Here is a 72,089-nt window from a genome sequence, read left to right as displayed (position 1 = left end):
TCTCGATGGTAGTTATCATAGTTGAACACATGCACTAGTGGCACGTATTGACCATAATGTTGAGGAGTTTGATTGTAGATATTGTAATTCTCAATGTCAGTACAAAATCCGACCAGATGATTTTTCTCCTTGTAAGTTAATTCGAAGCCATCGGTGTAGTGGGTTTTGTCTACCATCTCCCGCACATTCTTTGAAGAATGAAAATAAGTTGTCAATGGAAATAAGCTGTCAACTATTTTGAAATAAACAATATAAATTAGCTAATAACTATGTTTGAGAAACTAAACTCACATAGCGGTAGAATTGGAGGCGTATCAACAAGGACCCAAATGTCCATATTGTCTTGCTCGATTTCAGGATCACCAAGATCCATGGTGACGACCATACCCGCATCAAAACCATACATCTTGCAAAGTGCTTCCCATTTTTTGCAACCAAAATGGGTTACGCTCTTAGAATTGTACAAATTTACTTCAAAATCCACATCATGATGAGTCCTTAGGTGAATTTTCTTTGTTTCAAAACTTTCATGGTCATCAAAACCCATCCTCTCCAAGACATAGCGCCTTGCATGGCATGGGATAAGCTACTCGAATTGTAAAAGATGAGAATTACACGTTGAAATAGTTGTAGTCATGCTTAATTACGAAAAAACACTTGTCATCGTTGCGTACCGTTTCAACATCGAAGGTCTCCTCGAGCTTAATGCTGAAGCGCCGATCATCGTTCAGGTGAGGCATGTCGCACAGACCTCGATCTTCGTGGCACCAGCTGCACTCCCTCGGGAGACTTTCGTCGTCTGATGACGACATTTCCTACGTTCATATATTCAAAGATTAACTTGTACAATTAAATATATGTACTACAAAAACTAAATTAGATCATTATTATTCATAACGGGTTGACTATCGGTTTGTCGAGTCTTTTCTTGAAAACTCTCAGCTCACGTGGTGTATATATTCGACTCTCGGTGATGGTCGCTCCTCACTTTATCCCCGAGTGCATTACACCAAAATGTCTAGCACACAGGAACGAAGGAGAAGCGACCCCCATGACAACAGTCGGGATTCTTCGTCCTCTCATATATATGGTGGAACTCTCCCTCACTGATTCCTCTCTGACATTTGCGACCGTCGGTGATGGTCGTTACTCCTTCTTCCCCTAGTGCATAACAAAGGTCTAGCACCCGGAGAAGAAGGAGAAATGACCCCCACGACAACAGTCGGGCTTCTTTGTCCTCTCATATATGGTGGAGACTCGACAGACTTAAAGTCAACCTGAAATATCGTTTAATTATCTTTCTAAAAAAGGATTTGGCTGGTCTCACCTCGAGGTCGGAGGGGGTCGGTGACGGGGACGATGGCGGGGATGATGGAGGGGGGCTCCTAGATTTCTGCGAAAACAAAAACCCTATAAGCTATCAACTAATCATATTCATACGCCTTGCAAAGTGCTCTCGAATTTTAGCATTCAAAGTATGAGTAGTTTTCCAATTTGAGCATTCAATAAGCAAAATCAAATCACAGAATAAAGTAGTATTAAAATTAGGATGCATTCAATTATAAGCAAAACTACATCATCTCTTGCGTCCGTACATCGTCAAATATTATCACTAATACACCTCGAATACTATCATACATATAACATCGCTAGTACAGCTAGAACCGTAGCGCCCGACGGGTATCGACACGGGCTCTGGACACCCAAAGAGAAGGAACCATCACTGGCTCGCTCCAGTGAGATCCCTAAAGAACCTGCCAGGTATTGTCGAACCTTCCCTCCAACGCAACCATATAGCGACGGACGTGCTTGCCCTCCTCACTGACACGGTGACGTACCACCTCCGCGATGTCCGGAAGCCTCGGCACCGTCACTGGCCCACGCGACCGCCACCAAACAAGGATCGGGTCAACGACGGGCTATCTCCTCACCAACCTACGCCCCCCGGAAGGTAGCACATCCCAAAACCATCCCGGCGGAGCCCAGTCCCGGACATGGCCCCTCTGATCAAGCCGGCCTCATCCGCCGAGTCGACGACGAGGATGCGGGATAGGGATCGTCGACGTCGATGCGGGAATAATTGCTTGAACTAAAAAATAAACTAGTTCTATTAATTTTCTTGCTAAAAATAAACTACTTCTATATATAGTAAAATAAAGTAGTTTTATTAAATAAACTAGTTCAACTACTACTAAGCACTTAATTACTATAAATAAAATAAAGTAGTACTTCCTAAAAATAAACAACTTCTATATATAGTAAAATAAAGTAGTTTTATTAAATCAACTAGTTCAATTACTAAGCACTTACTATAAATAAAATAAAGTAGTACTTACTAAAAACAAACTATTTCTATATATAGTAAAATAAAGTAGTTTTATTAAATCAACTAGTTCAACTACTAAGTAAGCACTTACTATGAATAAAATAAAGTAGTACTTACTAAAAATAAGAAGAGGAAGAAGAAGGAAAAGAAGAAAGAAAGAAAAAAAAGAGGAGAAGAAGAAGGAATAGAGGAGGAGAAAAAAAATAGAATCTTCTATTTTTTTTTCTTCTCCTCTATTCCTTCTTCTTCTCCTCTTTTTTTCCTTCTTTTTCCTCTTCATTTTCTTCTTCTTTTTCCTGTTCTTTTTCTTCTAAATATGAACATATACATAAAAGACTTTGATCATACACAATTTTAATATGAGTTTTAACTTAGTAAATTCTATGAACAAAAAAAATTCCACAAACATCTCATCTCGTCTCCACAAAACACATCTCATCTCATCTCATTTCATCCAAAAATAATTCCTTGCACATTCGTTGCATATGAACATACATACATTTACTTTTTCTTAAATGTAACACATGAACATTTTCTTAAATGAGCATATGAACATACATATCACCAAAAAATAGACCTTTTTCTTTGCATATGTACATAAAAAAAATCTATACACATCAATCCATCCATCCATATATATAAATACATTAATCCATCCATATATATATATGAAAACAATTAAAGAAAAAAATTCTATGAACCTAAAAAATTCTAGGAAGCAGGGGCAGGGGCAGTGGCGGCAAGTCCCTGGGCAGGGGCGGCAGCGGTGGCAGCGCAGGGCAGGGGCGGCAGCGCACGGCGGCGACGCAGGAGGAAGGGAGTGGAGCTCACTTGGGGCGGCGGCGACAGCGCGCAGGGGCAGGGGCAGCGGCGGCGGCGGCGCGCAGGGCAGCGCAGGGGCGGCGGCAGGACAGTGCAGGACGGGGGCGTAGTTCAGGGGCGGGGGCGGGGGCGTAGGGCAGGGGAAGAGGGGGCAGAGCTGACTGGGGGGCGGCGGAGCTCACTAGGGGGAGCGTGCAGGCTCGGGGAAGGGCGGGCAGCCTAGCGGCATCGAGGAGGGTCAGCGTCGTCGGGCGTCGTCGAGCAGCAACTGGAGATGAAATCTGAAAAGATGCTAAGGGCTGACTTATATTGGAAAGGCTTTAGTCCCGGTTCGTGGCAACAACCGGGACCAAAGCCCCCCTTTTAGTCCCGGTTGGTGCCACCAACCAGGACCAAAGGCCTCTTTTCAGCAGCCCAAAGGGCGGGAAGCAGAGGCCTTTGGTCTCGGTTGGTGGCACCAACCGGGACTAAAGGGGGGCTTTGGTCCCGGTTCGTGGCGCCAACCGGGACCAATGCCCCCCTTTAGTTCCGGTTGGTGCTACCAACCGGGACCAAAGGCCTGCGCTTGCCAAAGCCGCGGTGCGGTGGGTTGTTTAGTCTCACCTTGCTAGCCGAGGAGCGGCATGACCTGTTTATAAGCCCTGCCCCGCCATCTCCATTGAACTCCTCTGAATTACAGGCCTCTGGGCCTAATCTCGCACTGCTATGCCTGTGGGCCTGCTGGGCCTTCTGCGGGCCTGAATCCTGGCCCATGGATGGGTTTCTAGTCGTATTCAGGCCGTGGGGGCCTAGTAGGTGGCACTTTTTTATTTTCCCAGTTTATTTCTTTTCTTTTTTTGCTTTATTTATTTTATTTTGTTTCTACTTACAACAAAATACGTATTTATTTTATTTTGTTTCTAATTACTTATTTATTTTATTTTATGATAATTCTTTTTGCTATTAAAGTTTCTAACAAAAAAGTTCTTTATGATAATTCTTTTTTCTTTTAATGATTTTGAACAGAAAAAACTTTGATAGTTTGGTTGCATCAATTTTATATAATTTTAGTTTCAATAATACTAGAGGTTGCTTATAATGTTTTGAACAGAAAATACGTTGATAATTTTAGTTTCATAAATTTTATTTATGTTATTAAAGTTTATTTTATTTTATTTTGTTTCTACTTATATATTTTATTAAATTTTATTTTATTCTGTTTCTAATTACTTATTTATTTTATTTTATGATATTTTTTATTTTACTTATTATTTTGAGCTATAAGACCTTGAAATTGAAAAGCACTACAAATGAACTCTGAAAAGGTTGAAAGTTGGCATGGTATCATCATTTCATCCACATAGCATGTGCAAGAAAGTAGAGAGGGTTACGGCAAAAACTGGATGCACTTCGTGTACAAAACGGACAATCTCTTTTGAAGTAACAGGGTTTCATACGGAAACTCGCCTGTTACAAAGGAATTTCATTTTTTAGAACTCTCCATAGTTTTTTTTGTTCAAAATGCACCATTCAAAGTCACATCATCAATTTTCAACCCTTTCTGACTTCATTTGTTATTTTCCATGCATTTATTGATTATTTTGAGCTATAAGACCCTGAAATTGAAAAGCACTACAAATGAACTCTGAAAAGGTTGAAAGTTGGCATGGTATCATCATTTCACCCACATAGCATGTGCAAAGAAAGTAGAGAGGGTTACGGCAAAAACTGGATGCACTTCGTGTACAAAACGGACAATCTCTTTCGAAGTATCAGGGTTTCATACGGAAACTCGTCTGTTACAAAGGGATTTCATTTTTTAGAACTTATTTGAACTCCATAGTTTTTCTGTGTTCAAAATGCACCATTCAAAGTCACATCATCAATTTTCAACCCTTTCTGACTTCATTTGTTATTTTCCATGCATTTACTGATTATTTTGAGCTATAAGACCCTGAAATTGAAAAGCACTACAAATGAACTCTTAAAAGGTTCAAAGTTGGCATGGTATCATCATTTCACCCCACATAGCATGTGCAAGAAAGTAGAGAGGGTTACAGCAAAAACTGGATGCACTTCATGTACAAAACGGACAATCTCTTTCGAAGTATCAGGATTTCATACGAAAACTCATCTGTTACAACATGCATTTCAAATGAACTACGAAAAGGTTGAAAGTTGGCATGGTATCATCATAATAGTTGTGGAGAGAAAGTCTTCACTTTTTTCGCTTGTGTGCTTTGCTTATTGCGCCGTAACCATGGATAATCTTCATCGTTTATCAGGATGCTTGGGTCAGCCTTGACTTTGAAGGGAGGAATTTCATGAAAATTTTCATAATCTTCAGACATGTCTGTCTTGCCCTCCACTCCCACGATGTCCCTTTTTCCTGAAAGAACTATGTGGCGCTTTGGCTCATCGTATGATGTATTCGCTTCCTTATCTTTTCTTTTTCTCGGTTTGGTAGACATGTCCTTCACATAGATAACCTATGCCACATCATTGGCTAGGACGAACGGTTCGTCAATGTACCCAAGATTGTTCAGATCCACTGTTGTCATTCCGTACTGTGGGTCTACCTGTACCCGCCTCCTGATAGATTGACCCATTTGCACTTAAACAAAGGGACCTTAAAATCATGTTCGTAGTCAAGTTCCCATATGTCCATTATGTAACCATAATATGTGTCATTTCCCCTCTTGGTTGCTGCATCAAAGCAGACACCGCTGTTTTGGTTGGTGCTCTTTTGATCTTGGGCGATCGTGTAAAATGTATTCCCATTTATCTCGTATCCTTTGTAAATCAATACAGTCGAAGATGGTCCCCTGGACAACGAGTACAGCTCATCACAAATAGTGTTGTCACCTCTGAGACGTGTTTCCAACCAACTGCTGAAAGTCATGATGTGTTCACATGTAATCCAGTCATCACACTGCTCCGGGTGTTTGGAGCGCAGACTGTTCTTGTGTTCATCGACATACGGGGTCACCAAGGTAGAGTTCTGTAGAACTGTGTAGTGTGCTTGAGACCAAGAATGCCCGTCCCTGCATATTATTGAGTCCGCTCCTAGCGTGCCTTTTCCAGTCAGTCTCCCATCATACTGCGATTTAGGGAGACCTATCTTCTTAAGGCCAGGAATGAAGTCAACACAAAACCCAATGACATCCTCTGTTTGATGGCCCATGGAGATGCTTCCTTCTGGCCTAGCACGGTTACGGACATATTTCTTTAGGACTCCCATGAACCTCTCAAAGGGGAACATATTGTGTAGAAATACGGGGCCCAGAATGACAATCTCGTCGACTAGATGAACTAGGACGTGCGTCATGATATTGAAGAAGGATGGTGGGAACACCAGCTCGAAACTGACAAGACATTGCGCCACATCACTCCTTAGCCTTGGTATGATTTCTGGATCGATCACCTTTTGAGAGATTGCATTGAGGAATGCACATAGCTTCACAATGGCTAATCCGACGTTTTTCGGTAGAAGCCCCCTCTATGCAACCGGAAGCAGTTGCGTCATAATCACGTGGCAGTCATGAGACTTTAGATTCTGGAACTTTTTCTCTGGAATATTTATTATTCCCTTTATATTCGACGAGAAGCCAGTCGGGACCTTCATACTGAGCAGGCATTCAAAAAAGATTTCCTTCTCTTCTTTGGTAAGAGCGTAGCTGGCAAGACCTTCATACTGATTTGGAGGCATGCCGTATTTTTCGTGCAAACGTTGCAGGTCCTCCCGTGCCTCAGGTGTATCTTTTGTCTTCCCATACACGCCCAAGAAGCCTAACGGGTTCACTCAAAGCCTAACGTCGATTGAAGAGCATACCTCTAGCTCTTTCCAGTAGGGTAGGTCCCAAAATATAGATTTCTTCTTCCACATGGGTGCGCATCCCTCAGCGTCATTCGGAACAGCTAGTCCGCCGGGACCCTTTCCAAATATTACATGTAAATGAGAGACCATAGCAAGTACGTGATCACCGGTACGCATGGCGGGCTTCTTCCAGTGATCTGCCTCGCCTTTGAAATGCTTGCCTTTATTTTGACATTGATGGTTGGTCGGGAGAAATCGACGATGGCCCAGGTACACATTCTTCCTGCATCTGTCCTGGTATATACTTTCGGTGTCAGCTAAACAGTATGTGCATGCGTGGTATCCCTTGTTTGTCTGTCCTAAAAGGTTACTGAGAGCGGGCCACTCATTGATGGTCACGAACAGCAACGCCTTTAGGTCAAATTCTTCCCCCATGTGCTCATCCCACGCACGTACACCTATTCCATTCCATAGCTGTAAGAGTTCTTCAACTAATGGCCGTAGGTACACATCAATGTTGTTGCCGGGTTGCTTAGGGCCTTGGATGAGAATTGGCATCATAATGAACTTCCGCTTCATGCACAACCAAGGAGGAAGGTTATACATACATAGAGTCACGGGCCAGGTGTTGTGATTGCTGCTCTGCTCCCCAAAAGGATTAATGCCATCCGTGCTTAAAGCAAACCATACGTTCCTTGGGTCACGTGCAAACTCAGCCCAGAACTTTCTCTTGATTTTTCTCCGCTGTGACCCGTTAGCGGGTGCTCTCAACTTCCCGTCTTTCTTACGGTCCTCACTGTGCCATCGCATCAACTTGGCATGCTCTTTGTTTCTGAACAGTCGTTTTAACCATGGTATTATAGGAGCATACCACATCACCTTCGCAAGAACCCTCTTCTTGCGGGGCTCGCCCTCAACATCACCAGGGTCATCTCGTCTGATCTTATAACGCAATGCACTGCATACCGGGCATGCATTGAAATCCTTGTACGCACCGCGGTAGAGGATGCAGTCATTAGGGCATGCATGTATCTTCTCCACCTCCAATCCTAGAGGGCATACGACCTTCTTTGCTGCATACGTACTGTCGGGCAATTCGTTATCCTTAGGAAGCTTCTTCTTCAATATTTTCAGTAGCTTCTCAAATCCTTTGTCAGGCACAACATTCTCTGCCTTCCACTGCAGCAATTCTAGTACGGTACCGAGCTTTGTGTTGCCATCTTCGCAATTGGGGTACAACCGTTTTTTGTGATCCTCTAACATGCGATCGAACTTCAGCTTCTCCTTTTCACTTTCGCACTTTTCCCTTGCATCAACAATGACCCGGCGGAGATCATCATCGGGCACATCGTCTGGTTCCTCTGGATCTTCAGCTTCCTCTTGATCTTCAGCTTCCCTCGTTGCAGCATCACCATATTCAGGGGGCACATGGTTGTCATCATCCTCCTCTTCTTCGCTGTCTTCCATCATAACCCCTATTTCTCCGTGCTTGGTCCAAACATTATAGTGTGGCATGAAACCCTTATAAAGCAGGTGGGTGTGAAGGATTTTCTTGTCAGAGTAAGACCTCGTATTCCCACAATTAGGGTATGGACAACACATACAACCATTCTGCTTGTTTGCCTCAGCCACTTAGAGAAAATTAAGCAGGCCCTTAATGTACTCAGAGGTGTGTTTGTCACCGTACATCCATTGCCGGTTCATCTGCGTGCATTATATATAATTATGTGTGTCAAAAGTGAGAAAATTAGACAAGTATGTATCTAAAGTAAGATTTTTTTTCTTTCAGAAAGAAGATAAGAACAAGAGGCTCACCATGATGGTGCTGGCGACGAGATCGACGCGGGGGATCGGCGGTGGTGAAGACGAGGACGGGGAGTGATGGACCGCTAAACCTAGACAATCTCGGAAAAAATGGAGCTCGGAGGTCGAGCTTCGAGAGGAGAAATCTTAACTAATGTGGCTCGGGCATTTCATCAAACACCTCATGTGCATAGGAGGTGAGCTAGAGCACCCAATGCCCTCCTCCTCGCCGGCCAGCAAAAAACAGAGCACTGTGGAGTGCTCTGCTCGCCGGCGATGGGGTATATATAGGCAACTCATTGGTCCCGGTTCGTGGTTGGAACCGGGACTAAAGGCCATCCTTCTGTCCCGGTTCATGCCACAAACCGGGACCAATGGTTGTGGGCCAGGAGCGAGGCCCATTGGTCACGGTTCGTGCCAAGAACTGGGACAAATGGGCCCAGACGAACCGGGACCAATGCCCACGAGGCCACGGCCGGCCCCCTGGGCTCACGAACTGGGACAAATGCCTCCATTGGTCCCGGTTCGTGGCAGAACCGGGACTAATGGGCTGGCCAGGCCCAAACGAAAGCCCCTTTTTCTACTAGTGTCATCTGATACGTCTCCAACGTATCTATAATTTTTGATTGCTCCATGCTATATTATCTACTGTTTTGGATGTTTATGGGCTTTATTATACACTTTTATATCATTGTTGGGACTAACCTATTAACCCAGAGCCCAGTGCCAGTTTCTGTTTTTACCTTGTTTTAGGGTTTCGAAGAAAAGGAAAATCAAACGGAGTCCAATTGACCTGAAACTTCACGGAACTCATTTTTGGAAGGAAAGAAGCCCAGAAGACTTGGAGTGCACGCAAGGGGACTTACAAGGAGGCCACGAGGCAGGGGGCGCGCCCAACCCCCTGGGCGCGCCCTCCACCCTCGTGGGCCCCTCGTGGCCCCCCCTGACGTACTTCTTCCGCCTATATATCTCCATATACCCTAAAACTTCCGAAGAGACGATAGATCGAGAGTTCCGCCGCCAGAAGCCTCCATAGCCACCGAAAGCCAATCTAGACCCGTTCCGGCACCCTGCCAGAGGGGGCAATCTCTCTCCGGTGGTCATCTTCATCATCCTGGTGCTCTCCATGACGAGGAGGGAGTAGTTCTCCCTCGGGGCTGAGGGTATGTTCCGGTATCTATGTGTTTGATCTCTCTCTCTCTCTCTCTTGTGTTCTTGATTTTGCACGATCTTGATGTATCGCGAGCTTCGCTATTATAGTTGGATCTTATGTTTCTCCTAGCCCTCTACTCACTACAGGAATCAGCTACTTTGCCGTCCGCCACGGCGGACGGCAAAGGCCTTTGCCGTCAGCCGCGGACGGCAAAAGGCTCCGGCAAAGTAGGCTTCGGTAAACAGCTACTTTGCCGTCCGCTGCTGATGGCAAAGTCTTTGCCGTCCGCCGCAGACGGCAAAGAGAGCGCGACAGACGGCAAAGAAGACGGACGACAATAATTGCGCTGTCAGTCCATTAAGTGGCTAACGGCAGGCCTTTGCCGTCCGCCGCTGACGGCAAACTTTCTAGTGTCTTTGCCGTCCGCCGTATGATGTCATCTACACGTCACTACATGGCAGGTTCTTTTCCGTCTGCCACTGATGGCAAAGTCTTTGCCATCTGCCACTGTAGGCAAACTGACCAAACGGGTCAGCTCCCAGGAAGCACAGCTGGATGCCACATGCCTTCTTTGCCGTCCGCGGCAGACAGCAAAGAGCCCGTTGCCGTCGGTGGCAGACGGCAAAGAGCCTGCATATTGGCTCTTTTATCTGTTTTTTATTAAATCCAACAATTTTCATCACAAATATAGATGACATATATAGATATATTTCAAAAGGCCATTACAGAGCAAACATATAAGATATCCAACACATAACTTCATCATCGAACCATATATATTACATGCATAGTTCCATCATACATAACAAGTTCAACATAGAGGCATCCAACCATATATATTACAATAGTTTCATCCAACGATACATGCATAGTTCAACGATACAAAAGAAACAGAAAAAGGGATAAGGAGCACTCCATCTATGCAAGCTTTCGTCAAGTGAATGAACTCTGCAAAATGAAAAATAAGAAAGTTAGAACAAGAAGAGTAGAACAAGAAGAAGAGTAGAACAAGAAGAAGACTAGAACAAAAAGAGTAGAACAAGAAGAGTATGTCATTTATGAGCTAACTTACGTGAAATGGATCATATATGAGCTAACTAAGTTGAAATGGGTCGTTTATGAGCTAGCTAAGGTGAAATGGATCATTTATGAGCTAACTTAGTTGAAATGGGTCGTTTATGAGCTAACTAAGGTCAAATGGATCGTTTTTCAGGTAACTAAGGTGAAATGGATCTTTTTTAGCTAACTTAGATGAAATGGATCATTTATGAGCTAACTTAGTTGAAATGGATCATTTTTGAGCTAACTTAGGTGAAATGGATCATTTATGAGCTAATCTAGTTGAAATGGATCTTTTTGAGCTAACTTAGGTGAAATGGATCATTTATAAGCTAATTTAGGTGAAATGGATCGTTTTTTAGGTAACCTAGGTGAAATGGATCGTTTATGAGCTAAATTAGTTGAAATGGATCGTTTATGAGATAACCTAGGTAAGATTGGTCATTTTGGAGTTAACCTAGGTGAAATGGGTCATTTTAAAGCTAACGTAGGTAAAATGGATCATTTAGGAGCTAATCTAGGTAAAATGGGTCATTTTTGAGCTAACTTGGATGAACTGGATCATTTATAAGCTAACCTAGGTAAAATGGGTCATTTTAGAGCTAACTTAGGTAAAATGGATCGTCTATAAGCTAACTAAGCTAATTGTGCAATTTTTTGACATAATAAGCTAAGTATAGATCATTTTAGAGCTAACTTAGGTAAAATGGATGGTTTTGGAGGTCAGTAAGCTTATTAAGTCATTTTGGAGGTGAAGAAGCTAAGTCTAGGTCATTATGGTAAGCATTGGAGGAAATAAAGCTAAGTCTAGGTCTTTATGCATGTGTTAAGCAAAACACTAGATAAACTTACCAAGATGTAGGAGGTGTAGGAGCGGGGTGGCTCGTGTCGGTAGCTGGAGAAGGATCGTGCGATGCTTGTCTGGAGTTACGCTGCACCAAAGATCATTTCCAATGTCTTGTTAGCATGATGACACTCAAATGTTAAGACTAGCAAGTAATGTCCATTCAATAAAACTCACCGTGGTCCCAGGAGCAATCACTGGCATCGGCGGAGCAGTCTGACTTGTCTTCTCGCACACAGACTGCACATTTGGTTTTGACAACTCAGTCATACTAGTTAGTAATGAGACAAACACTACATGAATGTTTTGGCTAATCTGCAGAAGAAACTTACCACAAGGAGCTCGTACATGGCCCTTGCCTGCATGTCATTCCGTGCCCTCTCCTCCTCCATCATCTTTGTCGTCCTCTCCTCCAACTCCCGCTGCCTCTCCGCCGCCTCCTCCAGAAGTTTCTCCGTTCTATCTCTCTCACTCTGTATAGCAGCCTGCAACACCACTCACATGACCATTTGTAATCATTGATGGAAGCGCACACAATGTAATGGAGAAAGATAACTGAGTACGTATCACTAACCTTGATGGCGAGTTGCACTGGCCGTTCACGAGGCCTTATCTCAGGAGCGGAGCTCGACTGGCGCGCCTTGATCTCCGGGAGAGTGCTAGGAGAACGGATAAGTCCATCTCCAATGGCTATGGAGCCATGGGACCTCCCGCCACCAGATATCATCAACAGCTCTGGATCAATGGGACCCTGGCTCGGGTTAAAGTCCCCCCCTTTCCTCGCCTTCCCCTCATCTCTATATCTCACGAGCTTGTTGTGGGAGGAGATGTTGGTGAAGTTGTTTGCATCATTGAGGTCAGACTGAAAGAAAGCCTTGACTTTCTTGAAAGAGGCAGTGTGGGCCATGGCATACAGGTCGTACACCTCTGGCACCTTATCCGCCTTATTGTAGCGTGCCTGAAAGAGAGAAACAATGAAAATTAGTAATTAAAGGGCTCAAGCTAGCATGATGAATGAATTGCATGAATCATGAAGCAAACCACATACCCAGTTGCGCCCGAACTGATATAAGTTGGAGCTGCCTTGATGGTGTGGCACACCTTCCATTTGGGCACGTTTGTCCTTGGCCTCGTTGTGGAGGGCTAGCCATCGTTGTGAGCACCACTCATCGAACAACACCTCCCAACAATCCATCCGATCCGCACACCATCTCGGAGGCGCCTAAGTTAGCAAATAGAAACTTGAGCGCTACGGCTAAGAATTACTAAATGAAGGAACTTAAGTAGAGAAGGCCTTAAGAATTACCTTCATGTACTGCTCCTTACTCAGGAACTTATCGCGGCACGCCGGCTTGGTCTTCTTGATACCACGCAAGGCGTAGTAGTCTCGAACAGCCTGCACCCGAGCCTCGTGCCGTAAGTTCTGGAGTAGGCGCTTGCAGACGTTCTCGATAACATGTGCCGCGTCCTCCTCGTATCCCTCCTCACACCTGTAGAATGTCTGCAATCAAATGAGACAATATTGATTAGTACAATTAATAACTAGCTAGTTGAAGATTTTTAAATGTGTAAAGGAGAAATTACCCAGAACTTTCTGATCACCATGTCTGCCCTCGTGTTGCACACGACACCGTCGATAATCTCATCCGGCGGGGCCGGGGCAGCCACGTAGTGCTCCCAGCTCAATCCAAGCTCTGGAAGCCGACCCTCACCAGGCAACGTGACAAACCCCGGGAAGTTTTGCCGGCAAAGAACTCCAAGGACGGAGTTCGGCCGGCGGACACTATGATGGTGGTCCCAACCCCTGCAGCATGACAAGGCCAACGCATTAGTTATTTGAAAAAACGTGAATGCACAAGGTACAAAAATATTAAATGCACTTATGTACCTCTCCCCATCAGGGAAAATCAACCACCTCTGCTCGCGGGTCACCGGCACGGACGGGAGCCGTGTAGCACCACGCTGGTAGACGGTGCCCCCCTCCCCCTCAAGATCAGTCGGCTCCCCGCCATCATCAGCATGGCCACTCGACTCCTCGGGCTGATCCGGCCAGGTACCCCATCCGGACGTGTGCTCCTCTGGGGTCACGTGGGCCGAACTCTCGTGGGCCGAAGGCCAGTCGACCCGAGGCTCGTGGGCCCAAGACCCGTGGACCGGAGGCTCGTGGACCGGAGTCCGTGTAGCCTCCTCCTCGGACGAGTCCACCCTAGCAGTCACGTGCTCGGGTGAAACGGCCGGGGGTGGCGGCGAGGAAGGCGCCGTAGCAGTCACCCTACCTCCTCTCCCACGACCACGTGCCCCACCTCCTCTCTTCCTACCTCGTCCCCTGCTGGGCACCGCGGTCGACGAAGAAGGGCCCGGCGGTGTGGCCATACTGTCCAGCAACGCTCGACGGAGAGGTGCGTCTGGAATGGAAGACCTCAGACCACGCTCCCGACCAGCGCCCACCATCTTTCAACACCTGCCATGACAAACAGTAAACGAAATTAGTACAACATAAAAAAGACCGACATGAATAATAATATGTGTATCACTTAAGTGTATCATCATCAAGTACAACATAAAAAAATGTAATACCTGACACTACTAATAATCTCGATCAGTATCATCAATAAATGCATAATCATCATCATCACTATAATCAATGACGGGCTCATAGGGTTCATTGGCATCAACATGTGCAAGGCCACCTTGACGTAATCGGTCAAGCATTGACAGGTCATCCGCAGCAGTAACCTCTTCTTGTTCCGGCTCTTCTTGTTCCTCCTCTGGGGTGATGTCGGATTCATTGTCGCTGTCTACTTCAATGTTTTGGGGTGAAGTATAGCGGTTCTTGAAACGCTTTTTGGAAAGACGTGTCTCTTGGAAGAATTCTCCTTCATATGTGTCTGGGTTAATGTGAGGTTCATAATCCTCTTCCTTTGGGGGAGAAAGTCTAGCACGTGGCGGCACTTCATAAACGACATCCCAACCTTTCAGATTTGGATTAGTTTGGCAGGCCCACGGTAGATAGAATACTTGGGTCGCCTGTTGAGCCATAATATAGACATCAGGAACATCTAAATGAGTGCTTTGGTTGATTTCAACTAGCCCTACATGTTCATGAGTCCTTCTAGTCTCCTTCGGCTGAAACCAATAACATTTGAAGACTACGACATTCGGTGGATTTTCACCATAGAACAGAAGTTCATAAATTGCTTCAACTCTCCCATAATACTCGGTACCTCCTTCGCCGATAGCAGATACACAACAATTTGTTGACTTTCGGTCGGCCATAGATAGCTCTTTGCCATAGGTACGAAAGCGATACCCGTTGATGTCGTACTTGTCAAATGAACGGACCTTATAGTCAAAACCATTAGCGACTTGTCTCAATTCGGCGTCCATAGACTCTGAATTAGCCTACAAGTTTAATATGAAAGGATTGTTGCATTATGCACAAATTAGCGAATGATATGAAATTGTCTAATAGAAATTACCGTTTGTTTGAACCAAGAGATGAAACCGGGATAGCCACCTCCTTGCTTTGCGAGAAGCTCATACTCTTCGACGGAATCCTTTTGGATCTCCGCTCTATACGAGAATATGGTGACGTATCGACTGTATGACATATCCAGGAATAAGAGTAGTTCAAAGGAAATAGAAGTTGCGAAACAATGTACCGAGAACTTACTCGATGTACGGCCGCACTTCTATCAGGTTGTTGAAGATATACAACGAAATGGTCCACCATTCTTCGTTATCCAAAGATACTGGATGTGAAACACTAGCTGGTGCGAGATTCCCTTTGAATAGGCTGAGGTTAGATCCACCCTTTTTAGGCTCGTCAGCATTGTACCGAGGCTTCGGATTATGCAAATGACGATTTTTGGCTTCGTAGTGCGCTGTTACGAAGTTTGCCGCCTCCTCTGTGATGAATGCCTCAGCCATCGATGCTTCAATTCTACGTTTATTTTTACATTTTTCTCGAAGCGTCTTCTGCATCCTCTCAGTTGGGTAGCACCAACGATTTTGCACGGGCCCCCCCAATCTTGCCTCGGTCAGGAGATGCAAAATCAAATGCTGCATTGGATTAAAGAAGCCCGGTGGAAAGATCTTCTCTAACTTGCAGATCAACTCCGGCGCCAACTCTTCCATTTCTTCTAGCATGCCAGGTGATAGTTCTTTCGCACAAAGAACACGGAAGAAATAGCTGAGTTCTGCCAGTACTAGCCATTCATCCTCAGGGATGAAGCCACGCAACATCACCGGCATTACCCGCTCAATCCATATGTGCCAATCATGACTCTTGAGACCAAATATCTTCAGTTTATCAAGATTCGCTCCCCTCTTTAGATTCGCTGCATACCCATCGGGGAACATCAACTCCTGTTGCACCCACAAGAGAATTTCCCTCATAGCTGGCCTTCCAAGATTGAACCATGCCTTTGGCTTCGTCCAGTTCTGCTTTCCTTTCGGTTCTTTCATGTTTTGTAACGGCCTATCACATAGCGCCTCCAGATCGACTCTAGCCTTAGTATTATCCTTTGACTTCCCATCTATGCCGAACAATGTACCAAAAAGTGCCTCGGCGATATTCTTCTCAGTGTGCATCACGTCGATGTTGTGTGGGCAAAGGAGGTCTTTGAAGTAAGGCAGATCCCATAAGCATGTTTTGTGAGTCCACGCATGCTTAGTATTATACCCCTTGAAGTACCCTGGACGTTGTGGATCTGGCTCGAGAGCGTTTAACTGATACAGGGTCTGTTGGCCTGTCAATGCAGGTGGTGCAGAGTTTTTGACAACTCTACCCCTGATGAAGTTCTTCTTGTCTTTCCTGAACTTATGGCGAGGATCCAGGAACCGTCTATGCATGTTGAAGCAAGAAAACTTGCGACCGGCCTGAAGCCAACGAAACTCAAGAGCTCCCTTGCATGTGGGGCACGGGAACCTTCCATGCACACACCAGCCAACGAATAGCGCATACGCCGGCAAGTCATGCGTCGAGTACATGTACCAGACACGCATTATGAAGTTCCGTTTGCTAAAGGCGTCGTATGTCTTGAACCCATTATCCCAGGCTTCTTGCAATTCGTCCTTAAGCGGCTGCATGTACACATTCATATTTTTGCCCGGATAGTTGGTCCTGGAATTATCAACGTCAGGAAAATGTTCTTTCTTTGCATAATCTGTCCGAGGGGGGGGGGAGATTGAGTGGAAAGACAAATACGGGCCAACAACTGTATTGGGCTGCCGTCATACCAAACACACTAAACCCATCCGTGCTGATACCGACTCGAGGATGCCTCGGATCTGCCGCTTTGTCAGCATGTAATTCATCAAACTTTTTCCACGCAACACCATCCGATGTGTGTACCATCATCAGATTCCCATCTGCATCTAGTTCGGTTCTTTTGCCTGTTTTGTGCCATGTCATCTTTCTGGCCGTCTCTTCGACCATGAAAAGACGTTGAAGTCTTGGTACGATTGGCATATACCGAAGAACACTAACGGGGATTTTGGTCTGTATCTTCTCACCCATACCGTTGTCTACCACAATATACCTGGAAGACTTGCAAATGGGACAATAGTTCAAGTCCGCATAGTCAAGCCTAAATAAGGCACATCCTTTCTCACAGGCATGTATCTTCTCATAGGGCATCTTCAGTGCACGGAGGATTTTGTCCGACTGGTACAGGTTTGCAGGCATTACATGGCCTTTGGGTAGAAAGCGTCCAAATACTGTCATAATTGCGTCATAGCATTCTCTGCCCAAGTTGAACTGAGCCTTCAGAGCCATTACTTGTGAGATGGCATCCAACTGACAAAGCTCAGTGTGCTCGTGGAGCGGACGTTTCGAAGACTCCAACATTTCATTGAAGGCCTTTGCAGATTCCTCCATCTCCTCGTCCGAATCCCGAGCATCATCATAGCCTTGCACCATGTTTTCCATCCCGGTACCATGCTCGTCGGTGCGACGATGATCCACCTCAGCTCGGTCACGTTGGGCAGACTCACCATGAAATGTCCACACCGTATAATCGGGCGTAAAACCACTCTTCTGCAGGTGTTTGCCCATTTCAGCCTCTGTCTTCTTTTCCCAATTGCCGCACCGGAAACAGGGGCACCAGGTTTTCTTTTGGCCATTTGCAAATGCGGCTTGCACAAACCCCTTAGTTTTTGTGAACCATTCAGCGCTCCATTTGTTCTGACCAGTGTGACCGGTATACATCCAAGCACAGTCACTCATCTTGACTTTCAGAGCTACTGGACACACAACAATTATATATGTAATTCACCATGTATATATTCATCAGTTGATCTACTTTGTCAATTTTATTACGTCCATGCAACCTACACTCTAATAGGTAATGATAGGTCCTAATCCCACCCGTGTATGTGTAGATTGGGTTTATTTTCCCATGCTATGCTCCGGATCCGACGCAAAATTTCGGCAGCACCTCCCCGCTGTTCTCCTGATACACGTCTCTGCAATAAACAGAGAGGATGTGTACCCGGAGAACAACAGGGGAGGCACTGACGAAATATATGCGTCGGATCCGGAGCAAAGCATATGGAAAAACGAACCCAATCTACACATACTCGGGCTGTCCATGGATAGCGTTGGACAATTCGAAAGAATCAAGGTTATAAATATGCAAATGCATGCATATTTATAACTATGATGCTTTCGAACGGGAGACACATATTGGTTACGCATACTGATGATTCAAGACACATATATAGCTAGCTATCAAGTTTCATCGGAATAGATCAAATAATTAATGGGGGAGGAGGACTTGTCATTTGTGCTCACCCACGAACGAAGGGGCAGAGCTCGTCAAACGCATGGCGAGGTCGTCGAACACCAAACCTCGCAGCGATGAAACAACTGCACATTTAAAACTACACGATCAACACAATTATATATGATGTTTTTCATAACAAAATCGAAAAATATATGACCTAACTAATAATTCACAAATATATGACCCCGTCGGCCTCTGGAAGGCCAAAGAACACCTTTTCGGGAGGTGTCGGTGGTCGGGGTGTCCTGTCGGTGTCGGGGTGCCGTGTCGGGGTCTCGGGGTCGGGGTGTCGGGTCGGGGTGCCGGGTCGGGGTCGGGGTGCCGTGTCGGTGTCGGGGTCGGGGTGTCGGGTCCGGCTCGGGGTCGGGGTGTCGGGGTCGGGGTCTCGGGGTCGGGGTGTCGGGTCAGGCTCGGGGTCGGGGTCTCAGGGTCGGGGTGTCTGGTCGGGGTGCCGGGTCGGGGTCGGGGTGCCGTGTCGGTGTCGGGGTAAGGGTGGGTGTGGTGTCAGGGTGTCGGTGTCGGGGTGTCGTGTCGGTGTCGGGGTCGGGGTCTCGGGGTCGGGGTGTCAGGTCGGGGTGCCGGGTCGGGGTCGGGGTGCCGTGTCGGTGTCGGGGTCGGGGTGTCGGGTCAGGCTCGGGGTCGGGGTCGGGGTCGGGGTCGGGGTGTCGGGGTCGGGGTCTAGGGGTCGGGGTGTCGTGTCGGGGTGCCGGGTCGGGGTCGGGGTGCCGTGTCGGGTCGGGGTTTTTTCCTCTTTTTTCCTTTTCTTCTTCTTCCTATTCTTCCTTTTCTTCCTTTTCTTCCTTCTTCTTCTTCTTCTTCTTCTTCTTCTTCTTTCCTTTTTCCTCTTCTTCTTCTCCTCCTCTCCTCTTTTTTCTTCTTCTTCTTCCTCTTCTTCTTTTTTCTTCTCCTCCTCCTCTTCTTCTTCTTCCTTTCCTTTTTCCTCTTCTTCTTCTCCTCCTCTCCTCTTTTTCTCTTCTTCTTCTTTCCTCAAACTAAACTAAACCTAAAACTAAAACTAAAACTAAATCTAAACTAAACATAAACCTAAAACTAATAAAACAGAAAAAAAGGAAAAATCTAAATCTAAACCTAAAACTAAACTAAAACTAAACCTAAAACTAAAACTAAAACAAAATCTAAACTAAAACTAAAAAAGAAAAAACAGAAAAAAAAACAGAAAAAAGGAGGGGGCTCACCTGGGGCAGGGCCGGTGGAGGAGGGGGGCGGGGCGGTGGAGGAGCTGGCTGGGGCGCCGGGGCGGCCTGGGGCGGCGGGGGGCCGGGCCCGGGGCGGTGGGGCGTGGGGCGGCGGGGCGGCGGGGCGGCGTGGGGCCGGGGCGGGGGGCGACGGGGCGGCGGGGGGCCGGGGCGGCGGGGGCGACGGGGCGGCGGCGGCGGGGGCGAGAGGCGGCGGCGCGCGGCGGGCCGCAGCGGCGGGGACGAGAGGCGGCGGCGCGCGGCGGGCGGCGGCGGCGGTGGGGTGGGAAGTGGTGGCGGGGCGAGGAGAGAACAGAGAGGGGCGGGGGGTACGGGCCGTTAGATACTGCCTCTTTGCCGTTCGCCCCTCTTTGCCGTCCACCCTTTTGCCTCTTTGCCGTCTGCTGGCAGACGGCAAAGAGGTGGGCCGTTAAGTTTTTCCCAAACGGGCGGGGGGTGGGGGCCACCTCTCTCTTTGCCGTCTGCCAGCTGACGGCAAAGATTCTTTGCCGTCTGCTGGCGGACGGCAAAGAACTTCTTTGCCGTCAGCCTGATCTTTGCCGTCTGCTTTTTGGTAGCTAATGGCAAAGAGCTTCTTTGCCGTCAGCTAGCGGACGGCAAAGAGCTGGCAGATGGCAAATTAGCTGATTCCAGTAGTGACTCTCTTGTAATGAATTGAGTTTCCCCTTTGAAGTTATCTTATCGGTATGAGTCTTTAAAGATTTGAGAACACTTGATGTATGTCTTGCCGTGCGTATCTGTGGTGACAATGGGATACCACGTGATTCACTTGATGTATATGTTGGTGATCAACTTGCGGGTTCCGCCCATGAACCTATGCATAGGGGTTGGCACATGTTTTTGTGGTGATTCTCCGGTAGAACTTTGGGGCACTCTTTGATGTCCTTTGTGTTGGTTGAATAGATGAATCTGAGATTGTGTGACGCATATCGTATAATCATACCCACGGATACTTGAGGTGACATTGGAGTATCTAGGTGACATTAGGGTTTTGGTTGATTTGTGTCTTAAGGTGTTATTCTAGTACGAACTCTAGGGCTGTTTGTGACACTTATAGGAATAGCCCAACGGATTGATTGGAAAGAATAACTTTGAGGTGGTTTCGTACCCTACCATAATATCTTCGTTTGTTCTCCGCTATTAGTGACTTTGGAGTGACTCTTTGTTGCATGTTGAGGGATAGTTATGTGATCCAATTATGCTATTATTGTTGAGAGGACTTGCACTAGTGAAAGTATGAACCCTAGGCCTTGTTTACCATCATTGCAATACCGTTTACGCTCACTTTTATCATTAGTTACCTTGCTGTTTTTATAATTTCAGATTACAAATACCTTTATCTACCATCCATATTGCACTTGTATCACCATCTCTTTGCCTAACTAGTGCACCTATACAATTTACCATTGTATTGGGTGTGTTGGGGACACAAGAGACTCTTTGTTATTTGGTTGCAGGGTTGCTTGAGAGAGACCATCTTCATCCTACGCCTCCTACGGACTGATAAACCTTAGATCATCCACTTGAGGGAAATTTGCTACTGTCCTACAAACCTCTGCACTTGGAGGCCCAACAACGTCTACAAGAAGAAGGTTGTGTAGTAGACATCAAGCTCTTTTCTGGCACTGTTGCCGGGGAGGTGAGTGCTTCAAGGTATATCTTTAGATCTTGCAATCGAGTCTTTTAGTTTCTTGTTTTATCACTAGTTTAGTCTATAAAAGAAAATTACAAAAAATGGAATTAAGTTTGCCTCATATGCTTCATCTTTTTAATATCTTTCGTGAGTATGATGGAAAGGAAAATTGTGCTCAAGTGCTAGAAGAAGAATGCATTAGAATGTTTGGAACTAAATATTTGAATGATGAGCATGATTGCAATGTTGTTAGTACGAATTTTTTGAATATCCATGACACTAATGATGATTGCACTAGTTATGATGAAAATGTCTCCTATAAACATGTCAATTTTTGTGGAGTGCATTGGGTTTGTAAGTACAAACCAAATAGAGCAGATAGATATTGCAAGAAGCATAAGTACTTAGAAACTAAATTGTTGCAAGAAGAGCTAGATGATTGTGCTGAAAATTTAAATTTTCTTGGCCATACTTGTGAGCTTTGTAATGAACGTGGTCATTTAATTATCCGATGCAAATTGTTTCATGATCTAATCATGTCCAAAAATTGTGATGACTTGATTTCCCTTGCACATTATAATGAACTTAGTTTGCTTATGGGCTACGAAGAAATGATACGTATAACTAAGAATATTCCAAAATTTTCCCTTGATAAAGTTCTTCATTTTGATGTAGAGAAAATTTATATGTATTGCGCGGTGAATTGCATTGAAAATCCTTATATTGCCAACTACATAAAGAAAAGAAAACAAATAGAAGATGAAGAGAATGCTAATGAAAGGGAAGAGACTTCCCAATATCCTCCTATTATTTCTTATGATGAATTAGGTAATGAGGAGGAGCCTCCTATTCAACCAATCTCATTAATAAGGAGCTCCAAAAAGAGGATTGAACCCACACATGATGTGGTGAAGAAGAATAAAAGAAAAAGGAAGAGAGGTAAAAAGGTATCCCTCCCAAATAATGGTGCTCCTATTACTATTGTGCCTCATGAAAATATAATTGTGGAAGATAATGATACTTCTTATGATCTTGAAAATCTTTTTGGCACTTACTTGGAAGAATATGATAATTGCTATACTATTGGTGCTATCCATACTATTAATGATGAGAGTGATTATGATTATGATATGAAAAGGCCCAAGCTTGGGGAAGCTATGTTTGATGAGGATGACATATTTGAGAATATATTCGCTGCAATTAATGTTTGTCCCAAGCTTGGGTATGCTACGTTTAATGAAGATGATATTTTTAGTATCCCAAGTTTTGATATGCAAATTTATAATGATAATAACATGTCTCCTACTTATGATAATTATTGTGATGATACATATGCTATAAAAAGTAGTGAGGATTATATTTATAAAACCTGTCATGATTATGGTTACCCCTTTTCTGAACATTACTCTTTTAATGTGGAAACAATTTATAGTATCCAAGTCTATTATGATACTCCCACTATCCCGAATGAGAAGAATTTTGCTTGTGTGGAGAGTAATAAAATTTCTATGCTTGTAGATCATGAAAAAATGCTTTAGGTACTGGTTATATTGTTTAATTCATTCATGATGCTACTGAAAATTATTATGAGGGAGGAATTTATGCTTGTAGGAATTGCAATAATATTAAGTTTCCTCTCTATGTGCTTAAAGTTTTGAAGTTATGCTTGTTTTACCTTCCTATGCAAGTTGATTCTTGTTCCCACAAGTTGTTTGCTCACAAAATCCCTATGCATAGGAAGAGGGTTAGGCTTAAATGTGCTAGTCATATTCGTCATGATGCTCTCTTTATGTTACAATTCTTATCCTTTGTGTGAGCATCATTGAAATAATCATGCCTAGCTAGGGGCGTTAAACGATAGCGCTTGTTGGGAGGCAACCCAATCCTATTCTTGTTCTTTACTTTTTGTTCCTGTTTAGTAATAAATAATTCATATAGCCTCTATTTAGATGTGGTTTTATGCTTTTAATTAGTGTTTGTGCCAAGTAGAACCTTTGGGAAGACTTGGGGAAAGTCTTGTTGATCATGCTGTCAAAAACAGAAACTTTAGCACTCAAGGGAATTGCTGCCATTTTTTATTGGAGAGTGCTATTTAGTTAATTATTTTTTCAGTTGATTAATAGATAAATTCCTCACGTCCGGAAATTTATTTTAGAATTTTGGGGTTCCAGAAGTTTGCGTTAGTTACAGATTACTACAGACTGTTCTGTTTTTGACAGATTCTGTTTTCCGTGTGTTGTTTGCTTATTTTGATGAATCTATGGCTAGTAAAATAGTTTATAAACCATAGAGAAGTTGGAATACAGTAGGTTTAACACCAATATAAATAAATAATTAGTTCATTACCGTAACTTGAAGTGGTCTTTTGTTTTCTTTCGCTAACGGAGCTTACGAGTTTTCTGTTAAGTTTTGTGTTGTGAATTTTCAAGTTTTGGGTAAGGATTCGATGGACTATGGAATATGGAGTGGCAAGAGCCTAAGCTTGGGGATGCCCAAGGCACCCCAAGGTAATATTCAAGGACAACCAAAAGCCTAAGCTTGGGGATGCCCCGGAAGGCATCCCCTCTTTCGTCTTCGTTCATTGGTAACTTTACTTGGAGCTATATTTTTATTCGCCACATGATATGTGTTTTGCTTGGAGCGTCATTTTATTTTATTTATTTTTGCTTGATGTTTGAATAAAATACCAAGATCTGAAATTATTAAATGTTAGAGAGTCTTTACATAGTTGCATAATTATTTGACCACTCATTGATCTTCACTTATATCTTTCGGAGTAGTTTGTCATTTGCTCTAGTGCCTCACTTATATTTTTTAGAGCATGGTGGTAGTTTTATTTTGAAGAAATAGATGAACTCTCATGCTTCACTTAAATCATTTTGAGAGTCTTAAATAGCATGGTAATATTCTTGAAATCCTAATATGCTAGGTATACAAGATTAGTAAAAACTTTCATATAGAGTATTGAATACTAAGAGAAGTTTGATGCTTGATGATTGTTTTGAGATATGGAGGTAATAATATCAAAGTCGTGCTAGTTGAGTAGTTGTGAATTTGAGAAATGCTTGTGTTGAAGTTTGCAAGTCCCGTAGCATGCACCTATGGTAAACGTTGTGTAACAAATTTGAAACATGAGGTGTTATTTGATTGTCCTCCTTATGAGTGGCGGTCGGGGACGAGCGATGGTATTTTCCTACCAATCTATCCCCCTAGGAGCATGCGCGTAGTGTCGAGGTTTTTGATGACTTGTAGATTTTTGCAATAAGTATGTGAGTTCTTTATGACTAAGGTTGAGTCCATGGATTATATGCACTCTCACCCTTCCATCCTTGCTAGACTCTTTGGTACCATGCATTGCCCTTTCTCACATTGAGAGTTGGCGCAAACTTCGTTGGTGCATCCAAACCCCGTGATATGATACGCTCTTTCACACATAAACCTCCTTATATCTTCCTCAAAACAGCCACCATACCTACCTATTATGGCATTTCCATAGCCATTTCGAGATATATTGCCATGCAACTTTCCATCATTCCGTTCATCATGACACATTCATCATTGTCATATTGCTTAGCATGATCATGTAGTTGACATCGTATTTGTGGCAAAGCCATCGACCATAATTTTTCATACATGTCACACTTGATTCATCGCAATCCTGGTACACCACCGAAGGCATTCATATAGATTCATATTTGTTCTAGTATCGAGTTGTAATCATTGAGTTGTAAATAAATAGAAGTGTGATGATCATCATTATTAGAGCATTGTCCCAAGTGAGGAATAAAAAAAGAGAAAGGCCATAAAAAGAGACGGCCCCCAAAAAGAGAAAGGCCATAAAAATGAGAGAAAAAGAGAGAAGGGACAATGTTACTATCCTTTTACCACACTTGTGCTTCAAAGTAGCACCATGATCTTCATAGTAGAGAGTCTCTCATGTTATCACTTTCATATACTAGTGGGAATTTTTCATTATAGAACTTGTCTTGTATATTCCAACAATGGGCCTCCTCAAGTGCCCTAGGTCTTCGCGAGAAAGCAAGTTGGATGCACACCCACTAGTTTCTTTTGTTGAGCTTTCATACATTTATAGCTCTAGTGCATCCGTTGCATGACAATCCCTACTCCTTGCATTAACATCAATCGGTGGGCATATCCATAGCCCATTGATTAGCCTCGTTGATGTGAGACTTTCTCTTTTTTTTGTCTTCTCCACATAACCCCCCATTATTCTATTCCACCCATAGTGCTATATCCATGGCTCGCGCTCATGTATTGCGTGAAAGAATATAGGTTTGATTACTAAAGTATGAAACAATTGCTTGGCTTGTCATCGGGGTTGTGCATGATGACAACATTCTTGTGTGACGAAAATGGAGCATGACCAAACCATATGATTTTGTACGGATGAACTTTCTTTGGCCATGTTATTTTGAGAAGACATAATTGCTTAGTTAGTATGCTTGAAGTATTATCATTTTTATGTCAATATGAACTTTTGTCTTGAATCTTTCGGATCTGAATATTCATACCACAATTAAGAAGAATTACATTAAAATTATGCTAAGTAGCAATCCGCATCAAAAATTCTATTTTTATCATTTACCTACTCGAGGACGAGTAGGAATTAAGCTTGGGGATGCTGATACGTCTCCAACGTATCTATAATTCTTGATTGCTCCATGCTATATTATCTACTGTTTTGGATGTTTATGGGCTTTATTAACACTTTTATATCATTTTTGGGACTAACCTATTAACTCAGAGCCCAGTGCCAGTTTATGTTTTTACCTTGTTTTAGGGTTTCGAAGAAAAGGAAAATCAAACGGAGTCCAATTGACCTGAAACTTCACGGAACTCATTTTTGGAAGGAAAGAAGCCCAGAAGACATGGAGTGCACGCCAGGGGACTTACGAGGAGGCCACGAGGCAGGGGGTGCGCCCACCCTCTGGGCGCGCCCTCCACCCTCGTGGGCCCCTCGTGGCCCCCCCTAACGTACTTCTTCCGCCTATATATCTCCATATACCCTAAAACTTCCGAAGAGACGATAGATCGGGAGTTCCGCCGCTAGAAGCCTCCGTAGCCACCGAAAGCCAATCTAGACCCGTTCCGACACCCTGCCGGAGGGGGCAATCTCTCTCCGGTGGCCATCTTCGTCATCCCGGTGCTCTCCATGATGAGGAGGGAGTAGTTCTCCCTCGGGGCTGAGGGTATGTACTAGTAGCTATGTGTTTGATATCTCTCTCTCTCTCTCGTATTCTTGATCGGCACGATCTTGATGTATCGCGAGCTTTGCTATTATAGTTGGATCTTATGTTTCTCCTCCCCCTCTACTCTCTTGTAATGAATTGAGTTTCCCCTTTGAAGTTATCTTATCAGTCTGAGTCTTTAAAGATTTGAGAACACTTGATGTATGTCTTGCCGTGCGTATCTGTGGTGACAATGGGATACCACGTGATTCACATGATGTATGTTTTGGTGATCAACTTGCGGGTTCCGCCCATGAACCTATGCATAGGGGTTGGCACATGTTTTCGTCGTGATTCTCCGGTAGAACTTTGGGTCACTCTTTGAGGTCCTTTGTGTTGGCTGAATAGATGAATCTGAGATTGTGTGACGCATATCGTATAATCATACCCACGGATACTTGAGGTGACATTGGAGTATCTAGGTGACATTAGGGTTTTGGTTGATTTGTGTCTTAAGGTGTTATTCTAGTACGAACTCTAGGGCTGTTTGTGACACTTATAGGAATAGCCCAACAAATTGATTGGAAAGAATAACTTTGAGGTGATTTCGTACCCTACCATAATATCTTCGTTTGTTCTCCGCTATTAGTGACTTTGGAGTGAATCTTTGTTGCATGTTGAGGGATAGTTATGTGATCCAATTATGCTATTATTGTTGAGAGGACTTGCACTAGTGAAAGTATGAACCCTAGGCCTTGTTTACCATCATTGCAATACCGTTTACGCTCACTTTTATCATTAGTTACCTTGCTGTTTTTATAATTTCAGATTACAAATACCTTTATCTACCATCCATATTGCACTTGTATCACCATCTCTTCGCCGAACTAGTGCACCTATACAATTTACCATTGTATTGGGTGTGTTGGGGACACAAGAGACTCTTTGTTATTTGGTTGCAGGGTTGCTTGAGAGAGACCATCTTCATCCTATGCCTCCTACGGATTGATAAACCTTAGGTCATCCACTTGAGGGAAATTTGCTACTATCCTACAAACCTCTGCACTTGGAGGCCCAACAACGTCTACAAGAAGAAGGTTGTGTAGTAGACATCATCATCTCATTGCCAACAATAAATTTGGTCCTATGAAAGAACAAGTCTTTTGTTCTCATAAGCCCCTTCCAAAATGGCGAATCATTCGGCCTCACGGTGACTTGGGCAAGAGTTTTCAATTGCAGATATTTGTTGTGTAATATCTGAGCCCACATACCGTCAGTCTCTACAGATAACCTGTTATAGGGTGGAACCCTAAGTGGAGATCTTTCACAAATTGGAGGGGGAATCCCCAAGAACACGAAGAACATGAAGAACACTAGAGAGGGGAAACACTCAAATTGACTAGATCCAATCACACATATGCTAGATCCAAGAACATACAAGAGGTCATAATGATTCAAGAACAACAAAGCAAAGATACAAGATACTAGTTCATCCCAATCCTAAGAGGAGAGAGGTCTTGATGATCCTATGATGGGGATCCTTCCCAAGATGGGGGCTACATATCCACTAGGGATCTTCTCCTAGGAGGTCTTGATCTCCTAGAGGAGTGGGTACAAGGAGCAAAGCTCTCTAATCTCTCTCATATACTTTGCTAACCCTGAACATGGTTCTAGGTACGACTTACATAGCCTTGGGGTCGAAAGAGATGAAGAGGAGGGCGAAGGGCAATCTCAGCCGGCCATCCTAGGAGGCCCGTGCGCACGGGGTAAGTTGGGGCCCATGCACACGGGGATCCTGTGGGCATGGTACACGCATGTGCGCACGGGGTGCTCCAGCGCCAATTTCATGGGCAATCCGTGGGCATGGGGTTTCGGAGGCCCGTGCGCACGGGGTCACCTAGGACTTCCAGTGTTGCTGCTATTGCACTCCGTCTTGGTTCGCGTCGCCTTGGGGTGGTCCTCCTTCTCCTTGGTGGTGCTCTTGAGCTTCATGGTGGTCTTCCTCTTTGTACCTAATGAGACATAGCATATTTTGGTGAGGTAGCAACCAAGTCCCATTCGTATCCGTATGCAAGTCAAGTAGGAAGGAGTTCACCTCGGTTTCCAAAGCAGGTGCTCTCGCTCTTGTCACAGGTCCACGTGGGGCTTGATGTGTTGGTGTAGAGTCCATGGGGATGATGGAAGGATGCTCCGCATCATAACCTATAAAGCCATTTACTCATAAGGCATTTATTCTTAATTTCCAGGTTCTCAATACCTAGCCCTCCCCGATCCTTGGGTCGGCATATTATATCCCATCGTGCTAGGCGATATTTCTTCTTGGCCTCATCTGACTGCCAGAAGAATCGAGATCAAAAGAAATCTAGTCTCTTCCATACCCCCTTGGGTACCTCAAATAAGGATAGCAGGAACATAGGCATACTAGTAAGTACTGAGTTAATAAGCACTAGCCTACCGCCGTACGATATTAACTTGCCCTTCCAACAGCTAAGCTTCTTTCCAATTCGATCTTCGACGCATTTCCACTCTTTATTAGAAAGCTTGCGAGGGTGAACCGGTATGCCCAAGTAACTAAATGGCAAAGAACCTAAATCGCATCCGAACAATTGTCTATATGTGTTTTGCTCCTTATGAATTCACACTTATTATTTCTCATGGTTGTAAGAGTTTTTATGCACACTCAGTTACTATTTTCATGCACTTTTTTCCTGCTAACAGAGTATGATTTTAAAAGCTAATATAGCGAGAGCCTGATGCATTAAACATTCAAATCCCATGATAGACTTGATTAAAGCTTGAACCGAACCACAAGTAACAACTCACCATCTACACATTAGGTTAGGCTCAAAACCTCTTCTGAAAGACGACCTCAGCAAAGAGTCATCCCTAGCTTCATCAGCCTGTGACTGATTGCTCATCATCACAGATATAAAACAAATCCCAAAATAGTTATATTTACAATGTGACTGTTATATTTATCCAGTGGAAACATATTTGTATTTCTTACAGTCATTGTTCATATATGTTTTAGTTTGATCGAGTTGTTCATTCACTTATTTCCAAACCTTCTGGCCTTTTTAACTTTGATGTCAGGCAAAACAGCCATGATTTCTTTATTTTGTTTACAAATCCTCATGTAACTTGAGCGATCTTCAGCGTGCAAGATAATAGGTTGGACATTAGCAGCAGCAGAGCAATGAGTTTCAACCAAGGTTTGGCTCTTGTTTTCTTTATAGAAAAGGAGGTTATCCTCCGGCCTCTGCATCAGAACAATGCATATGGCCATATTATTAATAAGCAAAAGGTTCAACAAAGTCTTCAGGTCTCAAAAGGAAAAAAAGCTCACATAGAGCAAAAACATAAAGGAACAGCATAGCCACAACCGGCAGGCAAAAAAGAAGATAGGAAACTAAACACCTATCCTATTACAAGTCCTAAACAAGCTGATAGTTCAGCTTCAGTTGCATTTTTTGTTTGTTTGAAACGGAGACAAAGATTTGCCTCATGGATTAATAAAGAAGAGAATTTCTCAATTAATTAATGAAAAACCAGACAAAAACCGATGCAAACAAGCCACATGCGGGCTACTCACAAATCGTGAAACGCTAACGGTCGACTCATCAACCGTCCCCAACACGCAACAACCACAAACTCCCGTGCTCAAGAAGAACACCTTGATCGGAGACAACAAACACCACCAAACATTTTGAGCACCCCTGCAGTTGATTCCAAGCAGCAAGAACAGAGCCACCAGTGCTGTCCCAAATTTATAGCATCAACACCAGATTTAGAAGTCAATGGATCAAAGCTAGAATCAACACTAACTTTAAACCAAAGGGAAAGAGGCCTCTCCACCTGCAGCAGGTCACTGAAACCCGCTTGCCAGAAGATCATAATCTGCTTCCCTTTAATGTTCCAGGGCACCCAGGTCACCTAATTGCAGAGAAGCATAGCTGATGCTAGGCATCTACCGTCCTACTAGCGTTGTCAGGACCGCGCTGTTAACGGAGTCCTCCGTCGCTTCTTCTGCTTCATGTCTCCTTCCAATGAAATACAGAGGTTGCTTTGGAGTCGTGACTGGCATGGCCTCGTTGTCCAGCATAGACACGACTAGCGACATGAGTGGCCTGGCACCTGAGCTGTCCTGAACACACAATAATGCTATGTGGATGCACAACGACACTTGATGCAGTGAACAACTCTTCAGAAGCACCGTGTCCATGAAATCCCCTGATTTTCCTTCTTCCAGTAAGTTCCATGCCTGAAACATGGTCGAGGATGATCGGTGAATATATTTGTTGTATTGTAATTGAGTTGGCCAAATTTGAAGCATTTGGTTTGCTAGCACTTACGTAATCTACGAGGTTTGGGAAGTCCCTCATAAGATGGGGAGGTGAGTTGACCTTCAACCCACTTACAGTCTCCAGTAGCAAGGCCCCATAGTTGTATGTGTCGGACTTGACAGAGAAAATGCCTTCCATCGCATATTCGGGCAACATGTAACCGTTGTTTGAATAGTTTCGGAAGGAAGTACAAAAATATAATTAGCTGAAGCACATGAATAGTTTATTTAAGGGATAATTAGATTTATGCCCCTAGTTGTGTCCCACTCGGCTGTTTTACCCCTAATTTCCAAAAGTCACCGCTTCTGTCCAAGTCACTTCGCTCCTCTTATGATTTTGCCCTTTGACCGTTTGATCGTCAGTTTGAAAACTTCACAACTAATTCATACTAAATCAGAAAATGCAAATAAGATACCAAACTGTTCGGAAAAACATCACCTATATGTTAGTGTCATTTGCATTCATGAAAAAAGTGTTTGAGAGTGCCCATCCAAGTTTTAGCTCTTATGCTACCACCATGAATAGTAAAATCTAAAAAAATTCAAAAAATTCAAAAAAAATTGGTGGAAAAGAATGAGAAATGTTTTAAGTGCTCGCCAAGTTTCATCAGGGAATGACATTCATGGGTGCCCCAGGAGAAAAAACAATCAACACTCCAAAATAGATTATTTGTTTGCCACGACTTCCACGAATGTCTTCCCCGATGAAACTTGGCAAGCACTTAGAACATTTGTCGTTCTTTGCCACCATATATTTTTTGAATTTTTTTAGATTTTACTATTCATGGTGGTATCAAAAGAGCTAAAACTCGGATGTGCACTTTCCAACACTTTTTTTCATGAATCCAAATGACACTGACATATAGGTGATGTTTTTTTGAACATTTTGGTATCTTATTTGCATTTTCCTGATTCAGTATGAATTAGTTATGAAGTTTTCAAACTGGCAGTCAGACGGTCAAAGGGCAAAAGCATAAGAGGAGCAAAGTGACTTGGACAGAACCAGTGACTTTTGGAAATTACGGGTAAAACAGACGAGTGGGACACAACTAGGGACATAAATATAATTATCCCTTTATTTAAACATGGTTAGTCTAGTGCAGGAGTTACTACTCACTATGTTCCAACAACATGTCTAGTATCTGCTTGTTGCTGGTTGTCACCAAAGATCCTTGCCATGCCAAAATCTGATATTTTGGGTCTCATCTCCACATCCAACAAGATGTTGCTTGCTTTGAGATCTCTGTGAATTATCGTCAGTCTCGAATCATGGTGGAGGTACACAAGTCCTCTAGCTATACCTTTGATTATGCTAAACCTTGTTGGCCAATCAAGCATAAATCTTTTAGCATCATCTGCATGCCGGAAATAAATCATGTGAAACCATATTAGTCTCAAAATCTGGAATGCTCCTTTGCTCAACGCAAGAATCATTATACATGATTAGGACATACCAAATAGGGAGTAGTCTAAGCTTTTGTTGGGTAAGTATACGTAAATAAGAACCTTCTCAGCTCCATGGATGCAATAACCAAGAAGTCTAACTAAGTTTCTGTGCTGCAGTTTTGCAACAAGAACTACTTCGTTTCTAAAATGCTCCATTCCTTGATCAGAACACTTGGTAAGCCTTTTAACAGCAACTTCCTTGCCACCTTCCAGTGTGCCCTACGTGGTTGCATAACTCAGATTAATAATGAAAGAATGCCTTTCAATACTATAATCGTCCAAGTGAAATTCATGTTCCCTTGTATACTATGCCAAAGCCTCCTTTTCCAAGCACATTGGAGTCAGAGAAACCATCTGTAGCAGGGATGATGTCATTGAAGCTAATTCATAGAAATTCTGTATTTTGATCGTATAGTACATCAGAACTGCCCAGTTGTTCCGGCACCACATAAATCATGGGTGCCTTGGTTTGGTCCTTGCCTGCCAGGAATTAATACCAGTATGTTAATCACTAATGCATTAAGATGGCATTAACTTGGATATATAATCGAATCTTGTTCAACCTCTCGACTTGCGTATCCAGACAAGACAAATGCACACAAGTATCATTAGACTTGCCATGACTGGGAGTGCAATCTTCAGTGCACCAGTCTTCTTACTGACTGCAAAGACAACAGATACTACACTTTACAAGGGTAGATTGAAGAGAAAGGGGAACAAAAGAGACAGAGCAAAAACATATATATATACACATATATATCTTTTAAAAAAGAAAATATATATTGTATCTTCTCACAAAACATGGAGTAATCTACAACAAAAAATAAGTGCTGGGAGGCAAGTTGTATCTAGTGCAAAATTGCCTGCTGCCACCAAACACGCGGAAAAAGGCTCACGAGCATGTGAATGTTTACAGGTGAAATGGTAACATTAATAAAAATAAGAAACACTTATGAAGGCGATGCCAAATGATTTTTTTAGAAAAGGAGGATGACCCCAGCCTCTGCATCTAGGCGATGCATACGACCACTTTATTAATTATTCTCACAAGACCTTACAAAGTAATACCACAATAAGATTAAAGCCGCCGTCTAAGCAACAAATTGTCGCTACACCTATCCAGTTGATGAAGGGGTGCAGATAGCCTGGCCTAATACCAAACAGACATCGCAGCCAAACCTAACATCTAAGACATGAGGACCCATCCAGGACGCCTGCCGGGTATGGGTCTCGCCGGTCCGGCGTGCTCTCACAGGCCGCCGTCGCCAACTGCCACCGCTCCATCTTCAGATCCGTACTGATGCATCAACCTTTCTCGGTGTAGCTATCGTCGACGCCACCACGGCGCCCAACGGCACCTCCTCCCTGCGCGCAAACAGCTGTGCACGTCGCGGTTGCCACTGATACACCTCAGCACCATGCTACCAAGTACCACCAGCCGACACAGCTTGAAGTCTTTGGAAGATCTGCCGTGCGTAGCACCTGCTGACCAGGCATGACAAATCGTAGCACCTGTCAGTCAGGCATGACTTAACATCTCCACCGAAGCTACGTGCAAGACGAAGCCGCTCCACCTCCTGCCTCTGACTTTCAGTGCTGCTCCAGAAATGATGCTCCCAAGAGAAAAACGACACCGCAGTGCCGCCATCGTCCGATCTAGAACACCAGATCCTAGGGTTTTCCAGGGAGCAGCACGAGTTGGTCAATAGTAGTTACACGACGATGCCTCCATCAAGGTAATGGCATAGAACGCCACCATCGCCTGCCAACGGCTCAGTTTTCATCGGCAACCATGTCTCCCCAACTCGCAGCCGGGACTAGATGATGGATCTCGAGATCCGATCACCAAGCCTCTGGTGAAGAAGATGAGCACCACCATTGGCCAGCAAGACGACGCGAGATGAAGTAGGGTTCTGCCAGCGTGCGTCCTGGCCAGCACCACCAGCGCTCGGCCCGTCCCGAACCACGCCTCATGGCCGAGGGCAACGACAAGCGCTGCCACGACAAGGACGCGGACCGAAAGCCCAGATCCGGCCCACCTCCGCGCCGCCACGTGGCCACCACCAAGCGCCGTTCAGGGGCAGCCCCGCTGCCGTGAGGGACGCCGCCCCACAGGCAGCAGGCGCCAGAACACCGCCGCGCGCCACCGGCCACCGCGAGATCGCCACCGGCCGCCGTGAGATCTGCGCGAGAACGACGAGGACGCACCGCTGCCACCTTCCCTGGGGACCACGCGGGCTTCGCCGGTGTCCCCTCCGGCGGCGGGGAAGCGGGGGAGGAGCAGGGAGGGGCGGCTGGCGGCGCATGATACGTCTCCAACGTATCTATAATTTTTGATTGCTCCATGCTATATTATCTACTGTTTTAGGCAATATTGGGCTTTATTTTCCACTTTTATATTATTTTTGGGACTAACCTATTAACCGGAGGCCCAGCCCAGATTTGTTGTTTTATGCCTATTTCAGTGTTTCGAAGAAAAGGAATATCGAACGGAGTCGAAACGGAACGAAATCAACTGGAGAAGTTATTTTTGGAAGGAAAGTAACCCAGGGAACTTGGAGTGCACGTCAGGGGAGATACGGGCTTCCCACGAGGGTGGGGGGCGCGCCCAGCCCCTAGGGCGCGCCCCCTGCCTCGTGGGGCCCCCGTGGCTCCTCCGATGTACTTCCTGCACCCATATATATCGTCGTACCCTAAAACTTCTAGAACAGACAATAGATCGGGAGTTCTGCCGCCAGAAGCCTCCATAGCCACCAAAAACCAATCTAGACCCGTTCCGGCACCCTGCCGGAGGGGGCAATCCCTCTCCGGTGGCCATCTTCATCATCCCGGTGCTCTCCATGACGAGGAGGGAGTAGTTCTCCCTCGGGGCTGAGGGTATGTACCAGTAGCTATGTGTTTGATCTCTCTCTCTCTCGTGTTCTTGAGGTGATACGATCTTGATGTATCGCGAGCTTTGCTATTATAGTTGGATCCTATGATGTTTTCTCCCCCCTCTACTCTCTTGTAACGAATTGAGTTTCCCCTTTGAAGTTATCTTATCGGATTGAGTCTTCAAAGATTTGAGAACACTTGATGTATGTCTTGCCATGGATATCTGTGGTGACAATGGGATATCACGTGATTCACTTGATGTATGTTTTGGTGACCAACTTGCGGGTTCCGCCCATGAACCTATGCATAGGGGTTGGCACACGTTTTCGTCGTGATTCTCCGGTAGAACTTTCGGGCACTCTTTGAGGTCCTTTGTGTTGGTTGAATAGATGAATCTGAGATTGTGTGACGCATATCGTATAATCATACCCACGGATACTTGAGGTGACATTGGAGTATCTAGGTGACATTAGGGTTTTGGTTGATTTGTGTCTTAAGGTGTTATTCTAGTACGAACTCTAGGGCTGTTTGTGACACTTATAGGAATAGCCCAACGGATTGATTGGAAAGAATAACTTTGAGGTGGTTTCATACCCTACCATAATCTCTTAGTTCGTTCTCCGCTATTAGTGACTTTGGAGTGACTCTTTGTTGCATGTTGAGGGATAGTTTTATGATCCAATTATGTTAGTATTGTTGAGAGGACTTACACTAGTGAAAGTATGAACCCTAGGCCTTGTTTCCTAGCATTGCAATACCATTTACGCTCACTTTTATCATTAGTTACCTTGCTGTTTTTATAATTTCAGATTACAAATACCCATATCTACTATCCATATACCACTTGTATCACCATCTCTTCGCCGAACTAGTGCACCTATACAATCTACCAATGTATTGGGTGTGTTGGCGACACAAGGGACTCTTTGTTATTTGGTTGCAGGGTTGCTTGAGAGAGACCATCTTCATCCTACGCCTCCTACGGATTGATAAACCTTAGGTCATCCACTTGAGGGAAATTTGCTACTGTCCTACAAACCTCTGCACTTGGAGGCCCAACAACATCTACAAGAAGAAGGTTGTGTAGTAGACATCAAGATCTTTTCTGGCGCCATTGCCGGGGAGGTTAGCGCTTGAAGGTATATCTTTAGATCTTGCAATAGAGTCTTTTAGTTTCTTGTTTTATCACTAGTTTAGTTTATAAAAGAAAACTATAAAAAAATGGAATTGAGTTTGTCTCATACGCTTCACCTTTTTAATATCTTTCGTGAGTATGATGGAAAGGATAATTGTGCTCAAGTGCTAGAAGAAGAGATCTTTAAAATGTTTGGCACTAAATATTTGAATGATGAGCATGATTGCAACGCTGTTAGTACGAATTCTTTGAATATCCATGAGACTAATGATGATTGCACTGGTTATGATGAAAATTTCTCCTATAAACATGTAAATTTTTGTGGAGTGCATTGGGTTTGTAAGTACACACCAAATAGAGAAGATAGATATTGCAAGAAGCATAAGTACTTAGAAACTAAATTGTTGCAAGAAGAGCTAGATGAATGTGCTGAAAGATTCAATATTTTTCGTGCCCCTTGTGAACTTTGCAATGAACATGGTCATTTAAAGCTCCAAAGCTATTTGTTTCATGATTAAGTCGTGTCCAAACATTGTGATAATTTTATTACCCTTGAGCATCATAAAGAGCTTAGCCTTCTTTTGGGTTATGAAGAAATGAAACGTATAACTGAGGGTATTCCAAAGTTTAATCTTGATAGAGTTCTTGATTTTGATCTAGAGGAAATTTATTTGTATTGTGCGGTGAATTGTATTGAAAATCCTTATATTGTCAACTACATAAAAAAAGAAAACAAATAGAGGATGAAGAGAATACTAATGAAAGGGAAGAGACTTCTCAATATCCTCCTATTAGTTCTTATGATGAATCAGGTAACGAGGAGGAGCTTTCTATCCAACCAATCTCATTAATAAGGAGCTCCAAAAAGAGGATTGAACCCACACATGATGTGGCGAAGAAGAAGAAAAGAAAAAGGAAGAGAGGTAAAAAGGTATCTCGCCCAAATAAAGTTGCTCATATTATTGATGTGCCTCATGAAAATGAAGATGATACACTTGATGATGATCTCGTTATGCCTATTTCTTGTTGTGATGATTATGATTGTGAAGATAATGATACTTCTTATGATCTTGAAAATCTTTTTGGTACTTGCTTGGAAGAATGTAATAATTGCTACACTATCGGTGCTATCTATACTATTAATGATGAGAGTGATTATGCTTATGATATGAAAAGGCCCAAGCTTGGGGAAGCTATGTTTGATGAGGATGACATATTTGAGAATATATTTGCTGCAATTAATGTTTGTCCTAAGCTTGGGGATGCTACTCTTAATGAAGATGATACTTTTAGTCTCCCAAGTTTTGATATGCAAATTTATAATGATAATAGCATGCCTCCTACCTATGATGATTATTGTGATGATACTTATGCTATAAAAAGTAGTGATTATATTTATAAAACTTGTCATGATTATGATTACCCCTTCTCTAAACATTACTCTTTTAATGTGGAAACATTTTGTAGTATTCGAGTCTCTTGTGATGCCCCCACTATTCCGAATAAGAAGAATTTTGCTTATGTGGAGAGTAATAAAGTTTCTATGCTTGTAGATCATGAAAAGAATGCTTTAGGTGCTGGTTATATTGTTGAATTCATTCATGATTCTACTGAAAATTATTATGAGGGAGGAATATATTCTTGTAGGAATTGCAATAATATCAAGTTTCCTCTCTATGTACTTAAAATTTTGAAGTTATGCTTGTTTTACCTTCCTATGCAAGTTGATTATTGTTCCCACAAGATTTTTGCTCACAAAATCCCTATGCATAGGAAGCATGTTAGACTTAAATGTTCTAGTCATATTCTTCATGATGCTCTCTTTATGTTTCAATTCTTATCCTTTATGTGAGCATCATTGAATTTATCATGCCTAGCTAGGGGCGTTAAACGATTGCGCTTGTTGGGAGGCAACCCAACTTTATTTTTATTCCTTGCTTTTTGTTCCTGTTTAGTAATAAATAATTCATCTAGCCTCTATTTAGATGTGGTTTATGCTTTTAATTAGTGTTTGTGCCAAGTAGAACCTTTGGGAAGACTTGGGGAAAGTCTTTGCGATCATGCTGTAAAAGCAGAAACTTTAGCGCTCATTAGAATTGCTGCCATTTTTATTTGGAGAGTGATATTTAGCTAATTATTTTTGTAGATGATTAATATATAAATTCCTCAGGTCCATCAATTTATTTGAGAATTTTATGAGTTCCATAAGTATACGTTTGATTCAGATTACTACAGACTGTTCTGTTTTTGACTGATTCTGTTTTTCGTGTGTTGTTTGCTTATTCTAATGAATCTATGGCTAGTAAAATAGTTTATAAACCATGGAGAAGTTGGAATACAGTAGGTTTAACACCAATATAAATAAAGAATGAGTTCATTACAGTACCTTGAAGTGGTGATTTATTTTCTTATACTAACGGAGCTTACGAGTTTTCTGTTAAGTTTTGTGTTGTGAAGTTTTCTAGTTTTGGGTAAGGATTCGATGGACTATGGAATAAGAAGTCTCAAGAATCTAAGCTTGGGGATGCCCCGGTTGGCATCCCACCTTTCTTCTTCAACAATTATCGGTTAGTATCGGTTGATCCTAAGTTTTTTCTTCTTCACATGATGTTTGCTATTCTTAGATGTCATTTTATTTTGCTTTGCTTGCTGTTTGAATAGAGTACCAAGATCTGAAATTATTAAATGTTAGAGAGTCTTCACATAGGTGCATAATTATTTGACTACTCATTGATCTTCACTTATATCTTTCGTAGTAGTTTGTCATTTGCTCTAGTGCTTCACTTATATCTTTTAGAGCATGGTCGTAGTTTTATTTTGAAGAAATAGATGAACTCTCATGCTTCACTTAGATTATTTTGAGAGTCTTAAATAGCATGGTAATTTGCTTAAAATCCTAATATTCTAGGTATTCAAGAATAATAAAATTCTCTTATGAGTGTGTTGAATACTAAGAGAAGTTTGATACTTGATGATTGTTTTGAGATATGGAGATGGTGATATTAGAGTCATGCTAGTTGAGTAGTTGTGAATTTGAGAAATACTTGTGTTGAAGTTTGTGATTCCCGTAGCATGCACGTATGGTGAACCGTTATGCGATGAAGTCGGAGCATGATTTATTTATTGATTGTCTTCCTTATGAGTGGCGGTCGGGGACGAGCGATGGTTTTTTCCTACCAATCTATCCCCCTAGGAGCATGCGCGTAATACTTTGCTTTAATAACTTCTAGATTTTTGCAAGAAGTATGTGAGTTCTTTATGACTAATGTTGAGTCCATGGATTATACGCACTCTCATCCTTCCACCTTTGCTAGCCTCTCTAGTACCGCACAACTTTCGCCGGTACCATACACCCACCATATACCTTCCTCAAAACAGCCACCATACCTATCTATTATGGCATTTCCATAGCCATTCCGAGATAAATTGCCATGCAACTTTCCACCGTTCTTCCCCTTTCCCCTCTCCTCTCTGTTCTTTTCCCTCTTCCTCTCAAGCTCATCACACATTTTGCCCAAGATTTGAAGGCCCCCATCCATTCAAATGATCACAAAGGTTAGCAACTTTTTCCTTTCATCTCTCATTGCTAGATTACTCATGCAATGCTTTATATAGTGATTGATTTTTGAGTTTAGTAATTTGGGAGGAATTATATATATGTGCTAGTATTTGATTTATATGCAATTTGAGGTCAAAAATAACACTTAGTTTGCATATGTAGGTGTGGTTTACTTAGTACCTTCTAAATCTCCGTCGTAACCACCGTCGATCGCTTGCAACATCCCGTCGCCGGCACCACCTTGTGGTGAGCCTCTTGTTCATGAAGTTTTATATAAAAAATTGATGTTTGTGTGATTTGGATATATAGTTACTCGTATAATTATCTTACCCATACGTTGTTTGTTATACATAGTGCCATGGTTTTGATATCCGTCCCCGTCGGCCCTCGTCCGGGTTATGATTCGGATGTGGTATATTCTCTTTTAAAACTATTCATTGCATTTCGTGTTTATGAAAAATTATGCCCATCAAGTTGACATAGATATTTTTATGTAGGAGGTAGTTGAACCAGAAATTCCAACCGACCCTATTGTCGAGAGGTTAAATTTAGTTGAAAGAGAAAATGAGGATTTGAAGGAAAATTGAAAAGAATTGAGGGGGAGAAGATGGAATTGGAGTTGCATGTTGCTGATGTCGTCGATGATCACAAGATTAAGATGGAGAAAATGCGCTTGAAGATTGGAAAGATTAGAAAATATGCCATTCATAGTGAGGCTTGGTATCATTATGCTGTTGGATCAATTGTTACCTTAGTTGCGATCTTGATCGCATTTGTTGTTGCATTTAAATTATCTAGCTAGAGAGTTATTTGTTTGTTGCATTTAAGTGTTGTATGATCTTTATGTATGAACTTTATGTATTGTATTAATTTGATGTTTTCGGTGCTGTGTATTGAAGATGAGCCGGCAATGGATGTACGATGACCGATGCTCTCCCGAGTTCATTAATGGCGTGCGTACTTTTCTGCTTGCGGCTGAGGCAAACAAGCGAGCGGATGGTTTTATGCATTGTCCATGTGCTGGCTGTAAGAATGGTCACAATTACTTTACGTCAAGAACCATTCACGTCCACCTGTTTGAGTCCGGTTTCATGCCCCATTATAATGTTTGGACCAAGCATGGAGAAAGAGGGGTTATGATGGAAGACAATGAAGAAGAAGAGGACGAAGACAGCTATCCTGGCCATGGGTTCCCTGAATACGATGATACAATAATGAGGGAAGAAGTTGAGCCGGTAATGCGGGAAGAAGCTGAGCCGGTAATGCGGGAAGAAGCTGAAGAATAGGCATCGGATGAGCCCGTTGATGATCTAGGTCGGGCCATTGCCGATGCAAAGAGAAACTGCGCAAGTGATTTGGAGAAGAAGAAGTTGCAGCGCATGTTAGAGGATCACAAAAAATTGTTGTACCCGAATTGCGTAGGTGACAAGAAAAAGCTGGGCACCACACTGGAATTGCTGCAATGGAAGGCAGAGAATGGTGTATCTGGCAAGGGATTTGGAAAGTTGCTGGTAATGATAAAGGATATGCTTCCAAAGGACAACGAATTGCCCGAGAGTACGTACGAAGCAAAGAAGGCTGTCTGCCCTCAAGGGTTAGAGGTGCAGAAGATACATGCATGCCCTAATGATTGCATCCTCTACCGCGGTGAGTACGAGGATTTGAACGCTTGCCCGGTATGCGGTGCATTGCGCTATAAGATCAGCCGCGATGACCCTGGTGATGTCAAGGGTGAGCGCCCCAGGAAGAAGATTCCTGCCAAGGTGATGTGGTATGCTCCTATAATACCACGGTTGAAACGTTTGTTCCAAAACAAAGAGCATGCCAAGGCGATGCGATGGCACAGAGAAGACCGTAAGAAAGATGAAAAGTTGAGAGTACCCGCTGACGGGTCGCAGTGGAGAAAAATCGAAAGAAAGTATGGGAAGGATTTTGCAGATGACGCAAGGAACGTATGGTTTGGTCTAAGCACAGATGGCATTAATCCTTTTGGGGAGCAGAGCAGCAATCATAGCACCTGGCCTGTGACTCTATGTTTGTATAACCTTACTCCTTGGTTGTGCATGAAGCGGAAGTTCATTATGATGCCAATGCTCATCCAAGGCCCTAAGCAACCCAGCAACGACATTGATGTGTAACTAAGGCCATTAGTTGAAGAACTCTTACAACTGTGGAATGGAACAGGTGTACGTGCGTGGGATGAGCACATGGGGGAAGAATTTGACCTAAAGGCGTTGCTGTTCGTGACCATCAATGATTGGCCTGCTCTCAGTAACCTTTCAGGACAGACAAACAAGGGATACCATGCATGCACGCACTGTTTGGACGATACCGACAGTATATATTTGGCTAATTGTAAGAAGAATGTGTACCTGGGACATCATCGATTTCTTCCAAGCAGGCATCCCGTAAGAAAGAAAGGCAAGCATTTCAAAGGTGAGGCGTTGCTGTTCGTGACCATCAATGATTGGCCTGCTCTCAGTAACCTTTCAGGACAGACAAACAAGGGATACCATGCATGCACGCACTGTTTGGACGATACCGACAGTATATATTTGGCTAATTGTAAGAAGAATGTGTACCTGGGACATCATCGATTTCTTCCAAGCAGGCATCCCGTAAGAAAGAAAGGCAAGCATTTCAAAGGTGAGGCGGATCACCGGACGAAGCCTCGCCACCGTACTGGTGCTGATGTACATGATATGGTCAAGGATTTGAAGGTAGTCTTTGGAAAGGGTCCTGGTGGACAACCTGTTCCGAATGACGCTGACGGACGCGCACCCATGTGGAAGAAGAAATCTATATTTTGGGACCTGCCCTATTGGAAAGACCTAGAGGTCCGCTCCGCAATCGACGTGATGCACGTGACGAAGAATCTTTGTGTGACCCTGCTTGGCTTCTTGGGCGTGTATGGGAAGACAAAAGATACACCTGAGGCACGGGAGGACCAGCAATGTATGCACGGAAAAGACGGCATACATCAGGGTCATGCAAGCTACGCTCTTACAAAAGAAGAGAAGGAAATCTTCTTTGAATGCCTGATTTTTATTAAGGTACCGTCTGGCTTCTCGTCGAATATAAAGGGAATAATAAACATGGCAGAGAAAAAGTTCGAGAACCTAAAGTCTCATGACTGCCACGTGATTATGACGCAACTGCTTCCGGTTGCATTGAGGGGGCTTCTACCGGAAAACGTTCGATTAGCCATTGTGAAGCTATGTGCTTTCTCAATGCAATCTCTCAGAAGGTAATCGATCCAGAAATCATACCAAGGTTAGAGAATGATTTGGTGCAATGTCTTGTCAATTTTGAGTTGGTGTTCCCACCATCCTTCTTCAACATCATGACGAACGTCCTAGTTCACCTATGCGAAGAGTTTAACGTTTTGGGTCATGTATTTCTACACAATATGTTCCCCTTTGAGAGGTTCATGGGAGTCTTAAAGAAATATGTTCATAACCGTGCTAGGCCAGAAGGAAGCATCTCCAAGGGCCATGAAAATGAGGAGGTCATTGAGTTTTGTATTGACTTTATTCCTGACCTTAAGCCGATTGGTGTTCCTGAATCGCGGCATAAGGGCGGACTGGATGGAAAAGGCACGCTAGGAGGGGAACAAATAATATGTATGGACGGACATTCTCTCACTGAAGCACACTACACAGTTCTACAGAATTCCGCCTTGGTGGCTTCGTATATGGATGAACACAAGAATTTGCTACGCTCCAAACACCCGAAGCGGTCTGATGACTGGATTACACGTGAACAAACCAGGAGTTTCGCCAGCTGGTTGCAGACATGTACCATGCATGACACCTCTATTGAAGATGACATGTACTTGTTGTCCCAGTTACCATCTTCGAATATAATGACTTTCAAAGGGTACGAGATAAATGGTAATACATTTTACACGATCGCCCAAGATAAGAAGAGCACCAACCAAAACAGTGGTGTCCGCTTTGATGCAGAAACCAAGACGGGAAAGGAAACATATTATGGTTATATACAGGACATATGGGAACTTGACTATCGACGTGGTTTGAAGGTCCCTTTGTTTCGGTGCAAATGGGTCAATATGACACGAGGCGGGGTAACGGAAGACCCGCAGTACGGAATGACAACAGTGGATCTCAACAATCTTGCGTATGCAGACGAACCATTCATCCTAGCCAATGATGTGGCACAGGTTTTCTATGTGAAGGACATGTCTACCAAGCCAAGAAAAAGAAAACATAAGGAAGCAAATGCATCGTACGATGAGCCAAAGCGGCACATAGTTCTTTCTGGGAAGAGAAACATCGTGGGAGTGGATGACAAGACAGACATGTCAGAAGATTATGAAAAGTTTGATGAAATTGCTCCATTCACAGTGAATATTGACCCGAGCATCCCGTTAAATGATGAAGATTTTCCATGGTTACGGCGCAAAGGGACACACGCGAAGAAAAAGTTTCACACCCAAAGATCTGGGATGTGATCGGCTTCACTATCATCGCTTTCTTCTGTGTTTCACACCCAGGAGGGAATCTCTGTAATAGTTAGGGTAGTTATGTGTTTTGGCATTTGAAACGCGAAGAAATTTTATGTGCAAACAAATTCTTTCATGCCTTTACTGATTTTTAAAGTTAAGTTATTAACAAACTAGTGATTCACACTAATTTCAAATAATTCAAAATTTAAACTATTCAAATTTGAAAACTACGGGCACTAACAGAACGTTTGTAATTTTTTGTACCTAAAGCAAAAATATTCACAAAGAAACTCTAAATACACAAAAAAAAACAACTCAAAAATAAATAAAGCAAAAAAATAAAAAAAGCCCGCCTACTGGGCCAGAGCGGCCTGCATACGACTAGAAACCCAACCTGTTGTTGGGCCAGGATGCAGGCCCGCAAAGGCCCAGTAGGCCCACAGGGCAGCATAGAACATGTAGGCCCAGTAGGCCTGCTTTGAAGAGGAGCTCGAGAGAGCTACCACACGGGGGGTTATAAACCAGTGCAGACGCCCCTCGGCTAGCGAGGTGGGACTAAACTTGTCGCACCGCACCTGCGCCAGCGCACCCCCTTTAGTACCGGGTGGTGGCACCAACCGGTACTAAAGGGGGGCCTTTAGTACCGGTTGGATCCACCACCCGGTACTAAAGGGGGTGTGCTTCCCGCTGCTTGGCCTGGCCAAAATAGGCCTTTAGTACCGGTTGGTGGCTCCAACCGGTACTAAAGGTCCATCCTATATAACTAAACACTTCAAAAATTTCAGTTTCTCATCTCCTTCTTCTCCTCTGCCCCGTCGCCCGCCGCCCCCGTCTCCATATCCCTCGTCGCCGCCCCGTCCCCGTCGTCGCCGCCCCGTCGTCGCCGTCCCCGTCATCACCGCCGCGCCGTCCCGGCCCGTCCCGCGTCGTCCCCATCCCCGTCATCGCCGCCCCGTCCCCGTCGTCGCCGCCCCGGCCCGTACGTCCCCGTCCCCGTCGTCGCTGCCCCGTCCCTGTCCCCGTCGTCGCCGCGCCCGTCGCCATCCCCGTCGCCGCCCCCCGTCGCCTCTCGCCTGCCGGTGAGGACACACACATACATTTTTTTAGTTTTTTAGTTATAGAAATAGTTATAAAAATGTTAGAAAATTTTCCTTTTTTAGTTATAGAAATAGTTAGTTATATAGCATTGTTAGAAATGTTATAGAAATGTTAGAATTGTTAGAAATTTTTCTCTTTTTTAGTTATAGAAATAGTTATAAAAAAGTTAGAATTGTTAGAAATTTTTCTGTTTTTTAGTTATAGAAATAGTTATAAAAAAGTTAGAAATTTTTCTTTTTTTTAGTTATAGAAATGTTATACAAATGTTAGTTATATATATAGAAATGTTATAATTTTTTTTTCTGTTTTTTAGTTATAGAAATGTTATAGGAATGTTAGTTATATAGAAATGTTAGAAATTTTAGTTATCAAAATCCAATCATTAAAAAAATGTTACTTTTTGCGGGCATATAGCTAGTATTTGTTCTCGACGATGCCCGGCCCGCATCCTCGCCGTCGACCCGTCCGCGACGACGTCCGGCTGACCCATGTCCGGGACTGGGCTCCGCCGGGCTGGCACTGGGAGGTGCTGCGTGGAGGGGCGCGCCGCTTGATGAGGAACCCGGCCCCGGGTCCCGTCGTCGACCCTGATCTCGTTTGGTGGCGTTTGCGTGGGCCAGTTTCGGTGCGGAGGGAGCCGGCCCCGCCGGAGGTGGTACGTCACCGTGTCAGGGAGGAGGACGAGCACGTCCATCGCTACATGGTTGCGTTAGAGGGCGGCAGGTTCTCCAATACCTGGCAGTTTCTTCAGGGATCTCAATTCAGCTATGATCATGTGAGGGTTCCTTCTCTTTGGGTGTCCACCGCCCGCGCCGCAGGAACCGCGAGTGTCCTAGATTCTTTTGTAGTATTCGATCTTTATTAGCTACCTAGCCAGTGATGTATTCGATATATAATATTCGAGATGATGTATTCAAGATTATATATTATTCGAGATGATGTATTCGAGATTATATCTATTATTCGAGACGATGTATTCGAGATTATATCTATTATTCGAGACGATGTATTCGAGATTATATCTATTATTCGAGAGGACTTATTCGAGATTATATTCGATGATGCTTATTATGTACTATGATTGATTCAGTTTTTCCTTATTAATTGATTGCATCCATGCATTGTAATTTGAATATATTTCTTTTGGATTAGTTAAACAAAACCTATGGCGACAATACCGGCAGAGAGGGAGAAGAGGCCCTGTTCAATATCATACGCAATCCTCGCGGGCCAGATGATGATCAGAATGAAGAAGATTATGACGGCTCCGAATATATAAACAACACCAGGGAGGGGATATGATATTCGATCGCGACGACCGAATTGATGAAGTCATGAACTATGAACATGACGAAGAAAATGTTGATCTTGAAACAACAAAGACCTGTGAGGTATATATATTTATATAAGCAGGCATCTGGTGATCATCACATGTTTTAAATGACTTGAAGATATATTAACGAATCGATCTTTCTTCTTTCAGCCATCTGGATCGAGCAAATCTACAGGAAACAGGACGAAACGAGGCCCGAACAAAAAGTTGAAGGAGGGCATAAAGTACAATATCGAGGCAATCAGACCTAATGGCGAACCATTGGCGCCTAAGAAGATTGCGGACAAGTTCATTCGTCAGTGCGGAGTTCTTGTGAAGGACCAACTCCCGATCTCCCTTCAAGAATGGAGAGAGCCAGCAAAGCCACGTCCAGGAGTTACTTTTGTCGACGACAGACAAAAACATTTGCTTTGGGAAACGCTCATGGAACATTTCACCCTACCAGATCATTTCACAGATGCAGATGTGGAGAAAGTCAAGGACGCTGCTCTTAGGAAGATGGTGGTTGCATTCAAGAACCACAAGATTCGTGAATGGGCCAAGTACGTCAAGGGAGGAAGGAAGACTCCAGTATTCGAGGGAACACTAGAGAAGCAAAGTGCTCATTGGGACGATTTCGTGAAATTCAAGGATTCGGAATTATCTAAGGAACGGTCCAGAATAAACAAGGCCAATGCCGCAAAAAAGGATAGGTGGCTATGCGGTGGGAATGCCTAAGTGTGATAAGTCTGAGAAAGAGATGCTGGATGCAGGTGTCACTCCAGAAACATTGAGCTGGCCCCCAGGTGCAGGACTTGGTTCTATGCGCATGGGGGGAGTTGGACCCGAAGATAGGCAAAGTTTCAAAGAAGGCATCTCTGGATGGAGCCGAAGATAAGCTACTTGTTGCAATAGAAGAGGCTCGATCGGGGTTGTTCGAGCCCAACAGAGAGAACGTCGAGCTTACGCGTGCCCTGGGAAATCCTGAACACCCGGGAAGAACACGAGGCATGGGCGCTATTCCGTGGTATGAGGGGTTTTCGGACTGGAACGCCGACTACAGAACCCGTGCGAGAAAGAAGATTGCGGAGGAGAAGAAGAGGAAGATGGAGGAGGAGCAGAGGAAGCTAGACTATGAACGCCTTCAAGGCCTAGAATCAGCGCACGCAGACTTGGCGGTCAAATTCCAGCGGCAGCAGGAGCAGATCGACTCACTTAGCCAGTAAAGGGGGTCTCAGCAGCTAGCGGATGATCCACCAATGGATAGCACCATCCCATACATGCCGAGAAGCAGCGTGGGTTCCGCCCCGGGCGACGCATTGCTGGATAGCTACCCAGTGGATGACATCATGGAGAACACTAACTGCGAGCTACACTTCAAAATGAAGAACATATCCATGAAGGTGGCAGACGCCCTTGCTTTTACAAATCCCCCCGAGGCAACCTTCCATTGCAACCCGATTCCAGCGGGCTATGCTCGTGTCTTGGTTGATGAGGTGGTGGACCAATATTCGGGGCTAGAGCTTGACATTCCTGGAGGTGACGATGAGCACACACTAGGAGAGGCCAACCATCGTATCATCGTATGGAGAAAGGATTGCATCATCTTTCGAAGGCCACCGACACTGCGTCATCCGACTCCTCGTCACAGTCCGCCACCGAGTCAGCAGACTCCCGCTCCTCCAAGTCCACCAACGCGTTAGGCCACTCCTCCTCCAAGTCCGGCACAGCTTCAGGCCACTCCTCCTCCTCCAAGTCCGGCAAAGCGTCAGGCCACTCCTCCTCCAAATCCGTCACAGCTTCAGGCCACTCCTCCTCCTCCAACTCAGCCACGTTAGCCGTCTTCGCCGCCTCAACAATCACGGAAGAGAGCCGCCTCAGCTATGGTGCGTAGCGGTACAAGTCGAGGTAGTACTGGAGGTACAGGCGGAGGCAAGCGATTTCAATATGGTCCAAGCCTCACGCCTCTTTCGCAGAGGCCTTACGACAAGTCCGAGGAGGAAAACGTAGCCATATCGAAGGCCGAGGTGGAAGCCCATTTTGCACCGAAACCGCCACCGCCGTCAAGGGAGAAAGTGCCCGTGGAATAGATTGACCACTTCATTCGTATGGCTAGACCACCAGCTCCCAAGCTTGTTGACACAGACTATGAGCGCCACATCAAGAAGTTAAATCGAGCACGTCTACAGAAAGAGGCGAGCTCGAGCTCGAGCAAATCAGTTGGCAAAAGGAGCGGTAAAACCGTTCCCCAGCTGGGAGAACAGGCGGCGCAATCAATCCCCCCGCTTGTTGTGCCAACAACACATGAGAGTAGGCGCGCCCAATATTATTGTGGGCAAACCGTTAACGTTCACGGGGTGGGCGATGTGGTAGTAACCAAGGAGCATATTGCGCAGGCTGAATCGATCGGGATCATTGTTGGACAACTCCTCGATATCGAGCCCATGTCTCCGACTAGAGAGGAGGAAATAAAACGGAAATATGCCCGGGGCCAACCTTTGGTCGAGCCAGAGGAGGTCAATAAGCTCCCTACGAGAATGTATGAATTGCATCAATGGAACATGGACATTACCAAGATTTCCAATCGAGAGTCCCTCATGGTGAATGTCAACAAGGAGCATTACTACCATAAGAAAGCTGTGACCGTTGAGTATTAAGAACTATTTCAGCTATACAATAAAGACGCACTCGACAAATCTATCATCAGTTGCTATTGTCTGTAAGTGATTTCTTTCTGTAATTTAAGTCTCAAGCTAGCTGTAGTGATCATTTTGATCAATCATTACCTGTAATTATCCTCACTATATTCTTTTCTGTGGTATTATGCAGGATGAAGATTTATGAAATGAAAAAAGGTGGACGATATGGCATTGGGTTCATTGACCCAAATACCATTAATGAATACACATGGAAAATAGATCCATATCACAAAAAATGTGTAGAGGAAAGCATGCTACAGTTCTTCAAGGAACTCAAATACAATGAAGATATACTACTTCCTTACAACTTCCAGTGAGTCACACTGTCTTGTACTACAAATTCTGTTTTACCCTACTAGCTATAGCTACATGTTTTTGCTTACATATGCCCGCTTAATTAAGACATGCAAACGTGTGTGCATGTAGATTTCACTGGATCTTGTTAATCATTAAAGTTGAAGTACTAGACTCACTGCTTAAGAAAGCAAGTGACTACACCATCATGAAGGGGATAGTCAACAGGTAATTTCAATCATTATTAACTATATCTCGGCCTATTTAATTAGTTCGTCATTTCCTGATAACAACTATTTAATAACCCATTTATTCATTTTCTTTGTCGGCGGGCAGGGCTTGGGCAAAGTTCATCAGGGCCACTCCAGGCCCATGGAAACAAAATCTGAAATGGTATCGACCCAAGGTAAGTAATTAAGTAGTACTAGCTAGCTGCCATCTCTTTAATTATCATGCTTGATTAATTATTATCTGATCAATTCCATTCTCGTAAAGGCCCTGAAGCAGGCGCCGGGGAATGATCTATGTGCATACTACGTTTGCGAGAACATTCGCATGATGGCGTCCGAAAGGAGCAAATATCAAAGACAGGAGTGGGTACGATATCGATTGTCAGAACACTATTCACAATTTTTACACCATTATCGATATCTAGTCACACAACTATCTAGTCACACAACTAATACACATGCATATTGATCTCCTTCTTAACAGTTCAAAGAGGTGTGGGACAAGCTCCTAGCACAGGACTGCATAGAAGCAATTCAAGAGGAAATAGCGGGATTTTTGCTCGACCAGGTCATAGATCCTAAAGGAGAATACTATTACCCGCTACCGCCCCCATGAACCACTACCAATTGTTATCGTGCTCCGAAGGCACCAATTAGCTAGGCTAATGCCACTGGCTCCGAAGGCACCAATTAGGAGAAATTGTATATTATATATATATATATATACATGTGTGTATATATGTGTGAATTAATTAATGGTGGTTGTGTGAGACATTTGATGATATATATATATATATATATATATATATATATATTATGATCGGTTCTACTAGAAATTCTATTTATATATATGCATAATGTGTACAATATGTAGTATCGTAAAATACCAGCAAACGAAAAAGAATTAAATGGAAAACACAAAATTAAATGAAAAAGAAATCATACACCCAAAAACCCCCCAACATTTTAATACCGGTTGGTGACACCAACCGGTACTAAAGGGCTCCCTGCCCCCAAAGCTGGCTCGTGCCACGTGGTTGCCCTTTAGCACCGGTTCGTGCTGAATCAGTACTAAAGGGGGGGGGCCTTTAGTGCCTACATTTTAGCGCCGGTTACCAAACCGGCACTAAAGGGCCTTACGAACCGGTGCTATTGCCCGGTTCTGCACTAGTGTAAGTATCGAGTTGTAATTCTTGAGTTGTAAGTAAATAAAAGTGTGATGATCATCATTATTAGAGCATTGTCCCAGTGAGGAAAGGTTGATGGAGATTATGATTCCCCCACAAGTCGGGATGAGACTCCGGACGAAAATAAATAAATTAAAAAAAAGAGGCCAAAGAAGCCCAAATAAATAAAGAGGCCATAAAAAAAGAAGGCCAAATAAAAAAATAAAAATAAAAAATATGAGAGAAAAAGAGAGAAGGGGCAATGCTACTATCCTTTTACCACAGTTGTGCTTCAAAGTAGCACCATGATCTTCATGATAGAGAGTCTCATATGTTGTCACTTTCATATACTAGTGGGAATCTTTCATTATAGAACTTAGCTTGTATATTCCAATGATGGGCTTCCTCAAAATGCCCTAGGTCTTCGTGAGCAAGAGAGTTGGATGCACACCCACTAGTTTCTTTTGTTGAGCTTTCATACATTTATAGCTCTAGTGCATCCGTTGCATGGCAATCCCTACTCACTCACATTGATATCTATTGATGGGCATCTACATAGCCCGTTGATACGCCTAGTTGATGTGAGACTATCTTCTCCTTTTTGTCTTCTCCACAACCACCATTCTATTCCACCTATAGTGCTATGTCCATGGCTCACGCTCATGTATTGCGTGAAGATTGAAAAAGTTTGAGAACATCAAAAGTATGAAATAATTGCTTGTCTTGTCATCGGGGTTGTGCATGATTTAAATATGTTGTGTGGTGAAGATGGAGCATAGCCAGACTATATGATTTTGTAGGGATAAATTTCTTTGGCCATGTTATTTTGAAGAGACATAATTGCTTAGTTAGTATGCTTGAAGTATTATTATTTTTATGTCAATATGAACTTTTGTCTTGAATCTTTCGGATCTGAATATTCATATCACAAGTAAGAGGAATTACATTGAAATTATGCCAACTAGCATTCCACATCAAAAATTATCTTTTTATCATTTACCTACTCGAGGACGAGCAGGAATTAAGCTTGGGGATGCTTGATACGTCTCCAACGTATCTATAATTTTTGATTGCTCCATGCTATATTATCTACTGTTTTAGGCAATATTGGGCTTTATTTTTCACTTTTATATTATTTTTGGGACTAACCTATTAACCGGAGGCCCAGCCCAGATTTGCTGTTTTATGCCTATTTCAGTGTTTCGAAGAAAAGGAATATCAAACGGAGTCGAAACAGAACGAAATCAACTAGAGAAGTTATTTTTGGAAGGAAAGCAACCCAGGGAACTTGGAGTGCACGTCAGGGGAGATACGGGCTACCCACGAGGGTGGGGGGCGCGCCCCCTACCTCGTGGGGCCCCCGTGGCTCCTCCGACGTACTTCCTGCACCCATATATATCGTCGTACCCTAAAACTTCCAGAGCAGACAATAGATCGGGAGTTCCGCCGCTAGAAGCCTCCGTAGCCACCAAAAACCAATCTAGACCCGTTCCGGCACCCTGCCAGAGGGGGCAATCCCTCTCCGGTGGCCATCTTCATCATCCCGGTGCTCTCCATGACGAGGAGGGAGTAGTTCTCCCTCGGGGCTGAGGGTATGTACTAGTAGCTATGTGTTTGATCTCTCTCTCTGTGTGTTCTTGAGGTGATACGATCTTGATGTATCGCGCGCTTTGCTATTATAGTTGGATCCTATGATGTTTTCTCCCCCCTCTACTCTCTTGTAATGAATTGAGTTTCCCCTTTGAAGTTATCTTATCAGATTGAGTCTTTAAAGATTTGAGAACACTTGATGTATGTCTTGCCGTGGATATTTGTGGTGACAATGGGATATCACGTGATTCACTTGATGTATGTTTTGGTGACCAACTTGCGGGTTCCGCCCATGAACCTATGCATAGGGGTTGGCACACGTTTTTGTCGTGATTCTCCGGTAGAACTTTCGGGCACTCTTTGAGGTCCTTTGTGTTGGTTGAATAGATGAATCTGAGATTGTGTGACGCATATCGTATAATCATACCCACGGATACTTGAGGTGACATTGGAGTATCTAGGTGACATTAGGGTTTTGGTTGATTTGTGTCTTAAGGTGTTATTCTAGTACGAACTCTAGGGCTGTTTGTGACACTTATAGGAATAGCCCAACGGATTGATTGGAAAGAATAACTTTGAGGTGGTTTCATACCCTACCATAATCTCTTAGTTCGTTCTCCGCTATTAGTGACTTTGGAGTGACTCTTTGTTGCATGTTGAGGGATAGTTTTATGATCCAATTATGTTAGTATTGTTGAGAGGACTTACACTAGTGAAAGTATGAACCCTAGGCCTTGTTTCCTAGCATTGCAATACCATTTACGCTCACTTTTATCATTAGTTACCTTGCTGTTTTTATAATTTCAGATTACAAATACCCATATCTACTATCCATATACCACTTGTATCACCATCTCTTCGCCAAACTAGTGCTTGAGAGAGACCATCTTCATCCTACGCCTCCTAAGGATTGATAAACCTTAGGTCATCCACTTGAGGGAAATTTGCTACTGTCCTACAAACCTCTGCACTTGGAGGCCCAACAACGTCTACAACAAGGAGGTTGTGTAGTAGACATCAGCGTGGTTAGGGTTTCCCCCATGCGCCAGAGGCGATGCCAAATGATAGGATTATAGAGAAGTAGAATATGAAAAACATGACTGCTTTTGATGCAAGGTAGGAAGAACACAGCTGGTAGTAGTGAACAGACCAGGTATTAGTTTGACTGATAATATATGCAAGAACAAAATATATTATTCTAAGTCCTATGATCTTCATCCAACGGTGAATTTCGTTATGTGACCTCACACTGTAACAGGAGGACAGAAATCCGGAAGAAAGTCTGAACTGAAAATAACTATAACTACCACATACTTTAAATGTATAGTAGCCACCTTAGTAAACTTAGTGGTCTACTTTTATAAGCCACATACATAATCTTATGTTAGTACTTAGTAGCCAATCCAACACAGAATATAAGCAACAAGGTGGGCACCATGAGCAAATACCAGATGAGCTGGGAATCCGGAGGTACAAATTCTCCCCAAGACCATCACCACGCTTCTCTGTGTCAACAAGCTCTCCCATCCAAACTAAGCACCTCGACTGGTCTACGGTCATACCGAGATTACTCAGGTTAGCATAAGCATATGCGGTGCATGAGCAGTTGCAGCTGCATTCTTCTGCGCATTGGTCAAAGCTTCTATTCCTGATGTACAAGAACTTGTCGGGCGTCTTCATGTTAAGCAAGGTAATGAAACTATCTCCTTGGCCACAACACATCTCCTTATTTCTTTGGCATCCTAGGGAAAAGTCAAGACCAACAGGTTCAAATCCATCAAGGCACTTGCACGTCGCAACCGCCTCTGTGGCATCACAGTAGCCAAATGGGCCGCATGAGGCATAGCGATCACAGCTATAACCAGGGCGCTCAAAGAAAACCTCCCAAGATAACGAGTTGCTGTTCCACGCCAGGAATTTCACCATGCCCGTGTGGTGCAACACCATGCGCATGCTCGCTGAGCCATCAGAGACTGTGTACGTCAAGTAGAACTCACCATCTCTGTTGACAATTGTTTGGGACATTATGGGACCTGATTTGCTCTGATACATGGCGAAGACCAATACGCCGTCCAGCGCAACCCTGCGCTAGTATGGCCTCGTCCTATTCCAAACGAGGATCTAGAGGCTCGAGTCACCACACAAGGAGTAGTCACTCGTTGATGGGTCATCAAGGGCCCTCCAGGCAACCAGGTGCGTGGAGAGGTTGTTGTTGTTGCTTAGCTGTAAACTCATATTCGGGAGAATGGTGTCGGTTGGGTGATGGAAGCTCTGCCATATATCTGTGCCATTCGGCAACCTGATGACCAAGTTCCCAGAGTCCAGCGGCATGGCAGCAGCTCCGGGGGCTTCAGTGGTGATGTTGTTCGTGGTTGTCCAAAGAGTGCTTCCTTTGGAGTCTAACAAGACAAGATTATAGCTGTTGGTCAGAACAAACTTACCAGAGGAGCTGCCAGTGATAGGGTTGTCGCGGTTTGCGACCCAGACATATGTTCGCTCGGGGACGTTGTGGTACCATATGCCGACATATGAGTTTGCAGTTGAGTTTCGCAGGGAGAAGAAGCCAAGAGCAAAGATGCCACCATTTGAGATGAGCCTGTTGCTGACAGAGAGTGGCTTTTTAGGTGTTAGGCGATCATCGGAGTTGTAGAAACAAATCAGTAACAGGAGGGCGAAAACAGGGAGCAGAGTCATGCCCATTGGGCCTTCTGCACATGCTTGTGAAGAGGAAAGTAAGGAGATATAGTATGAACTACTACGAACATGCCTCAGACTGTTTGCTTGGATGGCTCAAATGTGTGAGGTAGGATATGAAGTACTGTCTCAGAGTTTTGGTATTCCTGATGTGGCTTGTCACATTGGCACCAGTTTTGTATCCGGTTGTCCACACAAAGTCCAGCCTAGATTGATAGGGGAAAGGCAAGTGACACAAGACCGCGAGGTCTCCACGGCGTATTGAAGATCAGGAAACTAGAAATATCTCACAAGCTACATCCGGGGCAGTGTTGCCTGACTGAATCAAGTGCAGAGAAACCCAGCTGCCGCATGTCCCAATTTGTAGCCATCGCCGGGCGTCGGTCACTGTCGTCATGAAGAAAATCTGCGCCATGTGGATCCGAGGACTTGGGCTTGCATGGAAACCAGTCAAATCTACTGCCAGAGATATTCAGATTTCACCATCCAGCACCCTTGCCGTTAAGCAAGGGTTCACAAGTACAGCCACAGTCAACAAGCAAGGGTTCACAACTACAAGTCTACAACAAAACTGAAATTGGCGAGCACTGCTGGGGCGACAGGCAAGGGTTAACAGCAAGTATGCTAGGAAATTCTCGCAAAAAGTATGCCAAGAAATAAGTTACCATCAGGTGGAGCTCCGTCGGGGTAGCTCGCGGTGATGCGCCAGGTTGGGGACTGACTTGGCTTTCGAGTTTTGACCGCAGGTCTCTGGTGCGGCGAATGCCGGGGACGTTGAACGCGGCGCGGGCCGTCATAGCTGGAGGTGGCAGCGTGGTAGGGAAAGTGGGGAGCTGGGGAGGGTGAACGCAGTGACAAGATGAGGTGCCCGTAGCATGCTACGGCCGGATCCCAGGGAGAGGAGGGCAGCAGAAGATGAGGGGCGGGAGGAGACGCATGCTAGTGGCGGTCAGCACTCAGCAGCGGCGGCCTACTCGGCCTTGTGAGAGTGAATTGTAAAAAACATCAACACTTCAGGCTAGGTTTGTAGGAACCACACATATACGAAATTGTGCCAAAAAGCACTAATTTTTTAATAATATTTTGCAAAAAACACCGGTTGCTCGTTTGGACCGTTTTAAGTGCGTTTATGATAGGGGGCCCGCATCCGTCGATGTGGCAGCACTATTCACACGGCAACGCCGTTAGACGGCGTTACATGCCGCTGGCGCACCGGTTCGAGCCGGGCGGGTCAAACACCACCGAAGCGGTGCAAGCCCACCCCCCAGCCTTCACTCTCTCTCATCCTTCTCCCTCTCTTTGCTCCCGCTCGTTCGCCACCGCCACCCCCTCCCACATCTCCGACCGCCGTCGCCGCCGCGTCGCCATGGTGTCTTGGTCTGATGACGACAGCAGCGAGAACTCTCACCAGTACGCCGACTCAGCTTCAGACAAGGGCATCATCAAGGTGAGTTGCTCGAGCTCAAGCTATGGTCAGGGTTGCAAATTGGGGATTTTTCTGTTGAGCTTGATCTGAAATTTTGTTGCCTTTCCTTTGCACCTCCACATCCCTGAGACCATGGATGACTCCGATTTCGAGGGCACTGAACCTGATGTTTTGTGCAATGAACACTCCCTGCCAGCAGAGAGGTGTGTTGCTTTCCAGGGCATCCATTCTAGCAGGAGGTTCCTTGCTTGTGTTGTGAAGGTATGTGCCAAATTGATGCTAATCTGGTCATTGTTTAGTACTGATTTTATAGTTAGCAGATCTGGTGTGCTAGTTGCTCAGTGAGGTCATTGTTTATATGTGAGCATGTGCAGAGTGTTGTCAGCAGATCTGGCATGTTAGTTAGGTTGTCAATTAGTTATGTATTTTCTATGATAGTGGTGGGTTAGTGAGGTCATTGTTTATATGTCAGTATGTGCATAGGGTTGGGAGCACTGATTGAGACTTGTTACTTTATAGCATGTGGATTAGTGAGCACTGCACTGTAATTGTTTAACTCATTGTGTCATATAGCTAGCTCATACCTGTTTTTTAACTCATTATGTTACTTTATACTTGTTTGTTACTTTGTAGCATGTGGATTAGTGAGCACTTTACACCATTTGTTAATTTATAGCATTGTATTACTTGATACTTGTTTAACACTAATATTACAGGAGGGAAGAAAATGTGGGCTAGTTGAATGGGTTGATCCATTTTGGCCAGCTACACTGGCGAATGCATTGACCAAGTTGTGGGATAAGTATGAAGAGTGCGGGAGGAGCAAGATTGAGGACAATCTGGAAAGCTCATTTGTTGTTCACAATCTGACACAACAGAAGATCGAGCTGCAGACAAGTTATGAGAGTTTGGTTGAAGATGTCAACGGCCTCTTGGATGCCCAGGATCAGAGGGCTCAGATGGAGAGAGGTCAGATGCAGAACAAACCTGATGAGAACAAGCTGCAGGAGAAGTATGACATGCTCAAGAACCTGACAATTGCTCAAGCCAATGTCATTAGGAACATGAAGTTGAAGCTTGCTGAAGATAAGATTAAGTTGCGGGCCCACATTAATGAGCTTGAGAAGGTTGTGGAGCAGACCAAGCTGAAGCTGAATGGGATCAAGGCCATCTTAGATGAATGAGCAGTATAATGTAATATGTTGCTTATTAGTACTACCAGCATGGTTATGGGATGATGAGTACTATAATTATGATTATGTAATGACTACTATTAGATGAATCATCTAGTAATATCTGAATTATGGTTATGTAATGTACCTATTTAGCATTAAGCACTATCATGTAATATGGTACTTATTAGTTATGATCTGCTCTTCCTTCCATTGGGCAGAACAAATTGTACTTCCTCAGCTCCATCATCATATTCCTGCTTCAAAACATCAAGATCTGCCTCCTCATCTGATGATGGTGCCCAAACATCCTCAAATCTCTGTTCCAAGCTAGAATGTGACCTCTCTGTTGGCCCTTTTCTAGCTTTCTTCTTCTTTGTAGGCACCTCTTGCTGCTCCATCTGCTCATCTTGCTCCACCTGCTCCTCTTGCTCCACCTCCACATGCTGCCCTTCCTCATCTTCCTCATACACTTCATCCACATCAGTGTCTCAATCAAAATGAATGAGTGGATCCTCTCTTTGCTTCCTCATCTCATTAAGCCTCTGAAGATAGTCCTCATCTGCATCCAGATCTGAATCATTTTCAGTTAGAAGAATTGGTAGCTTCTGCTTAACCTTATTTACATGCTCAGCTGCAATTTTATGTTTCCTAAATATGGCAATCTTTGTTCTCCTCTTCAACTCCATTAATGTCTCCAGTTCATCCTGATCTGATGCATTGCATTGATCCATGGCAGCATCTGTATCCAGATCATGGTTTGTACTCTGCTGTGTGGTGTAGAACTGCAATGGCTCTGGATGACTCTGTATTATACTTTTTGGTGGTGATCTTAAGAGAACACCAGAAGGAATTTACTACATACACAGGGTTCTCTCCTATATGGCTCAAAGGAACCTGCTCCTCAACCAGATAGCCTGAGTTCAAATCTGCAGGTCTTGGATCAGTGCCCCTAACCATTGTAAAGTTCACTACATTCTGATCATTGTTAGCAATATGGTCAAGCATTTCATCCACCTTGTCATCATCACAAATTTCATCCATTCTTGTAATCCCCACACCAGGATCCCTCACAAAATACATGAAATCATTAAGCCCATATCCCTCTGACTCTATTAGGGCAACCAAATTATAATATGTTATGTCTGAAATGCAAACTGATCTCTCCAAGTTGTCTCTGTCATGAAAGTGCATTCTAACTTCCCAAACATCATCTTTCAAACTACATACAAATAATTAAAATAGCTTAATTAACATAGAACTAAAACAGAGCACCAATGTACTGTAAAAAATGCATAATTCCTAGAACAGAGCACTAAAACAGAGTAATCAACACTATGATTGCTAAAATACAGTACAGTACACTCTGAAAACCACAAACACCTTCTGAAAACCACTGTCAAGTTCTGAAAACCAGTCAACTTCACTATCAAACCAATGCAAACTGATCTCTCCAAGTACAATACCCTGCTAACTACTTTGCTGACTACATCATCAACTAGCTACTCTGTTAACTACTCTGTCAACTAGCTACTCTGTTAACTACAAATCAACCACAACTAAATCACAATTAAGAGAGCACCAATTAACAGTGCCAAAAAACCTAACACTAACCCTAGAATCGATCTACAGGAAGAGGGAAGAGGGAAGAGGAAACTCACTAGACGCCGCCGAATGACGAGGCAATCCGGTGGCTCTCCCTCGGATTCTCCTTCACAGCCTTGGCCCAAGATCTTGCCGCCGCATATTCGAGACAGTGCTGGGGGCTGTGGCTGGGGCTGCTCATATCCGACGGCCAGCTAGGGTTTGAGCTCCCGCATATATCTCCCATCGATGGACCATCGTCTCCAACGCCGGCAGACCCGCCGCAGTCGCCGCCTGCACCGCCAGCTGTCGCTATGACTGAGAGGAGAGAGTGCGGGGAGGAAAAGAGAGGGAGAAGAGCGGACCGGGCAGGGAACGGCTCGAAGACTAAGCGGCCCGGCTCGAACCGGCGCGCCAGCGGCGTGTAACGCCGTCTAACGGTGTTGTCGTGTGAACAATGATGCCACGTCGACGGATGCCCCCCCCCCCCCCGTCATAATCGCACTTAAAACGGTCCAAGCGAGCAACCAATGTTTTTACAAAAATTATGAAAAAAAATTAGTGCTTTTTGGCACAATTTCGTGTATGTGTGGTTCCTGCAAACCTAGCCTGAAGTGTGGATGTTTTTTGTAATTCACTCGCCTCATGATGTTTTTTCCCCTCTGCTCGCGTGCTACTTCAACGCAGGGCTTTCGGCCCGCCCCGGTTCTCTACCCCAGCCGTAACTACTATTTTTCTAATTCTAAAAAAAACTAATTTTTCTTCTTCATCTTTTCATGGTCCTAAAAGCTACACACCTTTTAGACCATTTAAGGAAATAATATGGATCCTCAAAAAAAGGAAATAATATGGACTTCTGAAAAAAGTGTAAGACCCCTAAAAAAATTTAATATGTGTTTAAAAAATAAGTATGTTTGTGAGCTATGTGCATCTTGCTATACATATTTCTTTGTTTCTTGAACACGCGATACATATGTTAGGTGGTATCGTCTTGACACGGATTATTGAGTGAAAAAATTGTCCTGTCAAAATATGTAGTATCTGCACAATATAGTTGTGCCTAAATATGTTCATGTGTGAATGTTTTCCGAAAAAAATGTGTTACCCGTTCGCCGGTGTTGTCGCGAGTTGAAGGGCGACTAGGGTCCTGCCGGCGGTGCCGTAGGTCCATCTCATCTCCTGTGGCCTTAGGTCATGGAGGCGTGGTGGATTTCGTCCCTTGCAAATGGGAGGGTCATGTTCCGTGTTTTAGGTGTCTTTTTGTGCATGTTTAAGGTCTGTGTCCTGTTTAGAAATAGGAGGCGAAGATAGAATAAGGCTCTTCTCGCCTAGCACCTGTCCTGACAGTGCATCTAGCATCGTTAAAGGGCATGTGGAGGTGTGTCTTCGGTGGATCTCGCAGGATTTGACCGGTGTTCTACAGAAACAAACAAGGGTTCACACTTCACTCCTATACAACAAAACGAAAAGGGGTATGGTAAGAAATAAGTTACCATCGGGTGGAGCTCCATCGGGGCAGATGGTGGCAACACTCCGGATTGGGGACTAACTTGGTTTTCGACCTTAGATCTCTGGTGGGAACGAACACCGGCGATGTTGAACGGGGCTCGAGGCCTGAAGATGGGGAGACGGCGAAGACGCATATCAGTGACGGCGGCATGACGGGGAGAAGAAGCCTCGGCAGCAGATGGGGAGCACCAACAGCAGCGAGGAAAGCGACCGCGAGTTCGATAACCACAGGACTGGAACTAGATGGCAGAAGTGGTCTCGTGCGGTCGTGCATTTCTTATTCTCTCCGCGCTTGCGTTCTTGCGTTCTCCTGTTTGTCACCGGGCCCAAAAGCTACATTTCTTTTTGAGAAACACTGTAATTTTATTCATACTCATAACAAGTACATGTACATTGATTTGAACATAAGATCCAAGAATATACAAAGTAACTCATATGACTAAGAATTACAATGAACTCTCTTGAAAACACTTTCTTCACAGCGTCAATCTCTGCTAGATGAAATACTCCAAAAACTTCAGTAAAGATGTTGCAATTGAAGTGGGGCAACGATGTTGTCACTCTTAAACCCGCATGAACATTACCAATAATGATTTTTTGACAACACCTTGAGTAGCTACTATTCTTTCATGTGCCTTCAGTAGCGAAACAGGGTCACCTAAAAAAAGTAGAGAAACGGGCAGCATATCCGCTCTCTTGCGTTTGCCAGCCCTAAAAAAACACATCTGCTAGCCTAAATAAAGGAAACGTTTGCGAAAATTGCTTTTGGAGGCCAAGCTTCATGCAGACCTCCAAATGCAAAATTCAAAATTCATGAAAATTCATATTTTTACATTTCAAAAAATTCTGAAAAAATATAGATATAGATGAAGGCAGCACAAGTGCAAAATTTTCAGGACGAAATACGCTGAAATTAGGGTTGTGCTAAAAAAATAAGTCTGGGGCTTTTTAACGCATGTTACTATTCTTCATCCTATACTTTTACTCACATACACGTCAAATCCTTGTTTACTTGCACATATTTTTTTGAAACGGAAAATTTTGAAAATTAATTTTTTCCAAAAATTCGGCCTCCATGGAGGCCGAGATCCAAAACACCCTACTAAAACATTTGCCCCTAAAAAATATTTTTGGTTGCATCGTTCAAACTAAGGACCTTCATAGGAAAAAAAACCCTATGAATTTAAATCCTTCAAAATTTCTACGAAAACATTTCAAACATAACAGAAGAATATTACATCTGTCCACAAAAAAAAACGTGTTCACCGCCACTCATTTGTGAGTACTAGTAAAAATCCAAAGAGAGGGAGTATATGCTTCTTGGGTTATTCAAAATGTCCACCATAAAACCAAGCTTTCAGCATACTACTTTAACTGACTCAACCGATAGAGGAAACATTGAACAAGAAACTTTATATAGGGAAAACAAACACATAAAAGTTCGTGATACATGCATGTTGAGGTAGCTTCCTTCACTTTGATAGATGAGAATGCTCAAACTAGTACACATATCAAGGAGACTGTATTTACAAACATGACCAGCGAGTTGAGAACAATTTATTCAATTGTGCACTTGTTTGTGTATGCAAACACGGCCCAACTACAGATTTGTGAGCAATTTACGAAACAATGAACAATGGAACTAAACATTTGACGTCCCTCAAGTGTTGTGATGCTCATGTTATTCTCAGAACTTCCCATATATTTTCTCCAGTCTTCAGCTTCATGGCTCCGTAGTGTGAAATATGTAGGTTTCCTGGGGGCAAGAAGCAGAGCTGTTTTGTTCTCTAACATGAACACAATGGATGACATGGGTGGCCTAGCATTTGGATGGTCTTGAACACACAGGAGCCCTATGTGAACACATCATAGAACTTCATCAAGTGGACAACTCTCCACAACTGACCGGTCCACCAATTCACTTGCATTTCCATCAACCATAAGCTCCATGCCTGAAAAAGTGAAATCAATTTCTGGTCAAATTATCATGAGTGTTTAAGCCATTGAAAATTAGAACATTTCAGTAATACTTACATATGCTATAAGGTTTGGAAAGCCCATTGTGAGATGGAGTGAGCTAATCCTTAACCCGCTTACAATCTCCAACAGCAAAATCCCAAAGCTATAGGTGTCAGACTTGACAGAAAAGCAGCCTTCCATCGCATATTCAGGAGACATGTAACCACTATTAAATGATTCCAAGGAAAATGAATTAGATTTAAGAAAATACCACACTGCACATAGCTGGCGCAAAGATTACTTACTATGTCCCAATAACCCGTTTAGTGGTTGATTGTTGCTCTTTTCCTCCAAAGATCCTTGCCATACCAAAATCAGATATTTTAGGACTCATTTGCGCATCCAACAAGATGTTGCTTGCTTTGAGATCTCGATGAATTATTGTTAATCTTGAATCTTGGTGGAGATAAAGAAGCCCTCTGTCTATCACTTTAATGACCATGAACCGACTCAGCCAATTAAGCATATGTTTTTTGTAGCATATTCCAAAAGTCGTGCAAAATGAGATATATTGTCAGCCATAATATAAAAAACCTTTTAGTTAATGTACAAATATTTTGCGAGACTTGAACGTAAGTACATAAGTCAGAACAAACCAAAAAGGAAGGCATCCAAACTCCGGTTAGGTAAGTATTCGTAAATGAGTAACTTCTCATCTTCATGAATGCAGTAACCAAGAAACCTAACTAAGTTCCGGTGCTACAATTTGGCAATCAGAACTACTTCATTCTTAAACTCCTCAATCCCTTGCCCAGAACCCATACTATATGCCTTTTGACAGCAACTTACATGCCATCTTCCAATATTCCCTACATGAGCACATCATTTTTTAGTTTAGCAAGAGAACAACAAAATATTCTTCTTCAGAAATCTCCAAGCCAAAATTGTTTATTACCTTGTACACTTTTCCGAAACCACCTTTTCCAAGCATGTTGTAATTAGAAAAGTTGTTTGTTGCAGTGAGAATTTCTTCAAAGCCAACAGATGGAAGTTCGGTATCTTTGTTCCCAAGTTTGTAACCATTCAAGTGCTTTAGCATATGTGTGTTCTGACCTTTCCTTCAGCATTTACCTGACAGGATAATTTTAAATGAATTTGTCGATATTGGTTACTGAGGGGAAAAGGTGAATAAAGAGTTTTTCTACCTCGTGACTTGCATCCAAGGTATATGCACGTGAGTACCAATAGACAAGCCACCGCCGGGAGTACAATCTTTAGTATAACGATCTTTTTTTCATTAGCTGTAGATTTGTAGTACACCAAGAGAAATAATGTCATGCATTTGTTGCAAGTGTCATATTTACCATGAATAATACAACATCATAACAACATCTCATGCACTGCAAACTCTGGATAAACAATCATTACTTGATACTAATGTAGAATTATCTGATGATGCCAAACAAGCTAGCATATAGGCTCATGAACATGTAACTATTACCATGTGAAATGAATAAATCAACTAAATTCTGATGATCTGGATGCCAACTGGTGCAATATCATTCACAATTTCTTGGTATAAAGTAAAGGGAATTGCACTCACACTAGCACCCAAATCACATAAGCCATGGTAACAATGATCTCCTATTTTAACAGAAACAACAAGCATGCCAACAACAGGTCTATGTTTATCTTTATCATCGGGTTTAGCAATTCTAGCAGCTTCATCACAGAAATAAATAACATGTCCATCAATATTATCGACCAAGAGATATTTAACCATAGCAATACTAGGTTCAACTTTAATTTGTTCACGGGGTGTAGGTGTTCTAGTATAACTCTTACGAACCACAGCTGAAGTTTTAGCATGTTCCTTTATCCTAACAAAGAAAGGTGGTTTCTCAATATAAGCCGTAGGAATAACAGGATCAACATTACAAGTAATAGTTTCCTCTTCAGCTTTAATGGGTTCTACTATTTTCACTTCAATGGGAGGATGATACACTACTAGGAAAAGGCCTACTAATGGCGCACCTAATTTGGCCATTAATGTTGCATTAGCGGTGCACCATTAGTGCCACGCCATTAGTATATTTTACTAATGGCGCACCACTGGTGGCGCACCTGGGATGCGCCATTAGTATGCCTCCCAGGGGGCCATGTATACCCAGGTGCTTTGGCATACTAATGGCGCACAACAACAGGATGCGCCATTAGTAACTTCGGCATACTAATGGCGCACTGTTTAATGATGCGCCATTAGTATCCTTTGGCATACTAATGGCGCACTATGATGTGATGTGCCATTAGTATGAATATTAGGTTTTTTTATTTTTTTTATTTTCTGTTTTTTGCACAGGTTACAAAATGTATAATTGGACAAAATATAGACAGCACACATCAACAACAGATTCATCGAATAAAATAGAAGATTAGTCTCTGAATACAATTCATCATTTTAGTCTCCGAATACAATTCATCATATTAGTCTCCGAATTGAAAAGACCGAACAAAGATAGAACATTATATTACAAGTCTCGAGACCGCAAGTTTGCCTTCACATTACAAGTCGATATCAATCATCTAAACTACCATCACATAGAAGAGAGCTGCGGTCATCACGATGAGCATCATCACGATGAAACTCGTCTTCATCCGGTTCCTCCAACGCTCCCTCCCCTCTCCCGCTAGATAGCGGGCGTATCTAGATTCGGCCTCGGCCCTAGTGGTGTACCCTTTGTAACTGTTACCGCTGAATCGGTGAACCTGTCTCCGACACTCCTCCCAGTCGTTGTAGACTCCGGGAACCTTACCCTTGTACACGACATACCACGGCATCGCTATGCAGTAGCCAAACGAAACGTTAGTACCAATTCACAGACAATACATAAGCAACATATAAGTATGCAACAGAACGATCGGAAGAGAAAAGCAAAACATTAATAGCATCGATTACATCTAAGTTGAACGACTCTCGAAACCAAAGAGACATACTACAAGTTCATTAAAGTTTAATTACAACATGAGCCAATCGATGTTTCAGAACTAGACACAGCATCACTGTTTTCGACTCGACTCAAGGGACCGGAGCGTGGATGAAGCCGCCGTCTATCGTGGGAGTCATGAAACAACTGGCGTTGTCAGCCTGCATTTGTAGGATTGTGTCGATGTCACTGTTGGACGGTTGATTTCTGAGGTTGAACTGCCCCAAGGTACGAAGGACATCTTGATGGATGATTTCCGCAAACTCCGACTGGATGCGAAAGAATTCTTGTCTGATGTCCGCGTCCTGGATTGCCGACACGCTCGCGGCCCAATCTTTGAGTCTACTCGGTAGCAGAAGTTGATGATGGTCCCGTACGATCGCCCGCATGTGATGGATGGCGTAGTAGGCACCCTTCTGACTGCCAGTTGGCTGCTTGACGCAGCAGAACATCGTATTGTGGGAGAACACGTGCTTGCCGTACTTACGAATAGGCCTGGTGAAGGTGCCTCCAGATTTGACGTAGCCGGGGAGAACATCATCAAGAACCTTCTTGACATTTGTGTAGTCTACGTTCGACTGACGGTCCGGGTCGAAATATGTGGCCATGGAATATTTGGGGCTTAGGAGGATGAGCGTGCAACGTGTGTCACTGCAAAAAACACGGAATGTTAAAACAAAAACGATCGAAATCTAAGAATTCATATGTTATGGGGCGGTTGAGGGGAGGACTTACTCGGGAAAGTAAGGCACGAGGAAGTTATCCTTATATTGGTTTGCCAGAATGACGCCTTCGAGGTAAGAACTCGCGACTTGCCGGTCCCCAGCGCTGCCCAAGATCTTGGCACGCATGTAGAAGGGGTCGACTATCACGATGTCCGGGGTCTTGTCGCGAATGATCCGCATCTCCATACTCAGCGAAAATAGCCGAACGAAGGTGTAGTGCAGCGGATGAAGGTTCGACATAGCGTGGATGTCATCAAACCGCAGGACGATCGTACCCCCGATGGAGTTATCCACAAAGCCCTTGCCCTCTGGCACCTTGGCCGCGAAAACCGGGTATGCCACATCCTTCTCTCCGAGACACCGCTTCTCCAAAGAAAGAACACTGTCATGCAGACTCCGCATAGCACCGGTTGCAGCATCGAGCATATTTCTCGGTAGCATCGGCCTACCCGCCACATGCACCCTCCTCGAGATATCCTCAGGTGAAGGTGGCCCGTCCTGAGCATGGATCGTACTCGGTGCCGACTGGCCCGCACCCTTGTTAGTCTTTCTTTTGCGTGCCTTCTTCTTCTCCTGTAATGGGACCGAGTTCTGCTCACAGACCGCCTTCTTGAGTGTGTTGGGGCTGATAATATTTCGCACCTCGCCTATCTGAGGCTCGGTGAAGTCGGCAGCTGGAGGCGTCTCCTGAGAGCTGAACGGCAGACGACGCCTGTTGCAACTTGGCTTCTCCGCGGTACCAGCTAGATCGCGCATGTCTTTTGTTGGGTTGGGTTCTTGAGAAGGAGGCCCCATGAAGTCGCCACCATACCCATGATCGGCAAAGTACTGATCGACGTTGGCAAATGTATCGTCGTCGTCGTCGTTCTGATCCTGTGCCATATGCATGTTTGGATCCAGTGGCATAGGGATGTCCGGCACCGTTGCGGCGGTCTTGCCATGGGGCCGACTTGGCGCCGGCACGACTGGCGGTGTTGTCTTTGGGGTGGTGTCCCCCGCCCCCAAATGAATCTGGCTCTTCGGCCAAAGCAGGGGCCAGCTCAGGCAGGCGCTGAGGGTCATCATGTCATCATCGTCGGCCCCGACGGGTCGAATCGGAGGTAACAACTCGTCGCAGCCTGGAAGCACCCGAACCAGTTGAACCCTAAACAAGTTGGGTGGCATCTGGGTACCGTGGAACAAGGGGTTCCCCGGTTGAACGATTTTGCCCTTGGCGACATCGACCAACTCGTTGTTCACGAAGTGCAGGAGAGTGCACGGAACGTCGGCGGCGCCCTGCGAAAACATGTAGGGCGTCAGGGATGCCCAGTCAAAGGCAAGGAGATGAAGTCCTCGGCTGAGAGAGGCTTAATTAGTTACCGTGATGATGGCGTCGAGCTCGGCTAATGTCGAGGCACCGCCAACGGCGGGCATGCAGTTGACGGAGGGGCCGCTTGCTGCAGAGGTGCCGGCCGGCGTACACCCGGGTGCATTAAGCTCCCGTGCCGGCGTCGGAGACACCAATGCCGCCTCCGCCGGAGACACCAATGGCCCCGCCATCGCGTTCTGTGAGTTGCTGGCCGTGAAGCTAGGAATCGGGGGCGTCCCCTGTTGGCCGCCCGCAATCCACGCACTAATCCCCTGGATCAAGGTAGGCACAATGGCGGTGATCATCCTTCCGAGTTGTTGTTCCACTTGCTCTTGGACAATCTCCGGAATCCGCGCCACCTGTGCCCTGAGTTCTTGAACCTCGCGTGTCTGGCTTTCCGAGCTGGTCTTTTTCTCCTTTCGCCCACCAGTGTTATAGTATGACGACCATTTTGTCGACAAGCCTTTGCCGACCACACGACCAGCTGACGTCGGCTTACTGAGCTTATCCTTGTTCTTCATTACATTCAACGCCCTATTTAGAGTGGTGTCCCAAGGGTTGCTCTTAGTCGACCCCGCGCTACTGCTTTCAGTCGCCTGCACAAGGAATGTGAACCATTTAGAAATTTGGCTTCATTAATTAGAATGCAACCATATGAAGCTAATTACGCGGGGGTGTATTCCTTACCAGAACAAGCTCAAGCTCCCTGGTCTTCGGATCCGTGGTAAACTCCTTTGTTTTCGGGTCCTTCTTGTACCAGGCCCTGACAAAGTTCCTGGTCTGCTTGTCACCGTATTTATCGAAGAGGGGCGGTAGGCCTTGCTCGGCACGGTCCGCCTCCTCCTTGTCCCATATAGGCTCCGCCACTCTGTAACTGTCGGGACCGAGTGTGTGTTCCCCTAAGTTCAGCTCCCGCATTTCTTTCCCCCACTTACTTGATTCGGAGCTTGCGGTGCTCGAGCAATTGATCTTGAAGTCGTTGTAGTCATCTTCGGTGATCGAAGGATTTTTCTCCTTGATCTTCTCATAACTCTCACCTTTCTCGATCATTTTCTTCACATTGCTTTTCCAAGTAGACAGGGCCGTGCTCATCTTTGTGAGGGCAGCATTGTTCACTTTATTCCCTTTGAGGCTTGTGTTTTCAAATTCAGCGGGGAACTTGTATCGTTCGTGCAGCTTCGTGAAGAGGAGGTTGCGCAAATTCCCTCGGTCAGGATGCCTGAGGTTCTTGGTGTTGATCGAGACGGTGCTCCGGAGAATGCACCCGAGCTGAAGCGAGTACCCCTTGACTATTCATTCGGGCGCCGTTGGATTCCCGTTGGAGTCCACTTCAGTAACTTCCTCCTTGAGGGTGCGGAGCACGGTCGGGCGCCGGTCCTTCCGTTGCCTCTTCGGTTGGCTGCCATCTGTGCGTGCGCCACCATCATCAGTGGTGGCATCCTCGGCGGCACCATCAGTGGTGGCATCAATGGGGTCATCCTCGGCGGTACCATCAGTGGTCTCAGGATCGGTGGGGAAGGCGGCGGCCTCATACAAGTGAGGTTGTTCCTCCATCTCCTGGGACAGCTCCCAGAATGCCTTGATGCCCGAACCCCCGGCCTCATCGTTGTTGGCCATGTTTCTCTCTAAATAGGAACAAAGTTTGGTCAAAGTTGGTTATTGTCAAGGAACAAGATCTCTAAGTTGACCAAATAACCTAATTCTCGAGGAATGTCGCCAAAAAGTTGGTTATTGTCAAGGAACAATTGAGAGATGTTTGTGATATTGCCTAGGTGTTTTGGGATAGAACCTGTTAGTGTGTTGTTGCTAAGGTCCAAGTCCACGTTCTCAGGGTAACCTAGTTCTTGAGGAGTGTGTCTAGAAAGTTGGTTGCTGCAAAGATACAAGGTTGTGAGTTTGGTCAAATTGCTTATGATGTTTGTGATATTGCCTTGGATCTTGAAGGCACTGTTGCATGATGCCTTCCTAACCCCCTTCTTCTTGTCTCCTCTCACTATCTCTCTCACACACATGGCAAGCAAGGGTGTCTGAGTGTGTAAAAAAATACTAAACTAATCCAACCACTAAAGCAAATTAATTTTTATTTCGGTTGAGAATCGGGCACCTTCTAGGTCAAGAAAATTGGGCATGACCTTTGCTAATTTTCTTGACCTAGGAGTGCCCCATTTCTCAACCGAAACAGAAATTAATCAACGTTTCAGGAGAAAGGGGTTATTTTAGAAGATCACAAGTAGCAGCAGCATCACTTGACAAAATCACAACTAGCAGCAGCAACTCGCAGATAGCAGCAGCAGCATCACTTGACAAGTAGTACAGCAGCCGCGTGGGCTGGATTAGCAGGAAAATAGTTAACTGTTAGGCATTATGTGTCACAGGTACTGCTACAGTTTTAAATAAGAAGATAAAAAATAAAGCTGATGTACAAAACCTCAAAACAATGCAAAGTGTTGTGGGCTAAAAAACAATTACAGTAGACTAAAAAACAGGAATCATTATCTTCTATATGAAGCTGAACTAGGCAGACTGAACTGATTTTGATTTTCAAGTTCCAAAGTAGCATCAAAACCATTGGTTTACGTATCAAGGTTCAGTATGGACTTTTTACTTATGAAATGATCCCCACTCCTAGCAAACAACTATCTTCAGACAACCTTCTAGCATCTGTCCATAAACCCAACAGGCACAATGTTGTGCCTGTTAACCACGTACTGATTTAATCCAACAGCAGTTCATACTATTTCCTAGTCTTAACTCCTAACTGAAAGTCTGAAACAGATTATCAAAAGTTCGGAACAATTACAGTAGGCTAGAAAATAGGAACCTATGTGAAGCTGAACTAGGCAGACTGAACTGATTTGGGTTTTCAAATTCCAAAGTCTTCCACTAGCAGCATATCGTATTAAAGCACAGTAGCATCAAAACGAATAGTTCCCATATCAAGGTTTAGTGTGGATTTTAAATCTGTCCATAATAGCATCAAAGAACTGATTTGATTCAACAACTTTTACTGAAAGTCTGAAACACATTAGGAAAAGTTTCAGACCACATAAACCGTTTTTCAGACTAGTAGTTTCGAATACCCAAACTTTTACTAAATTTGGAATTTGGAGGTCACCGACCTCTTCATCCCTTTTACTGTCAAAAAACTACTAATAGCACAAGTGACATGAAAATTCAGGAGTAGGAGATCACAAAGGCCATGTCATGCTTGGCAATATTTGTTTACTGAAACTAAATGAACATTTTACTGGTAGTGTACTGATAGTGTAATCTAGCTATTGTACTGATATTTCTGTTTCTTTGAACATTTTACTGTCAATAAAAATGATGTACTGCTGCTTTCAGTTAATTCAAATTAGCTAAAACCTTTTACTGTCAAATAGTGCTAATGTTTACTCTATGAAATAAACTACTCCTCCTCTCTTCTATTCTTCAGTTAATTAGGAATAGTTTTAGAGGTAACTAACTGAAACTATTTATCATGTTGACAACAGTAGCATGTGGACCTATCATGGTGATTTCATATCAAAATAGAGGAGTACTCCTGTTCATTTGGAGAACTCATACAACAATTGTTATGCATCAAACTTGGGATCAACAGTAGCATGTGGCCTTATCATTCTGGTTTTTGGATGATTTAGTTAATCAAATTCCTCAATTGAGGAACACCTGGACTTGTCATTCCGGTCTTGGGATCAACAGTAGCATATGGACTTATCATTCTTGTTTCTGGATGATTTAGTTAATCAATTTGACATCAATTGACCTGGTTTTTGGATCAATTATAGTTGCTGCTGCTGTGAATCAACTATACAAAGGCCCAAAATTACACTAATAATTACAGT

General features: G+C 44.0%; 1 protein-coding gene and 1 pseudogene across 1 annotated transcript; one reads left to right on the top strand and one right to left on the bottom strand.

Annotated features, from left to right (window-relative positions):
* Positions 1-30,597: 30,597 nt before the first annotated feature.
* Positions 30,598-55,543, bottom strand: LOC125538291 (G-type lectin S-receptor-like serine/threonine-protein kinase B120; annotated as a pseudogene).
* A 1,360-nt stretch (positions 55,544-56,903) lies between these two features.
* On the top strand, positions 56,904-58,147 carry LOC147987368 (uncharacterized). Its single transcript, XM_087540323.1, has 3 exons — positions 56,904-56,978; positions 57,078-57,224; positions 57,680-58,147. The coding sequence occupies exons 1-3, from the start codon at positions 56,904-56,906 to the stop codon at positions 58,145-58,147; spliced, it is 690 nt and encodes a 229-aa protein (XP_087396449.1).
* The last annotated feature ends 13,942 nt before the right edge of the window (positions 58,148-72,089 follow it).

The sequence above is a fragment of the Triticum urartu genome, chromosome 2A, assembly GCF_056163025.1.
Source record: "Triticum urartu cultivar PI428250 chromosome 2A, HENAU_Tu73, whole genome shotgun sequence".
In the NCBI taxonomy this organism is placed as follows: domain Eukaryota; kingdom Viridiplantae; phylum Streptophyta; class Magnoliopsida; order Poales; family Poaceae; genus Triticum; species Triticum urartu.
Note: the sequence above shows the minus strand (reverse complement) of the source record. Positions and strands in the feature narration are given on the sequence as shown.

Bases quoted from the DNA above. Each gene is read 5' to 3' on its own strand.
- LOC147987368 (XM_087540323.1), top strand. From the start codon at position 56,904: ATGGTGTCTTGGTCTGATGACGACAGCAGCGAGAACTCTCACCAGTAC. The intron at 56,979-57,077 runs ATCAAGGTGAGT...TTTCCTTTGCAC, and splicing joins CAGCTTCAGACAAGGGCATC to CTCCACATCCCTGAGACCAT. The intron at 57,225-57,679 runs GTATGTGCCAAA...CTAATATTACAG, and splicing joins TCCTTGCTTGTGTTGTGAAG to GAGGGAAGAAAATGTGGGCT.